Raw genomic sequence first — 72,089 nt, 5'->3', positions numbered from 1 at the left:
AAAAATAGAAAAGGTAGGCTCAGATGAACTTACACCACCATCATCATTCCGATTCGGCCTTGTTCTCTTAGACATGACATGTGGCTCAAAGTAATAAGAACAATAACTTGATGTCTCTCTAGTCAGGTATGCTTGACAAATTGAACCCTCTACTCTAGCCCGATTCTTCACTGATCTCTTATATGTGCCTATTTCACGCTCAAAGGGATACATCCACCTATACTGAGCTGGTCCACAAACACGTGCCTTATATGCCAAGTGAACTGGTAGATGCTTCATTACGTCGAAAAAAGCTGGTGGAAAAATTCTTTCTAACTTGCACAAAATAACAGGAATATTAACTTCCATTTGTACAAGATCGCTAACCCGAAGAGTAGATGAACAAAGGTCCCTAACATATTGACTTATTTCGGTCAACGGTTTCCACACGTGGTCTGGTAACTCTTTGAAGGCTAACGGAAGCAAACACTCCATAAATACATGACAATCATGAGTTTTCATCCCAAACAATTTTCCTCCTTTGACATCAACACACCTTTGTAAATTTGAAACATATCCATCTGGCATTTTCAACTCTTGTACCCATTTACAAACATTTTTTCGTTGTTGGAGTGTCAAGACATAGTTGCCCTTAGGCTTTGCCCAATGACCTTCGCGTACCTGCACCAAATTCAAATCTGGTCGCTTACAAAGCACAGCCATGTCTAACCTTGCCTTTTCATTGTCTTTTGTTCTTTTAGTATCCATAACGGTATTCATTATGTTATCAAAAACATTCTTCTCAATATGCATTAGATCCAAACAATGACAAACCAAATGATCTTTCCAATATGGGAGATCCCAAAATATACTCCTTTTGGTCCAATTGTGTTCCACCCCATATCTGCTCAATCTCACTTGTCCTCCTGTGTCAACTATTTTAGGATAGTGTCTAACTCTTTCCCAAACCTGTTCGCCACTAAGCCTAATAGGAGGTTCTTCATCCTCCTCAACATTCTTCTTAAAACCAACTTTATTACGCCTATAAGGATGACCTTCAGGTAAATATCTCCTGTGACAGTCAAACCACAAATTTTTTCCGCCGTAATCTAATCAAAAGGCCTTGGTATCCTCCATGCATACTGGACACGCTAATCTTCCCCCCGTACTCCAACCAGATAACATTCCATAAACAGGAAAATCGTTAATTGTCCACATTAATGCAGCCTTTAACTGAAAATTCCTCTTGCTATGAATGTCGTATGTTAGGATGCCTTCATCCCATAACTCTTTAAGTTCATCTATCAATGGTTGAATATAAACATCAATTTTTGCTTTGGAATTTTCTTTTCCGGGTATGATGCACGTTAGGAACAAAAAATGGTCTTTCATACACATATGAGGTGGAAGGTTATAAGGGGTAACTGTAACAGGCCAACAAGAGTACGGTGTGCTAAAATGAACATTAGGAGAAAACCCATCAGAACAAAGTCCAAGTCTAACATTACGCGGTTCGCTTGCAAAATGAGAATGCTTGGTATCAAAATGTTTCCATGCTTCACCATGGGAAGGATGTGTCATCACGTCGTCATTTCTACGATTTTGGTGATGCCACAACATATGAGGGGCAGTACTCATTGATGCATACAACCTTTGTAGCCTTGGAATCAATGGCAAATAATGCATTCTTTTATATGGCACCTCTTTATTTTTTCCCTTCCTAGGCTTAAATCTCTGTTCCCCACAAAATTTACATTGTCTAAGATCTTTGTCCTCTTTGTAATATATCATACAACCATTGACACAACAATCTATCTTAACCTCCTTAAACCCAAGTTGGGAAACAATTTTCTTAGCTTCATAGTAATTAGCAAGAATTTCATTTGGAGTTGTTTGCATTTCTCTAAACAAAGTTGCCCACTGGTCAAAAGATCCCTGGGATTGGTTTCCCTCTGATTTTATACTTAGCATCATACTAGCAAGTGACAATCGTGAATGGATACAATTTTCCCACAAGGGTTTACTAACTGAATCTAAGAGGTCATAAAATCTCTTGGCATCTCGATTTGGTTCCTCCACTGTTGGTTGCATGTACATGTGAAACTCAGGTTGCAAAGTATCAACAACCATCTCATGATAACGATCAAAATTTTCTTCCCATGTAACACCACCTAATTCAGAGCTACTTTCAATATCTTCTTCTATCCTAATCTGATTCTCTGTGGGTATCTCTTCTCCATGCTCTGTCCAAACCCAATAATTAGGTTTAAACTCATGAGTATATAGATCAATCTTAATGTCGATCAACTATTTAAACGTCCCACATTGACATCTGGCACATGGACACCTAACTAAACCTCCTCTGAGAAATTCATGAGTTCTAGTACACACATCCACAAATTCATTTACCCCTTTAATAAAACTGGGTTTAAGACCCCGCCTCTGATCATACGTTCTATCATACATCCAATTTCGGTTATGGTTTTCCATTATTAATGAATTTAATTTCCTACATATCAAAGGGATAATATTCACTTTTTAATTTTTTTATTCAACGAGAAACCACAACAAATAAATCTTATCATCAATATAATTTATACTTTCACTATGAATGGTTTACACAAACAAGCATACATAAGTAAGTATAGATAAGCATGCATAATAATTTAACAGAGAAAATAAAGATAAAGATAAAGATAAAATAAAACTCAATAGTTTAACAGTGATAATAAATAAATAAAAAAGTAGAAGGTTAAACCTTGAATAGCTTTTTTGGGAGTCTTAAACTCTACCAATACTTTATGATAGTGTATATGCTGAAGAACCAAATACTCCACTATTGTTTCTTTGATCAAAAGATTCTATTGACCCACACCACTACAATTCCCACTGTGAAATGCTGCATAAAAATATCAAATATTGCAAAAGAGTATATCAGAATCTTGAGTTCGGTAGCAGAAAACTGAATATTCTTTCAATATTGATGATTCTTCATACTTCACAAAGAAGCAGAAAACTAACTAAGCTCCAAGAAGCTAAACCAGAAAATAGAATCAGCTAGTAACAAAATGCTTAATCAGTAACCGAATTTCAAATTCCAACAAACTTAAAACTAGCTAACAAGAAATGAAGCAAGCAATCAACACATGAAGAATAAGCAGAAGTTGGCAATTGCTAATACCTGAGCTGAAATTACAGCAAGCAATAATTGAAGAAATGAAAAGGGTAGTGTACCTGGTCATAGGAAACCCTAACTTTGCAGCACCAGAGAGGGAGGGAATCTTTTAAGAAAGCTGCTTCAAATGTATATGTTGTTGTTAGAAAATCAAAATATATAGTTAGGAACAGTAGGAACAGGGAATTATTGCAATCTATAGATATAACTCTAAATGTTTGAGAAGAAATGGAAGTCACGTTAAAATACTATATAAACTATAAGGTATTGAAACAATAGAAAAATAATCATTTTAATATTTTTATATTTCTGTCTTGAGACTGTTATTAATAAAAATGAGGATGGAATCCAGAGAGCCAATAGATTTGTGCCAGATTTCAAAAGGAAAACAGAACAAAATGCATAGGTCATTAACACGGATACAATATGCTTTAGCCATTGCTAATACAAGTTTCACGACTGAGTCGCTCATAGTTCTGTTCTGTTGAAGGGAATTGATATCTTGGATAGACTTGGTTATTATTTAAGTTATAAGGCAATAAGGCATGATTGTGTTTGTGATGTAAGTTTTATAACACAGATTTTGATATGATAGCAGTTTTTCTTCTCAATAATGTACATGCTAATTGAATTTGTTTTCCCATAATATACAGGAGTACCATAAATCTAATAACAAATGATGCATCTAATATTTTTCTGCTCACTTCCCAAACTACCCTTGTCTTCCTTCATATTTCCAAAGCCATCCTCTTCACCATCAATGTCCAAGTACGCAAAAAAAGCTATAGAATATCACTACAAAAATTAGAAGTATTAGATCTAAGGGTACTCTCTTCTATATGCATCATTTTCTTCACGTGAAGTAAAATTTGCCTTCTTCCTTAGCAAACAACAAAAAGTAAAGAATGGATGATTGATAATGTTATTTTTTTATCATGCATTATATATATTATAAAGAATAAAAAATATGCAAATACTTTCCTTGTAGAACAACCCTTTCCTCATCTAAATTAGATTCAGATTTCTCTTTCTACAGCTTTATAAATTTTATCTCATATTTATCAAGTTTTCCAATACCACTACTAGATTGGGGTCGTGGTGACTAGCTAGCTGCGATAATTTCCATAAAGTTCAAACTTAAGTGGCAACAAAAAGATAATAATAATAATAATAAAATAGAATATTCAAGAATCAAGACAATTATTGGTAGCATGCCCTACACTTTCAATTCGTATACTAGATTCATTTTTCTTAATTTTTTATTATAAGCTATGGTCTATCTGAATCATGAGGGAAATTCATCTTTATGCTTCTTCAAAAAAGATGCTCTTTACTTTTATTGACATAATCAGATAATCTTTTCTAGGGTAACAAAGTTCAATTGAAGCCCTCAAAAGATGGAAAAGGAGACTTTCATTAAAGCTTTTTATTCATTTTCATAACTAATACATAGATGTAGAAAAGTGAATTGCATAAAGTGCATGAATGAGAAAGAACCAATAATTAAGTAATAACGTGAATCTTCATAGGAGTAGAAGCAAGTACAAAATTCAAAGCTTAATCAACAATCGTGCATTATTGACAGTACTCTTCACCAAAAGTGTGTGTGTCTCAAGTACAAACTAAAACTAGCGGACCACACAAAATGTGCCTTAGCTTTTACCAAAGTGTGGTACCAACCATTGAACCCCATCGAGCTCATTACCCAAACGATGTGTTATTAGATTCTTCCCTAGCTAGATACAATTCACTATTTACTATTTTACTCTATCAAAATGTTATAAAATTGAAAAAATAAACCTAATAATAATCATAATAATAAAGCCTTACATACAAAAATTCCATTCAGGCATTTCTCCGAACATGTGGTGTGCAGAGTTCAAAACACTAAATTTCAGTTTAATCTAAGCAACATTCAACCCAGTAATTTCAGAAAGATACAGCCAACAACAATTTCAGTCCAAAAACACAAGTTTTAACAACAATTTCAGAGAGAGGGTAGGCGATGGTGGTCGCCGGTGGTGGTGTCGGACGGAGGCGGTGTTGAAGAGAAAACGTTTTTAGTGATAAAAATACCTAGCTTGAATTTGGGGAAGACATGCGTTTCTGAACTTTGGAACCAGGAGTTGAGAAAATGTGTTTTTAGTGATAAAAATTGACGGCCTGTTTGTCGATTTTATTCAAATTTATCGACGGCAAAGGTGTCGATATTTTAAATAATAAAATAGACGACAAAATCGTCGATTTTAATATAAAAAAACAACACATATAGCGTCTATTATATAGATTAAATTTAGACTGTTCATTCCATTTTAGAAAGTAATCTAGATCATTCAAATTTATCGACGGCAGGGTTGTCGATATTTAAAATAATAAAATAGACGACACATTCGTCGATTTTAATATAAAAAAACAACACATGTGTCGTCTATTATATAGATTAAATTTAGACCATTCATCCCATTTTAGAAGGTAATCTAGACCGTTCAAATTTATCGACGGCAAAGTTGTCGATATTTAAAATAAAAAAATAGACGCCATATTCGTCGATTTTATTTTCGACTGCTGGTTCGCCTATACTATGACGATAATAGGGAAATAAATTAATGCATTATAAAAATATCGACGACTAGGCCGTCGATTTTAATATTTTTTTTTTAATTATTTTTTTAGTAATATCGACAGCAGGCCGTCAAAAATTATCGACGGCAGAAATAGCCGTCGATTTTTGCCGTCGATAAACACGTTTTTTCTTGTAGTGTGGTGTAATATTACGACCTCTAAAATGAAATAATAATAATAATAATAATAATAATAATAATAATAATAATAATAATAATAATAATAATAATAATAATAATAATAATAATAATAATGAAAAGGAGATATATACTAGGAGCCTTGAAAAACGGGTAAAGCAAATTCGCAAAATGCAAACCGCAACACTCAGAAAACCGGGTTACTTGCGTGCGATGAAAACTAAGGATCAAAGGTATAAATGAACAGAAAGTAGGAATAGGGGGGCCAAAAATACAAAATAACGAGCTCCTAACTCAGCCTGCGAAGCTAAGGCTGGCCAGAGAATATTTACATACATATATGCATACCCTAAAATCCAAAATACAAAGATAAACCCTAATTCTCCATAAACCTCTAAGAGGTACAAAATAAAGTAGCTGTTCGGGGAGTTAAGTACATATATAAACATAAACTATACATCAAAAGAAAACCCAGAAACCACTCCGCTACAGAAGTCCAGACGCCTACCGAGGAGCCTCTCGACCTGCATCTGAAAAACAACAATACAGTATGGGGTGAGAACTGGAGGTTCTCAGCATGGTAAAGGTGCCACGCATATAAGATATAAGGTCCTGGGAATGCCAGAGGCAATCCTAGAACGCCGACACTCAGATTACAAAGCTTAAAGTACTAAACAGAAACCATAAAATGGGTAGTTATCTAGGAAAATCTAAACTCAGCTTAAACTTAATCTTAACACTAAACCTGTCCCTCTTTCCTCCATTCCTCCATCTCCGGTGAGTTCGCAAAGACAGACAAACAGACAATTTGCAAGCATAAGTAGGAGACAAGTAGTGCAAGTAGTAAATATAGCAATTAATATAATATATTCAGTTAGGCATTCCCAAGTAATACATAGCAAACAAACAAACAAAATGCATGTGATGTATGCCTGTCCTATAGCTGATGAGGCTCATCTATCGGTTATCAAGCCAACTCAACAAGTCTGAAACCCTTGGACTGTCCCCTGTCGCACATCCCCAAGAGTCTATGCATAGCTTTTTCTTATTTCATTCATAATTCATACATTCATACATAACTTTACTCAATAGCCTTAGTATCATATATCCTCCAAACATACTCATTCTTCTCATATAACTCATCACTTTTAAACTTTACTTCACCCCAAGTTAACTCTATTTCTAGCTCCAACTTATTACTAGGCTTATCATTATGTTCTAGGACTTAAAGAGTAAAAATAGAGGTATAGAGATTCGAAATGTAGCTTTAAATCACAAAACTTAATTGCTGAAAACAGAGGGTTCGCGTACGCAAGCAACTTGCTCGCGTACGCATCCCACTTGCCCGCGTACGCGAAATGCCTAACCCGTAGGGATTGGTCGTGTTGCGTGTAAGTGGTCGCGTACGCAACCCTCTAAAGTTCTTTGCTCGCGTATGCATGCACCACCTCGCGTACGCGAGTTATGCAGAAATCAGAAAAAAATGCTTAAGTTGCAGAATTTCACCTTTTCAGTACCAAACTTCCGACGCGCATAACTTTTTCGTTTTAAAACATTTTCCATCCGTTCTTCGAACGGCATAAACTTCATGAACCCAATTTTCATATGAAATAAATTTAAAATAATTTGGGGGTCCAGAAGCCAAGTTATGCTCCACCGAAGTTCAGCCAAAAATTAGTTTTACACCAAAAACCTCAACCTCAATTTTTACCAAAACAAGATTTTCACAAACGATTCCAAGGTTTCCCACAACACCAAAACAATCCAAATAACCCCCTCCACATTCTCATTCTTTCCACAACATACAACACATCATTCCACTACTCAAAACCAATCAATCCATATCCAAAGCAATCATGAGATATCAATGAAACAACAATAACAATTTCATATTCATAATCCTCACTAAATCACCATCAACCACAAGCAATAGTCATCATTCCCTTTCTCACACTCATTTAACATCCTCCATAAGCTTTACTAAACATTAAGCACTATCATACATCCAGCCTATCCTATGGTCATCTAGCCTAAGTTTTCACAGAACGTTATATATTACGTACGTGAAACCTAAACCATACCTTGGCCGCTTTTCACGTATTGTCCAAAGCAATCACCAAAGCCAACACAGCCCCTCAAGCCCAAAATCTCCAAAGCACAAGCACCCAACCTCCACCAAGCCTCTAATGTACTCAAGCAAGCTCTAACATACACACATACAAGCCTAATTCACATATATCACACATACACACCCAAGTCCAATACCCAATACAGTAAATCCAAGAAATTGACTAGGGTTAGTGATTCTTACCATACCCACGGACCAACGAACTAAGTCCACCAATCCTCGCAAGCTAGATCAAACCCAATTTCACCAATGATACTTTCTTTCTGCGCAAACGCTTGATGCTGGTGTCATCATTCCTAACCAGAGTTACCGGTAGTATCAGATCTTCCTTCACTTGAACTGATTTCGGCTCCAGAACATGGCTCGCATCAGGAGTATATTTACGAAAGAGGCTATGGCGGCTGCCCTAGTCCAGGAAGAGAACAAGCAACAACAGCCTGTGTACTTCATAAGTAAGGTGCTCCAGGGAGCAGAAATGAGATATACTAGGCTACAGAAATTAGTTTAAGTCTTGTTAGTCTCCTCTCAGAGGTTAAGACAATACTTTCAAGGACACCCAATCACACTGTAAACTGACCAGGCAATTCGACAAATTTTGTAGAAGCCTGACCTAGCGGGATGAATAATGACTTGAGAAATAGAACTATCTCAGTACGACATCCAGTATGAATCTTGGCACGGGATCAAAGCACAAGCTATGGTTGATTTCTTAGTTGAAGTGACCGGAGACGTTCCCGAGGTCCTGAGCACGCGGTGGAAACTCCATGTTGACGGAGCTTCCAACCAAGTGTTCGGAGGAGCCGAGAACATTTTAGAAAGCTCAGAAGGAATAACTTACAAGCAATCTATCAAATTTGAATTTTTGGTCTTGAACAACCAAGCCGGATACGAAGCTATCATTGGTGGCTTAATTTTAGCCAAAGAGGTCAGAGTAGCAAATCTTGAGTTAACAGTGACTCTCAGATCGTGACCCCACAAGTGAACGGGACATACCAAGCTCGGAACCCGTTATTCCAAATATATTTGGAAAGAACTAAACAGTTATGCAAGAATTTTGAGTAGGTAGTGGTACAGCATGTACCCAAGGAGAGAAATGCTAGAGCAGGCCTTTTGTCAAAACTGGCAAGCACCAAGCCTGGAACCGAAAACCGATCTCTCATCTAGGGCTTGGTGAAGGAGCCATCGGTGGCCCTCTGTTTGACCCAGGCTCAAGAAGAACCTCTTTCTTAGATCAGCCGGATTCGACGTTTTCTTGAAGAACGATAGTTGCCGAAAAACGAGAAAGAAGCCAAAGTTGTGAGAAGGGAGGCCGCCAAGTACGTAGTGATACAGGGGTAGCTATACAAGAGAGGGCTCAACCAACTCTTACTGAAGTGCTTACGGCCCGATCAGACGGAGTATGTCCTAAGGGAAGTGCATGAAGGATGTTGTGGACACCACATTGGGGGGAAATTCTTAGCTCAAAAGCTCGTTAGAGCTAGTTACTACTGGCCCTCCATAATGGCGGATGCTTAGGAGTTTGTTAAGAAATGCAAGAAATGCCAAGAAAACACATACTTCCATAACACACCGCCAGAAGAGCTAAGCTCCGTTATGGCTTCACGACCCTTCTCCCAATGGGGAGTTAACCTTCTGGGTCCCTGATGAGCGAATAATTTATACGCTTTTTGGCATTGTTTTTAGTATGTTTTTAGTATATTTTAGTTAGTTTTTATTATGTTTTTATTCAAAAATCACATTTCTGGACTGTACTATGAGTTTGTGTGTTTTTTTCTATGATTTCAGGTATTTTCTAGCTGAAATTGAGGGACCTGAGTAAAAATCTGATTCAGAGGCTGGAAAAGGACTGCAAATGTTGTTGGATTCTGACCTTCTTGCACTCGAAGTGGATTTTTTGGAGCTACAGAAGCTCAATTGGCGTGCTCTCAATTGTGTTGAAAAATAGACATTCTGGGCTTTCCATCAATATATAATAGTCCATACTTTGCTCGAGATTTGATGGCCCAAACCGGCGTTCCAAGTCAGCATAGAAATTCTGGCATCAAAACGCCAGAACTGGCATAAAAGCTGGAGTTAAACACCCAAACTGGCACAAAAGCTGGAGTTTAACTCCAACAAAAAGTCTCTACATGTGAAAGCTTCAATGCTCAGCCCAAGCACACTCCAAGTGGGCCCGAAAGTGGATTCTGCATCATTTACTCATTTCTGTAAACCCTAGGCTACTAGTTTTCTATAAATAGGACCTTTTGCTATTGTATTTACAGACCTTTTTCATACTTTAAACCTTTGGAACTTGTATGTTCACGTTTGGGGCTGGCCTCACAGCCATGCCTAGACCTTTTGTTCTTATGTATTTTCAACGGTAGAGTTTCTACACACCATAGATTAAGGTGTGGAGCTCTGCTATTCCTCATGAATTAATGCAAAGTACTATTGTTTTTCTATTCAACTCAAGCCTATTTCTTCTCTAATATATACACTCGTTCTTCAACCTGATGAATGTGATGATCCGTGACACTCATCATCATTCTCACCTATGAACGCGTGCCCGACAACCACTTCCGTTCTACTTGCAATAGCTTGAGTGCGTATCTCTTAGCCTTCTGGTTCATGACGCATGGTTGCCTCGCCTGACAACCGAGCCTTCCATTCCATGAGATCAGAGTCTTCGTGGTATAGGCTAGAATTAATTGGCAGCATTCATGAGATCCAGAAAGTCTAAATCTTGTTTGTGGTATTCCGAGTAGGATCTGGGAAGGGATGACTATGACGAGCTTCAAACTCGCGAGTGTTGGGCGTAGTGACAGACGCAAAAGGATCAATGGATCCTATTCCAACATGATCAAGAACCGACAGATGATTAGTTGTGCGGTGACAGCGCATTTGGACTATTTTCACTGAGAGAACGGAAGGTAGCCATTGACAACGGTGAAACCCAACATAAGCTTGCCATGGAAAGGAGTATGAATGATTGGAAGAATGCAATAGGAAAGCAGAGGTTTAGAAGGAACAAAGCATCTTCATACGCTTATCTGAAATTCTCACCAATGAATTACATAAGTATCTCTATCTTATTTTATGTTTTATTCATCTTTTAATTATCAATTCTCCATAACCATTTGAATCTGCCTGACTGAGATTTACAAGATGACCATGGCTTGCTTCAAGCCGACAATCTTCGTGGGATCGACCCTTACTCACGTAAGGTTTATTACTTGGACGACCCAGTGCACTTGCTGGTTAGTTGTGCAGAGTTGTGATAAATTGTTGAGATTACAATTGTGCGTACCAAGCTGTTGGCACCATTGATGATCACAATTTCGTGCACCAAGTTTTTGGCGCCGTTGCCGGGGATTGTTCGAGTTTGGACAACTGACGGTTCATCTTGTTGCTCAGATTAGGTAATTTTATTTTATGTTTAAGCTTTTTACTTTTTAATTTTTGAAAAATTTCAAAAAAATAAAAAATAAAAATATATTTTACTTTGTTCTTCAGAATTTTTAAGAATGAATTCTAGAGTTTCATGATGATTTGTTGAAGTTTGGCTGGTTGTGAAACCATGTCTAAATTTTTGGACCGAGGTTTCAACTTATCATCACAAGGGCTTATTGATTCCTATCAAACTTGCTGTTGAACGTAATGATCTGCTAAAGCTTGGCTGGCCATTGGCCATGTCTAGTGTTTTGAACCGAAGCTTTCCCTGAAAGCTTGGCTGGCTAGTAAGCCATGTCTAATTCATGGACCGGAGTTTTAGACTAACATTGCATGATTCCTGGAATTCTTATTAAGAATTTTGAATCTCTTTATTTTCTTTTCCAAATAATTTTCGAAAAATCACAAAAAAAATTCATAAAATCTTTAAATAAAAAATATTTTATGTTTCTTGTTTGAGTTTAGTGTCAATTCTTAAGTTTGGTGTCAATTGCATGTCTTTCTTCTTCTTGCATTCTTCAAATACATGCATTATGTTCTTCATTAATCTTCAAGTTGTTCTTGATAATTTCATTGCTCTGATCTTTAAATTCTCTTGTTTTGTGTGTTTCATTATTTTTCGTATGCATTTTCAATTTGTTAGTATCTTTAAATTCTCTTGTTTTGTGTGTTTCATTATTCTCTTTGGTGTCTTGCATGCATTGTTTGTTTAATCTTAGTTTTCCATGATTAGTTGCATTTTGATTATTTCTCATCATTAAAAAAAATTCAAAAAATTTTCAAAACTATGTCTTTTCAAGTCAATAATACAGAGAATTGAAGATTCATAATATTCAGCAGAGGAATTACAGAGAAAAAGCTGGGCGTTCAAAACGCCCAGTGAAGAAGGAAAACTAGCGTTTAAACGCCAGCCAGGGTACCTGGCTGGGCGTTAAACGCCCAAAAAGGTAGTATTTTGGGCGTTAAACGCCAGAATGGATACCATTCTGAGCGTTTAACGCCAGGATGGCACAAGAGGAAAGATTTTGTTTTTAATTCAAATCTTTTTCGAATTTTCATAATTTTTCAAAATCAAATTTTTTTTCAAATCATATCTTTTCAATCATATCTTTTCAAAATCAATTTCTTTCCATTTTTTTTTCATTTTCGAAAATTCTTGCTACAATTAATGATTTAATTCAAAATTTTCAAGTTGTTACTTGCCTATTAAGAAAGGATCAAATTTTAAATTCTAGAATCATGTCTTTTAATTTCTTGTTAGTCAAGTAATCAACTTTAATTTGAAAACTTCCTTTTTTTTTAATTTGATTTTCAATCATATCTTCTCAATCATATCTTCTCAATCACATCTTTTTCAAAATAATTTTCAATCATATCTTTTTTTATTTCTAATTTCAAAATCTTTTTCAAAATCAATTAACTATTACCTCAATTTCAATTTTCGAAAATTATCAACCATTTTTTTTCAAAATTTCTTTTAATTATTTCAAAATCTTTTTAATTTGTTTTCGAAAATTCTTCCCCTCTTCTCACATCCTTCTATTTAATGACTAACACTCCTCCACTATCAGCAATTCGGACTCTCTCTCTATAAGTTCGAATTATCTCCTCTCTACCTCCTCCTTCTATTCTTCTTTTCCTCTGACACCTCAAGGAATCTCTATACTGTGATATAGAGGATTCCATACTTTCCTCTTCTCTCTTTCATATGAGCAGGAGCAAGGACAAGGGCATTCTTGTTGAAGCTGATCCTGAACCTGAAAGGACCTTGAAGAGAAAGCTAAGAGAAGCTAAAGTATAACTCTCTGTGGAGGACCTAACAGAAATTTTCAAACAAGAAGAAGCCATGGCAGCCGAAAACAACAACAATGCCAACAATGCAAGGAAGGTGCTTGGTGACTTTACTGCACCTACTCCCGACTTCTATGGGAGAAGCATCTCTATCCCTGCCATTGGAGCAAACAACTTTGAGCTTAAGCCTCAATTAGTTTCTCTAATGCAATAGAATTGCAAGTTTCATGGACTTTCATTAGAAGATCCTCATCAGTTCTTAGCTGAATTCTTGCAAATCTGTGATACTGTTAAGACCAATGGGGTTGACCCTGAGGTCTACAGACTTATGCTCTTCCCTTTTGCTATAAGAGACAGAGCTAGGACATGGTTGGACTCACAACCTAAAGAAAGCCTGAACTCTTGGGAAAAGCTAGTCAATGCCTTCTTGGCAAAGTTCTTTCCACCTTAAAAATTGAGTAAGCTTAGAGTGGAATTTCAAACCTTCAGACAGAAGGAAGCTGAATCCCTCTATGAAGCTTGGGAAAGATACAAGTAATTGATCAGAAGGTGTCCTTCTGACATGCTTTCAGAATGGAGCATCATAGGTAGGGGTGTTCAAATCCAAACCGATCCAAATTAAAACGCTCATCCAATCCAATCCAACCCGAAAACCGATTAAAACTGCACTAATTCGGATTTGATTGGATTCTATTTTTTGTAAACCGCTGGATCGGATCGGATTTTGGATCTACTTTTCATAACCGATCCAATCCAATCCAAACCGCACAATGTGTTATAATATTATTATTTTATTATTATATTTACAATTATACTTATAACATGTTCAATTGTTTATACATTTTTATATTATTCATGTATTATTATTATTTAATAAATATTTTACGTTCAAAATATTATTTATTTATTTATTTTAACTAACCTATAATTTTATTTATATTGTTATGTTATCGTTGGCTTTTTAATATATTGTTGAGACTTGTTATATGTATTTAATTTTTTTAATTTATAAAACCGCAAATCCAATCCAATCCAAATCGCTTGAAATTGGATTGGATCGGATCGGATTTTTTTTTAAAAGCATCCAATCCAAACCGCACCGCAAGTAAAATTAGTGTTCGGATCGGATGAGTTTTTTACTCAAAACCGATCCAAACCTTACCGCGAACACCCCTAATCATAGGTATCTTCTATGATGGTCTGTCTGAACTGTCCAAGATGTCATTGGACAGCTCTGCTGGAGAATCTCTTCATCTGAAGAAGACGCCTGCAGAAGCCCAGGAACTCATTGAAATAGTTGCAAATAACCAATTCATGTACACTTCTGAAAGGAATCCTGTGAATAATGGGACAAATCAGAAGAACGGAGTTTTTGAGATTGATACTTTTAATGTCATATTGGCTCAGAACAAAATATTGACTCAGCAAGTCAATATGATTTCTCAGAGTCTGCCTGGCATGCAAGCAGCAACAGGCAGTACCAAAGAAGTCTCATCTGAAGAAGAAGCTTATGATCCTAAGAACCCAGCAATGGAAGAGGTGAATTACATGGGAGAATCCTATGGAAACACCTATAATCCTTCATGGAGAAATCATCCAAATCTCTCATGGAAGGACCAGCAGATGCCTCAACAAGGTTTCAACAACAGTAATGGTGGAAGAAATAGGTTTAGCAATAGCAAGCCTTTTCCATCATCTTTTCAGCAACAGACAGAGAATTCTAAGCAGAGCCACTCTGACTTAGCAACCATAGTCTCTGATCTAATTAAAACCACTCAAAGTTTCATGACTGAAGCAAGGTCCTCTATTAGAAATTTGGAGGCACAAGTGGGTCAGCTGAGTAAGAAAGTTACTGAACTCCCTCTAGTACTCTTCCAAGCAATGCAGAAGAGAACCCAAAGAGAGAATGCAAGGCCATAAACACGTCCCACATGGCCGAATGCATAGATGAGGGAAAGGCAGTGATTTCCACTGAGGAAGACCTCAATGGACGTCCACTGGCCTCCAAGGAGTTCCTTAATGAGGAACCATGGGAATCTGAGGCTCATACAGAGACCATAGAGATTCTATTAAATTTACTTCTGCCATTATAAGCTCTGATGAGTATTCTTCCTCTGAAGAAGATGAAGATGTTACTGAAGAGCAAGTTGCTAAGTACCTTGGAGCAATCATGAGGTTAAATGCCAAGCTATTTCGTAATGAGATTTGGGAGGATGAACCCCCGTTGCTTACCAAAGAACTGGATGACTTGACTAGGCAGAGATTACCTCAGAAGAGACAGGATCCTGGAAAGTTCTCAATACCTTATACCATAGGCACCATGACCTTTGAGAAGGCTCTGTGTGACCTGGGGTCAAATATAAACCTCATGCCTCTCTCTGTAAGGGAGAAGCTAGGGATCCTTGAGGTACAAGCTGCAAGAATCTCACTAGAGATGGTAGATAATTCAAGAAAATAGGCTTATGGACTTGTAGAAGATGTCTTGGTAAAGGTTGAAGACCATTACATCCCTGCTGATTTCATAATCCTAGATACTGGGAAGTGTATGGATGAATCCATCATCCTAGTAAAAGCTGTGATTGATGTTGACAGAGGAGAATTGGTCCTCCAAGTGAATGAGGACTCCCTTGTGTTTAAAGCTCAAGGATCTCCCTCTGTAACCATGGAGAGGAAGCATGAAAAGCTTCTCTTAATGCAGAGTCAATTAGAGCCCCCACAGTCAAACTCTAAGTTGGTGTTGGGAGGCCATCATCATGCTCTGAGTATCTGTGAGGCTCCATGAGAGCCCACTACCAATCTATTGACATTAAAGAAGAACTTGTTGGGAGGCAACCCAATCTTTACTTATCTATGTTAAATTTCTATTTTCTATTGTTATTTTATATTTTCTGTAGGTTGATGATCATGTGAAGTCACAAAAACAACTGAAAAAGCAAAAACAGAATGAAAAATAATATTAAAAATAGCACACCCTGGAGGAGAAGCTTACTGGCGTTTAAACGCCAGTAAGGGTAGCAGAATGGGCATTAAACGCCCAGTCTGGCACCATTCTAGGCGTTTAACACCAGAAATGGGCACAGAGCTAGCGTTTAACGCCAGAAACGGGCACAAAGCTGGCGTTAAACGCCAGAAATGGGAGAAAAGCTGGCGTTAAACGCCAGAAATGGGCAGCAACCTGGTGTTTAACGCTAGGATTGGCACAGGAAGGGGCGTTTACACGTTAATATGGTGCAGGGATGAGAAATCCTTGATACCTCAAGATCTGTGGACCCCACAGGATCCCCACCTACCTCATCTCTCTCTCTCTCTTCTTCACACCTTCCCATAACACCCTTCCTCAAATACCCCTCACCTATCAAATCCTACCCTCTTCTCCATAATCTCTTCACCAATCCACATCCGTCCATCATAAAACCCCACCAACCTCACCATTCAAATTCAAACCGCTTTCTCTCCCAAACCCACCCATACATGGCCGAACCCTACCCCTCTCTCCACTCTTATATAAACCCATCTTCACTCCTTCATTTTCACACAACATAAACACTCCTTCTCCCCCTTGGCCGAAACACTAACCCCCCTCCATCTCCTCTATTTCTTCTTCCTCTACTCTCTTCTTTTATCTTTTGCTCGAGGACGAGCAAACCTTCTAAGTTTGGTGTGGTAAAAGCGTTGCTTTTTATTTTTTCATAACCATTTATAGCACCAAAGGCCGGAGAAACCTCTAGAAAGAGGAAAGGGAAGGCAAAAGCTTCCACCTCCGAGTCATGGAAGATGGATAGATTCATCTCAAGGGTGCATCAAGACCACTTCTATGAAGTTGTGGCCAAGAAGAAGGTGATCCCCGAGGTCCCTTTCAAGCTCAAAAGGGTGAATATCCGGAGATCCGACATGAGATTCGAAGAAGAGGTTGGGAAATTCTTACCAACCCCATTCAACAAGTCAGGATCTTAATGGTTCAAGAGTTCTATGCCAATACATGGATCACCAAGAACCATGATCAAAGTGTGAACCCGGACCCAAAGAATTGGCTTACAATGGTCCGGGAGAAATACTTAGATTTCAGTCTGAAAAATATAAGGTTGGCATTCAACTTGCCCATGATGCAAGGAGATGCACGCCCCTACACTAGGAGGGTCAACTTTGATCAAAGGTTGGACCAAGTCCTCATAGACATTTGTGAAGAGGGCGCTCAATGGAAGAGAGATTCAAGAGGGAAGCCGGTTCAACTAAGAAGGCATGACCTCAAGCCCGTGGCTAGGGGATGGTTGGAGTTCATCCAACGCTCAATCATTCCCACTAGCAACCGGTCTGAAGTTACTATAGACCGGGCAATCATGATCCACAGCATCATGATTGGAGATGAAGTAGAAGTTCATGAGGTTATATCCCTAGAACTCTACAAGGTGGCGGACAAGTTCTCTACTTTGGCAAGGTTAGCCTTCCATCATCTCATTTGTCACCTCTGCAATTCAGCTAGAATTGACATAGAGGAAGGTTAGCCTTCCTTGTTCTTATTTTTTTGTTTTTCGTTTACTATGCTTGATGTTTTATTTATGTTTGTGTCTTATTACATGATCATTAGTGTCTTAGAGTCTATGCCTTAAAGATATGAATGTCCTATGAATCCATCACCTTTCTTAAATGAAAAACGTTTTTAATTGCAAAAGAAAAAAAAGTACATGAATTTCGAATTTTAAAATAGTTTAATTATTTTGATGTGGTGGCAATACTTTTTGTTTTCCGAATGCATGCTTGACGTTAAGATTTTTTGCCAGTAAAGAATGTCATAAAAACAGTCGCGTTGTAGATATAGTCTCTAAACTGACAGAAATCCCTTCGTACAAACGTTTTGGTTGTCACAAGTAACAAACCCCTTTGAAATTGATAACCGAGTATTCAAACCTCGGGTCGTCTTCTCAAGGAATTGCAGGGAGGTATGTTCTTATTATTGGTTATGAAGATTATAAATTGGGGGGTTTTGAGAAATTTGGAGTTTGGGCAATGTGCACAGGTATATTTTCAAGCAATAAAAATTAATAAATAACTGTAAAATAAACTCTTGGCAAGGTATGAAGAACTGGAGGTCCTATCCTAGTTATCCTTATCAATTGTGATGAGAATTGGATTCTTTCCCCACCTTATTAACCTCTAACTATGAAGGTAAGTTAAGTGGACAGATTAATTCCAAATTTCAATCAACAATGAGTTTGATAACTCAAGAGTTACCAATGTCTCAACCAAAGCCAAAAGAGAGAAATTCTACTTGAATGGAAATAATTTGGATAAACACAGGGCATTAATAAATTAAAGAGAGCAATCATGAGTCTGAAATACTTCGAATTATATTAAATAAAATGTTCAAATCATAACATGGGAATTCATAAATTAAATTGGAAAAAGAAAAATAAATAAAAATAAAGAACCTGGGATTGAGTGTCACTCCTAAAACTAAGAGAAGTCCTAAATCCTAATCATAAGAGAGAGGGGAGAACCTCTCTCTCTAAAAACTACATCTACTCCTAAAATTGTAAATATGTGAGCCTCTCTATGAATGGATGTATTCTCCTACTTTATAGCCTCTAATCTGTGTTTTTTGGGCCGCAAACTGGGTCAAAAACAGTCCAGAATTCGCTGGTTTCGAATTTTGCCACGCTGGATTTCCGTCATTGCGACGCGGCCGCATGAATCACGCGGTCGCGTCGCCTAGCATCAGTGAAACTATAATATATTATATATCAAATCGAAGCCCCGGACGTTAGCTTTCCAACGCAACTGGAACCGCGTCGTTTGGACCTCTGTAGCTAAAGTTATAGCCGTTTGAGTGTAGAGAGGTCAGGCTGGACAGCTTAGCAGTTTCTCCAACTTCTTGTATTCCTTCCACTTTTGCATGCTTTCTTCCCATCCTCCAAGCCATCCTTGCCTTATAATATCTGAAAATACTTAACACACATATCAAGGCATCTAATGGTAATAAGAGAGAATTAATAATAAGCAAATATAAGATCAAAGAAGCATGTTTTCAATCATAGCACATAATTAGGAAGGCAAATGTAAAACCATGCAAATAGTGTGAATAAGTGGGTAAAGAGTTGATAAAATCCACTCAATTGAGCATAAGATAAACCATGAAATAGTGGTTTATCAACCTCCCCACACTTAAACACTAGCATGTCCTCATGCTAAACTCAAGAGAAGCTATAAGGATGAAAAGGAATGGTAGAATGTATGAAATGCAATCCTATGAATGCAACTACATGCAAAATGATTCTACCTACTTAGTTAAAAGTAAACACATCTCTCAAGAGGAAATATGAACTGGATTTCACTAATTCAAATCATAAGAATGAAGTACAAATAGACTTGCAAGAAGAAAATAGCTCATGAAAGCAGGGAACAAGGAATTGAGCATCGAACCCTTACTGGTGGTGTATACACTCTAATCACTCAAGTGTTTTAGGTTCGATTCTCTCAATTCTCTACTAACCTTGCTTTCTAAGGCTTGCTCTTCATCTAACAATCAACATAAGTTTAATGCACAAATACACAAATCAGGAGGTCTTTTAAGGGTTGTAATGGGGTTAGGGTCAAGGTAGGATTGTATTTGGCCAAGTGGACTAAAATCTGAATCCTTAATTAACTTAAACTTGCCACCTAACTTTAGACAATCCATGTAATCATAATATAATATCTAACTATCCATTAACCATGTTTTCCACATATTCATGCATTCTAATTCTAAGTACCGTACATATGCATTGCTTTCACCACTTACTTTGGGGCATTTTGTCCCCTTTCTCTTATTTGCACTTTTTCTTTTCTTTTTCTCTCTTTTTTTTCTTTTTCTTCTTTATATATATATATATATATATATATATTCTTTTTCTTTTGTTTTTCTCAATGCATATGATTAATTTATTGAATGCATGAACATGTCCCAAACATTTCTTTCACATTTTTAGAAAATTCTAACATACTCAATTCTCAAACCAAATATTTCCAAACCCAATTTCCCACACTTAAATCATAAGCACTCTCACTAGTCTAAGCTAACTAAGGATTCAAATTAAGGACATTATTGTTTTTCGCTTAGAATTAATGATGTGCTAAAGTAAAGAACAAAGGGGTAAAATAGGCTCAAATTGGTTTGCAAAGGATAATGAAAGGTAAGGCCATATGGGTATGTAAGCTCAGTGAAACAAAGGCCTCAATCATGTAAGTGTATGCATACATCAAATTATGGAAATATAGAATTAAGCAAGACAAAGATCACAATTTTAGAGAGAAAAAACACACATCAAAAATAAAATATTGGTTGAAAAATGCAACCAATTTAAATAGGCTCAAAATCTCACAGGTTTTGTGTGTTCGAGTTCTAAACATGTTCCAGTATAATATCTCTTCAAACAAGTGTAACATTAAATTTTATTCAAATTAGTGAAATTCTCTAAAAATTTTCTTGAAAAAGAAAATATTACTTTAACCAAGTGGTAAAATATGCACAAAAATCAAACAAATATGCAATCAAACATGCAAATACAATAATGAACCAACAAATAAAATAAAAATTTTGGTGTTGAGTCAGGAAATAACTAACCCATGGAGATCGGTATCGACCTCCCCACACTTAAAGATTGCACCGTCTTCGGTGCATGCTGAGATGTGCAGGTGGACGGGTTGTTTCAACTGACGCTTTTCTCATCAAGGAATGTGCGTAGGAACTTGTTTGTCTCTCCTATGTAAACGTCTTCCGGTTCTCTTCCTGGTGGCCATCCTGAAAGAAAAAGGGAAGGAAAGTAACCCAAAGCAAAGATAGAAAACAAATAAAACATGGGTTGGTTAATGCCAAAAGTGAGGGTCTCAATTACATGGTAGTTACAACATGCAAGTGAGAAAACAATAGAAGTACATGGCATACTAGTGGTGCAAAATATTGCAACAATGAGGGAGAGTGTGTGGGTAAGGAGAGATAATATAAATTCATATCAATGTAAAAGTAATACAGGTATAAAAGATTGGCATTGATATAAATAATATTACCTATTCAAAATAAAACAAGTCACTAAGCATCAAGAAAATACCAGAAAAGATGTAACAGTTGAATAAGAATATTTGAACACCAATTATAATTTTAGAAAAATAAAAATATGCAATGAATGAAAGTATGCAAATGAATTAAATAAAATAAAATGGAAGTGAGAGAAAATAAGAAAGGAAGAAGAAAGAAATAAGAAAAGATAAGAAGAATAAGGATTCGGAGAAGAAAAGATAAGAAAATTGGCACTAATCTGGATAGGTTGTGCGACGCTGGCCACGCGGTCGCGTGGGTGACGCGGTCGCGTGGTGCGCAATAAGGTTAGGCGACGCGGACGCGTGGGGCACGCGATCGCGTGACTCAATTTGTGCTAGTGGCGCGAGTGCAGCCTCGCGGTCGCACAACTCTCTGTTTAAAACTCTTTTGCCAAAAATTTGGGTGACGCGATCGCGTGGTCGACGCAATCGCATGAGTGGCCATCATGGGGATATGACGCGGACGCGTGGGGCATGCGTTCGCGTGGTGAGGCTTGGGCTTCCAGCACGATTCCAGCCCAACTCCAGCTCAACTTTCGGCCATGCACCCGGTTGACGTCGATTGTCAGGTCACGCGGCCGCGTGGGTGACGCGGTCGCGTGGGAGGCCATTATTCCATATGACGCGGTCGCGTCAGCGACGTGGTCGCGTGGGGTAATTTGTGCCATTGGCACGCCTCCAGCGCTGCTCCTGCGAAACTCTCTGTTCGTTTTTATTTTTCTCCCCTCTCCTTGCGACGCGGACGCGTCGCTGATGCAGTCGCGTCGCGTGCTCGCTTTTTTTTTTTTTTTTGTAATCTGAAAAATGCAGAATGCAGTGTTAATATGAATGTGATGCAAAACTCCAGGTTCAATATAACAAAATAAAATAAAATTTAAAAACAAATAAAACTAAATAAAAATGAAAAAGGACGATCATACCATGGTGGGTTGTCTCCCACCTAGCACTTTTAGTTAAAGTCCTTAAGTTGGACATTTGATGAGCTTCCTGTTATGGTGGCTTATGCTTGAACTCATCCAGGAATCTCCACCAGTGTTTGTGATTCCAGTAACCTCCGAGGTCCCAAACTAGGCATGTAAAACCCTTGAGCAGCTTCAAAAAGATTCTTAGGCTCCCGGGGTGTTGGATGTCAGAACAGATTCCAGGATCCCAAACCTTGCTTTTACACCCATTTTTGTCGGGATCTGTATTTTTCCAGCTAGGTGATAAGGAATTTGAATTCTCACTGCAGCTACCAAATAGCTTCCTAGACCCATTCAATTGAGCTCTACACCAACCTTTGCGTTTAAACTTAAAGCTTCCAACCATGATGAACCTTGTAGGACAATTCTTACCACTGGCCATCTTCCTCTTACTCTTAATGCCACAAAGAGCTCTAAGTTGACCATCCGTCTCCAGTAGCCCATATTCAAGTGGGATTAGAAAGCTATGGGATATGAATTTTACCCACTTGAATGTTGTGAAGGATGATGGTAACTTAGGGGGAGGTATTTTTAATGAAATTGCAAGCTCCACTCCCTTGTGCTCTTCTCTGATAATTACCACTTCTTTGCAAGCTTCTTCAATTTCAACCTCTTCCTCTTGGCAGCTCTCTTTCAATTCAATCTCCTCTTCATTGCTTTCCAAGGGCATGGGAGGTTGTGCTTCTTCTTCTTGAATCTCCATCTCTTGATCAACCTCTTCCAAGTCTTCAACTATGATATGCTTTGGAGGTTGTACACCCTCCTCAGCATCAATTTCAACCGTCTTGAAAGGAGGCTCTATGTCTTGACTTTCCCATGGAGGTTCTGCATCTCCTAAGTCTTCAATCACTTCTTCTTCTTCTTGAACAATGACAGTTTCTTCTACTTGTTCTAGTACAAATTCATTCTCTGTCTTGTTCACTGGGGTTTCTGGTATCTCCTTCATGCTATGCTCTTCACTAGACTGTCCACATGAGGCTGTGGCTGATCCTTGTGTATTTAAGCGTCTAGAAGCCCATTGAATTAATACTTGCCCTAGTTGTTGAGTGGTTGCCTGAAATCGATCCATTGTTTCCTTGAAACGATCCTTTATCTCTTGATGCACTCGGCTTTCATAAGTAGGATCATAGTGCTCTTGGATTGATGGATATGGAGATAATGAATATTGAAGTGGTGGTTTTTGGGAGTAATTGGGTTGGAATTGGGGTGGTTCTATATATGGTTCATATGGCTCATAAGGTGGTTGGTATGGTGGTTGAGGGTTAGGGTCATATGGAGGTGAATGGTGGTAGTTGGCTTGTGAGTATGGTGCTCCAAAGTCATGTTGAGGAAATGGTTCATAGGCATATGGTCGTGGTTGTTGATAGTTCACTGGAGGTGGTTGCTGCCATGAGGGTTGATCAAATTCTTGTGGCTCCTCCCATCTTTGATTGTTCCAACCTTGATGCCTGTTCTCATTGTAATTTCTTCTTCCTGCAACATTATTGTAACCAGACTCATAGCCAAAGGGGTGAGAGTTCATAGTAGCAAATAAAAATTAAAAATAAAAATAAATTTAAATTAAAAGGTTATTTAAATTTTGAATTTGAAAATTAAATTTTGAAATTTGAATTTTGAAATTTTGAAATTTGAATTTTTGAAAGTTGAATTTCAAATTTTTGAAATTTGAATTTTTGAAATTTGAAATTTGAAATTTGATTTTTGAAATAAGATAAGATAAGATAAAAATTTTAAAAATAAAAAACTGAAATTTTTTTTTTTTGAAAAAAAATTAATTAAAATTTTTTTTGAATTTAATGAGGAAAGAGAAAAACAATAAAATGACACCAAATTTCAAATTTTTAGATCAAAATGAAGAAAACAACTAAGAACAGCTTGAAGGTCAAGATGAACGCGAAGAACAACTTGAAGATCAAGATGAACACTAAGAATAAATTTTTGAAAAAAAAAATTTTTAATAACTAAATAAAAACAAATAACCTCTTAATTTATGGAAAAGCAAAAATAAAAACAAAAATAAAAACAAATAAACAAGCAAAAATCAAAAAAAATATTTACAATAACCAATAATAAGGCACACGTTTGCAATTCCCCAGCAACGGCGCCATTTTGACGTTAAGATTTTTTGCCAGTAAAGAATGTCATAAAAACAGTCGCATTGTAGATATAGTCTCTAAACCGACAGAAATTCCTTCGTACAAACGTTTTGGTTGTCACAAGTAACAAACCCCTTTGAAATTGATAACCAAGTATTCAAACCTCGGGTCGTCTTCTCAAGGAATTGCAGGGAGGTATGTTCTTATTATTGGTTATGAAGATTGTAAATTGGGGGGTTTTGAGAAATTTGGAGTTTGGACAATGTGCACAGGTATATTTTCAAGCAATAAAAATTAATAAATAACTGTAAAATAAACTCTTGGCAAGGTATGAAGAACTGGAGGTCCTATCCTAGTTATCCTTATCAATTGTGATGAGAATTGGATTCTTTCCCCACCTTATTAACCTCTAACTATGAAGGTAAGTTAAGTGGACAGATTAATTCCAATTTTCAATCAACAATGAGTTTGATAACTCAAGAGTTACCAATGTCTCAACCAAAGCCAAAAGAGAGAAATTCTACTTGAATGGAAATAATTTGGATAAACACAGGGCATTAATAAATTAAAGAGAGCAATCATGAGTCTGAAATACTTCGAATTATATTAAATAAAATGTTCAAATCATAACATGGGAATTCATAAATTAAATTGGAAAAAGAAAAATAAATAAAAATAAAGAACCTGGGATTGAGTGTCACTCCTAAAACTAAGAGAAGTCCTAAATCCTAATCCTAAGAGAGAGGGGAGAACCTCTCTCTCTAAAAACTACATCTACTCCTAAAATTGTAAATATGTGAGCCTCTCTATGAATGGATGTATTCCCCTACTTTATAGCCTCTAATCTGTGTTTTCTGGGCCGCAAACTGGGTTAAAAACAGTCCAGAATTCGCTGGTTTCAAATTTTGCCACGCTGGATTTCCGTCATTGCGACGCGGCCGCATGGATCACGCGGTCACGTCGCCTAGTGTCAAGGGAACTATAACATATTATATATCAAATCGAAGCCCCGGACGTTAGCTTTCCAACGCAACTGAAACCGCGCCGTTTGGATCTCTGTAGCTAAAGTTATAGCTGTTTGAGTGCAGAGAGGTCAGGCTAGACAGCTTAGCAGTTTCTCCAACTTCTTGTATTCCTTCCACTTTTGCATGCTTTCTTCCCATCCTCCAAGCCATCCTTGCCTTATAATATCTGAAAACACTTAACACACATATCAAGGCATCTAATGGTAATAAGAGAGGATTAATAATAAGCAAATATAAGATCAAAGAAGCATGTTTTCAATCATAGCACATAATTAGGAAGGCAAATATAAAACCATGCAAATAGTGTGAATAAGTGGGTAAAGAGTTGATAAAATCCACTCAATTGAGCACAAGATAAACCATGAAATAGTGGTTTATCAATGCTTGAACAGTGCATATTTTTGAATTTGTTGTTTATAAATGTTAAAATTGTTGGCTCTTGAAAGAATAATGAAAAAGGAGAAATGTTATTGATAATCTGAAAAATCATAAAAATGATTCTTGAAGCAAGAAAAAGCAGTGAAAAGCTTGCAGAAAAAAAAAGTGGCAAAAAAAAAAGAAAAAAAGAAAAAGCAAGCAGAAAAAGCCAATAGCCCTTTAAACCAAAAGGCAAGGGTAAAATAAAAAGGATCCAAGGCTTTGAGCATCAGTGGATAGGAGGGCCCACAAGAATAAAATCCTGGCCTAAGCGGCTAAACCAAGCTGTCCCTAACCATGTGCTTGTAGCGTGAAGGTGTCAAGTGAAAAACTTGAGACTGAGCGGTTAAAGTCGTGGTCCAAAGCAAAAGAGTGTGCTTAAGAGCTCTGGACACCTCTAATTAGGGACTCTAGCAAAGCTGAGTCACAATCTGAAAAGATTCACCCAGTTATGTGTCTGTGGCATTTATGTATCCGGTGGTAATACTGGAAAACAAAATGCTTAGGGTCACGGCCAAGACTCATAGAGTAGCTGTGTTCAAGAATCAACATACTGAACTAGGAGAATCAATAACACTATCTGAATTCTGAGTTCCTATAGATGCCAATCATTCTGAACTTCAAAGGATAAAGTGAGATGCCAAAACTGTTCAGAAGCAAAAAGCTAATAGCCCCCCTCATCTAATTAAGACTGATCTTCATAGATGTTTTTGGAATTCATTGTATATTCTCTTCTTTTTATCCTACTTTGTTTTTAGTTGCTTGGGGACAAGCAACAATTTAAGTTTGGTGTTGTGATGAGCGGATAATTTATACGCTTTTTGGCATTGTTTTTAGTATGTTTTTAGTATATTTTAGTTAGTTTTTATTATATTTTTATTAGTTTTTATTCAAAAATCACATTTCTGGACTTTACTATGAGTTTGTGTGTTTTTTTTGTGATTTCAGGTATTTTCTGATTGAAATTGAGGGACCTGAGCAAAAATCTGATTCAGATGCTGAAAAAGGACTGCAGATGCTGTTGGATTCTGACCTCCCTGCACTCGAAGTAGATTTTCTGGAGCTACAAAAGCTCAATTGGCGCACTCTTAATTGCGTTGGAAAGTAGACATCCTGGGCTTTCCATCAATATATAATAGTCTACACTTTGCCCGATATTTGATGGCCCAAATCGGCGTTCCAAGTCAGCATAGAAATTCTGGCGTCAAAACGCCAGAACTAGCATAAAAGCTGGAGTTAAACGCCCAAACTGGCACAAAAGCTGGCGTTTAACTCCAACAAAAAGTCTCTACATGTGAAAGCTTCAATGCTCAGCCCAAGCACACACCAAGTGGGCCCAGAAGTAGATTCTGCATCATTTACTCATTTCTGTAAACCCTAGGCTACTAGTTTTCTATAAATAGGACCTTTTGCTATTGTATTTACAGACCTTTTTCATACTTTAAACCTTTGGAACTTGTATGTTCACATTTGGGGCTGGCCTCACGGCCATGCCTAGACCTTTTTTTCTTATGTATTTTCAACGGTAGAGTTTCTACACACCATAGATTAAGATGTGGAGCTCTGCTGTTCCTCATGAATTAATGCAAAGTACTATTGTTTTTCTATTCAACTCAAGCCTATTTCTTCTCTAAGATATACACTCGTTCTTCAACCTGACAAATGTGATGATCCGTGACACTCATCATTATTCTCACCTATGAACGCCTGCCTGACAACCACTTCCGTTCTACTTGCAATAGCTTGAGTGCGTATCTCTTAGCCTCCTGGTTCATGACACATGGTTGCCTCGCCTGACAACCGAGCCTTCCATTCCATGAGATCAGAGTCTTCGTGGTATAGGCTAGAATCAATTGGCAGAATTCTTGAGATCCAGAAAGTCTAAACCTTGTCTGTGGTATTCCGAGTAGGATCTGGGAAGGGATGACTGTGACGAGCTTCAAACTCACGAGTGTTGGGCGTAGTGATAGACGCAAAAGGATTAATGGATCCTATTCCAACATGATCGAGAACCGACAGATGATTAGCCGTGCGGTGACAACGCATTTGGACCATTTTCACTGAGAGGACGGGAGGTAGCCATTGACAACGGTGAAACCCAACATAAGCTTGTCATGGAAAGGAGTATGAATGATTGGAAGAAGGTAATAGGAAAGCAGAGGTTCAGAAGGAACAAAGCATCTTCATACGCTTATCTGAAATTCTCACCAATGAATTACATAAGTATCTCTATCTTATTTTATGTTTTATTCATCTTTTAATTATCAATTCTCCATAACCATTTGAATCTGCCTGACTGAGATTTACAAGATGACCATAGCTTGCTTCAAGCCGACAATCTTCGTGGGATCGACCCTTACTCACGTAAGGTTTATTACTTGGATGACCCAGTGCACTTGCTGGTTAGTTGTGCGGAGTTGTGATAAAGAGTTGATATTACAATTGTGCGTACCAAGCTGTTGGCACCATTGATGATCACAATTTCGTGCACCAGTCCCTTCCCAGTGGCCCCAGGACAGGTCAAGTATCTCATTGTGGCCATTGATTATTACACCAAGTGGGTGGAGGCTGAACCGTTGGCAAGCATATCATCTGCGAACTATCAAAAATTCTTTTGGAGATAAGTGATCGCGAGGTTTGGAATTTTGGAGGTCGTGGTGTCGGATAACGGAACACAATTTTCCGACAAGAAATTTGGAGAATTCCTGGTAGGCCTCAGAATCAAACAAAAGTTCTCCTCTATGGAACACTCCCAGAGCAATGGACAAGCCGAGGCAACGAACAAGGTCATCCTCAATGGGTTGAATAAGCGCTTGGATCAGAGAAAGGGCTCCTGGACAAACGAGTTAGCTTCCGTCCTGTGGCCTTACAGAACAACCCCACAATCTTCTACAGGGAAGACGCCCTTCGAGCTTACTTATGGTGTCGATGCAGTGATTTTCGTAGGAATTGGATAACCGAGCCCAAGGTTACTCCTCGAAGGAAGCGATGAGGCGACTGAGAAATACCTGATAGATGAGCCAAGGAGTGGCTCACTTGTCAAAATCGGTGCTGAAGCAAAGTTGGCATTGCGTTATAATCGCAAGGTGCAAGCCAGGAGGTTCGAAGAGGGCGACATGGTACTACGATGCAACGACATCGGTCCACCGATCCTGGAGAAGGTAAGCTCTCCCCTAACTGGGAAGGGATCTATAGGGTAAAGGAAGTGCACGAAAGGGCACCCACAACTTAGAGCGGTTAGACGGGAAGGAGGTCCCGAGGACTTGGAATGCAACAAACCTTAGGAGATTTTACTCCTAAAGGCTTAACGACCTCCCGTCCAAACCGGTTGTCCCTTTTTTATCTCTTACTTTCATTTACCTTCATTTACTTTATCTCATCAAATCACTTGTCTCATTATATATTATTAAAGAAGGGATACTCTTTTCCCTTGCCATCAGAGTAGGACGTCGACATGGGGTTTTAACGAGGCCCACTGTCGAAAAGTGATTATGTGTTGATTTTGAAATTTATTTTTGCTTTGATTTATTCATTCGTTATTACCAAGTTATAATCATGGTTTCCCAAGACTGATCACCTCGGGAACCTAAAAGTAACGATATACGGATATCCATCAAGTTATGGCTTAACGTTCAAACGAGGAGGAAACATAGCAATAAAGTGACCAAAATAACACAAAGATTTTAATTATAAGAGTCGAAACTGTTAAAGCGGTAGCTCAAAAGGCATCACGTCAGCCCAACAACAACCAACAAAGAAAAATTGTTCAATTACATGCAAGAGGTATCGCATCGGCCCAATAACAAAAATAGTTCAAAAAGAGTACAAAAGATTACAATTGATAAAACACTGCACTTCTTCAGGATGTTGACAACCTTGCCATCTTGAATCATTTTGAAGGCACCGATAGCCAAAGTGTCGAAGTCGGGAGCAAGGAGAGAGACCTAAGCCTTGGTCGCCTCCTCGGTAGCGGTGATAGCTTCCTAAGCGTCCTTAAGGATCTCTTTATTCTTCTTTTTCATGGTAGCGGCCTCTTGCCAAGCGAAGTTTGCCGACTTCACGACCCCTGCCAGCTTTTCCTCCAGCTCTTTTACATTACTCTCTGCTATGATAGCCCGGCCTTGGGCTTCATTGAGCTATTTGGAAAGAGTGAGGTCTCGTTCCACAAGGTGGTTGATCTCCTCAGCAGCTTCCTTCGCCTTCTTCTCCTCTTCGGCAAGCTGAGTCTTCAGGGACTCCCCCTCGGCTTTCAGGTTGACAATGTCTCTCAGGGCAGCCCTATGTTTCCCTTCCAAAATCTGGCCCTGGGCTAACACGGGTTCCACCTTTCTGGAAATGGCAGCTGTCCGAATGAGGCTTTGGTACGTCCACCTCACTTGGGCGGCCAAGTCTTCTTCCTAGAAGAATTTCTTAGCGCCCGGGAGGAGTTGAGAGTCAATGAATAATCCCGCATCGAAGTTTTTCTCCATCACCGTGAGAACTTGTTTCGAGCCAAAGTCATTCTTCCTCTTCTTGGGATTGGGGATGACGATCACCTCCGCCTCGGGCTCAACATCGATCCCTTTACCCCGATCAGCTTCACCAGCAGCAATAATGTCACCGGGAGTTGTCTGGGTTGGAGGCTGCGATGGAGCTTCGCCCTCGTTGGCTGGTTGAACCTCGGGCTCAACGGTAGGGGTTGTCGAGCTGTCATAATCACTATCATCTCCCAGGAAGAGATAAGTCATCAAACTACTCAAAGTAGTGTGCCTAACAGCCATCCTAACTACAAGAGAAAAAAAATAGCAAAGTTAGGAAGTCGGAGGGAAAACAACATATGAAATCGGAAACAAAACAATATTGCACAAGTCGGAAAAACATAAAACCAATGGGGAGAGGATCTTACCTACACAATCGCGAGCGGATTCCCAGTCGCCCATTAAGAGATGGGGATTAAGATTTTTACAACCAAAAATCGCCAGTAAAACATCAGCGATCTGTTTATTCTGCCGACCTAATCCATCATAGGTCATCTTTATTAAGTAATTGAAGCCGGCACCTAAACTCCAGTAGGTCGGTATTCGTCTTTCTCCTTTGAGGGTGAGCCAAAAAGGGTAGTGGCCATGAGCTGGTCTCACCTTGAAGAAGGTTTCTTTGAAACCATGGAACGAATCCTCAAAGAGATCGAAGATCCGTCGGTTTTGTACAGCCCGAAAGGAAATGTACCATTTTTTATGCTTTCCTTCCCGAAAGGGTTTGTAAGAAGGAAGAAGAAAAGAAAAACTTCAACGGAGACCGGGAGCTCCAGATACTAGCATACTATCTCGAAGCATCGGATGACAGCCCAGCTGTTAGGGTGAAGTTGTAATGGAGCAACATCGCACCGATTTAGGAAAGCCATGATAAAAGGAGATAAGGGAATTCGAATGCCCAACGTGTTGAACATGGGCCTGTACACCCACAACCAGTCGGGAACCTGGGGAGACGATAGATTCAGTTGGTAGATGCGCTCTCGAGCACCTGGCACGAAGACATCGTAGTTTGCCTCCTCAGGACCACCCCCACACAACACTCCTGAATTCTGGAACTCTTGTAAATCTTGTTGGGTTATCCCAGAGGATGTGCTCATCACGTCAGAAGTAACCCAAGCGTAATGATTTATGGGAAGTTGCTGCACCATACCTACAGTTGGGGCACCACTTCACTCAAAACGGGAAGTCAGAAGCTCGGCGAAAGTTAAAAGTAAACTATGTTCTATGTTATCACTATCCTATGCTATACGATGTTATTACAGGCCTAAATCCAGGAAAAAACACCTATGGTACCCGCCTAAGAGCTTGCTAATAATCACGGGTTCAGTTCAAGCAAGCAGTCACAAAATGCAATAAATAACAACAAAGGAAGTGTTAAAAAGAGCAAAATAAGCATGAAAAGATCTAGTTACCAGTATTCAAGGAAGGAAAAGGGTGAAATGGAAGATTGTAGTGGTGCCAAGATCCACGAGTGACCTAGAAATAGAAGCAAAAAATCATGGATGAGGAAGAAAGAGAAATGGCAGTGGTGGGGGGTATCAGTTATGAGGAGAATGGGAAATGCAAGCGGGATATGATTAAAGGTATGGTAACCGTCGAGGGAAGAGCACGAAAAAACAAGGGTAAAATAGACTTTTTTCTCTGCTTTCAAATCAATCATAAAAGGCATTTAATGCCCCAAGCACGAAAACCGAAATGACGCCCTAAGTAACAGTTGGGGGCAACTCACGCGCACCAGAGGCGTGAATCCCGCAAACGGAGTTACGAGCAGGGGAAGACATGTGCATGAGAAAACACGAGTAAGACGAACGCGCCAACCACGATTCTCACAGCTTGCCGCGTTGGGGGCACTGTTCTGGTCCAACCCAATTAGGGCCAGAAATCCATTATGTGGACTACTGGCCCGACGGGTCTTTCGACAAAGTGATCCATGCGTCACATCACCTCCTGGTAAAGGCCTGGACAGTTGGTGGAAGCTTCCAGACAAATAGGTCCAAGCAAAAGGGTCCACCTGAGTACAAGGTATAAAAAAGAAGGGACCTACCCTTCCCAAAGTACGTTATCTTTTACCCTAATTAGTCGTCTCATCGTACGGACACTTACTTTGGCATCGAAGTATCCTTACAGGTAGCCCTACTCGCCGACCCACCGACGATCGTGGTCGCATTTCTCCTCGCAAAGCACGTACCCAAATCCAGATACCTCACACCTCCTAATTGTTCTCGACAAACCGCCCGACCGACATCTGATACCAGCGAGCAACCGAACACATTCTAATGTTAAATTCAACATGGGTGTTTCATGAGAAATGCCATTATTGCAATGCAATATATATAAAATATGGTGTATTCTAGAATGATAACGTTATATACGATAACTATAGTGATTATAGTATATTTTAAAAAATATTATTAAAAATTAAAATAAATAACTTTTTTATTATTTAATAATATTTTTTAATTTAAAAAATAAAAATATTATCAAAATATAAAAAAAATTAACTTTAGTTTTAATAACACTTATATAACTATCATATCATTGAAACATGTTCATACTAGAATCACATTATAATATATATATATATATATATATATATATATATATATATATATATATATATGGTATTGCAAAATGTTTGGTCTAGCTAATTAAAATGCGGAAACAAAAGTGTTATGCTCCTACCATTCCTTGTGATGTAACCGTGAAACCATGCACTTTTTCCTTTGTTTGTTGTATAATCACATAACATAATAAACTTCACAATACATATAACCTATGCTTTTGTTTTTTTAACCTTTTTCATAAGCAAAACTCATGTGACTGACAAATTAAAACAAAATCCTGACATGAGCCTTATCCCTTATTAGCTCTTAGCTTTTGTTATTCAAAATTCCCCATTCTTCTTCCTTTGAAAAGGTTCCCACCACCACTGTCACATGGACCAACCTCTGTGTAGATGGTAATAAAATAGACCCTTCATTATTATATTTAACAAAATTATATTCAATGATTCAATAATTTGAGGAACCCGAACCACTTTTTTTTTTTTTTTCATGGTGCCCAATAATGCAAAATGTCCCATTTGGGAGTGTGATATGTTTGAAGTGAATACAAAGAACTTAACAGCTTAATTCAATCCTCATCAATGTGTGTCTGAGTTACTTATATTCTATATATTTGTCCTTTTGCATTTACGCACGACAACTATCAAAATTTATTATTTTTTTGCTATCAGTTAATTATCAATATTTAAATATATGAAATAAAATATGTTAAATAATTATTTGTATCCATAGATTTTGTAAACATTGACAAAAATATCCATAAAAAAAACTAATATTATACTCATAAAAGATAAGTTTCATATGGTAAAAATATTCAAATCCTAAATTTGTGTTGACTTTTTAATAGAATACCTAAATTACCCCAATCCTTTATCTTCGACCTCAACTCCACGCCATCTCTTCCTCTGATGCACGGAAACTTGTCTCTCAACAATTTTCCTTCGGCAAGTATACCGAATTGTCGTCAAGTAAAAACTCACAGTAGAGTGAGGTCGAATCCCACAGGGATTGATTGGTCAAGCAACTTTAATTAGAGGAATGTTCTAGTTGAGCGAAGCAGAATTTGATTTGAGATTTGCAGAAAATTAAATGGCGGGAAAGTAAATAGCAGAAAATGTAAATTGCTGGAAATAAAGAGCTGAATGTAAATGGCGGAAAGTAAATTACAGAATCTTAAATGGGAATGGGGAAGATGCTCATAAAAGTAAATTACAGAAATTAAAGAGAATGGGTAAGATCAGAAATGGGGAATTCATTGGGCTTAGGAGATGTTGCATTCTCCGGATCAAGTTCATTTTCATCTCTTCCTCAATCAATGCGTTCATTGATCTCCTTGGCAATCTTAAGTGATCGAATTACAATTCCTTGTAATTCAATCTCTCAAATCTTGATCAATAGCCAATTCCTTGGTCAATTGCTCATGAGAAGAGATGAAGTATGGTCACTGATTATACCACATGCATTCCCAAATCAAGTGTTGGTAGAATTATAGTCACCATATCCATCCAACCCTAATTTGGTCCAACATGAGAAAGCATTTCTAGCATGATCTCTTCATTCCTCTTCCAAGGTTCAGAAGAGATCCAAGTATGAATAGCTTCTTTTCCAAGATAACTATCCAATTGGATGAAGATTGAAAGCTTTCTAGTAAAATCAAGAGAAAAGATAGAAGAAGAATAATGAAAACTAATATTGATCCATCAAATTACAACAGAGCTCCCTAACCCAATGAAAGGGGTTTAGTTGTTCATAGCTCTGGAAATCGAAAACAAAGATGAAAAATACATTATGAAAAGTAAAACTAGAAGTGCAGAGAAAGTAAAATTATACAGAGAGTAGTTCTCCAATTTCCAACTCCCCCAAAAAGCTCTTTTCTAATTCAAAACTACCCCTATATATATTACTCTTCTGATCTTCTAGTTGATTCTTCAAGTCTTGGATATGGGCCTTTGGATCTTGAGTTTGAAGCAGTTATCTTCCGCAGTGGGCTTAGCTTTACTTGCAGAGAGAAAGTGTGAAGTAGGCAGGATCTTTAGCTCAGGACGTTAGTGGTGTTAACGTTAAGTGAGAGTGTGGGTTCGAGAACGTTAGTGACAATCACCTTTTTCACTAACGTTCCTCACCCAGGGATGATCCATGTTAACTTCAACGTTAGTGGCATCAACGTGACCACTAACGTTGCCTCTTGATCCTTCGCACACGTTATTGGGACTCACCTTTTCCAATAACGTTGAGAGTCCTCCCTCCCCCTACGCTAGAGTTCACGTTAACTTAGTTAACGTGGCTCTTAACGTAGGCTTGCCAATTCTTCGAGAACGTTAATGACACTTATCTTTGTCACTAACATTCCAAGGTGCCCCTACTTCCCACGTTAGAGTCCACGTTAACTAAGTTAACGTGGCTTCTAACGTGATAATGATAGCCATCTCCAACGTTAGTGACAAATGTGAGTGTCACTAACGTTAGCTCATCATCCTATCCTCAACGTTAGCTTCCACGTTAACTAAGTTAACGTGGGAGTTAACGTAGCTCATAGTGGCTCATTGTGGCTCATTCCAACGTTAGTGACAAAGGTGAGTGTCACTAACGTTGGCGATTGTTTGCTTTCTCTACGTTAACTTCCATGTTAACTAAGTTAACGTGGGAGTTAACGTAGCTCAAGGTGGCTTAGTCCAATGTTAGTGACAATGGTGAGTGTCACTAACGTTGGCCATTCTTTTGCTTCCCAACGTTAGAGTCCACGTTAACTAAGTTAACGTGGAAGCTAACGTGGCCAATATGAGCTTGGTCCAACGTTAGTGACAAAGGTGAGTGTCACTAACGTTGGCTCCACTTTCTTTCTTCCACGTTAGAGTTCACGTTAACTTAGTTAACGTGACTCTTAACGTGGGCTATGATGGCTTCGAGGACGTTATTGGCGATTACTTTTCTCATTAGCGTTGCAAGGTAGCTCCCATTCCACGTTAGTGGTCACGTTAGTTAGACTAACGTGGCTGCTAACGTGGTTCTTTCTTGCTTCCTTTATCCTGAAATCAAGCAATAAAGTGCATCAAAGTTCTAATCTACATCATGAGACATGCATCATCCAATTTGTCATCTAATTCATACAAAATTCCCATGAAATCATGTAAAGTGCACAATGTATGCTTAAATCAAGATGTAAGTGAAATTCCACCTAAAACTTGCTTATTTCCTAAGAAAATGCATGAAACTACCCTAAAACAGTAAAGAAAAGGTCAGTGAAACTGGTCAAAATGCCCTGGCATCATCCTCCCAAAATTCCAATGTCTCTAGAGACTCCAAAAAAAAAATAATACAAGACTTAAATGTAAGGCACAATTAATTCAAATCTATTGTACGAATATTGGAATGAAAATGCAAATTACCTTCGAATGCGAGGATAGGGATTGGAGACAGAGATAGAATCGATGATTAGGGCATCGACTCAAAGTTTGCGTTCGTCAAGGCCTTTGTAGGAGGAGGAGAAGAAAAAGTTCCTGCTGGTGTGGCTCGTTGGAGATGGAATGTCGTTCAATGGAGCTATGACGATTTTTGTCATGGAAGGAGAGCTCCTCTAGCAAGGGCAAGGGCTGAGGAGAGCAACAGTAATCGTTGAGGAAGTGGAAGATGAGCTTTGGGATCATATATAGGTGCGGTTGTTGATGCTTATGGAACGAGCCATGGGAACAATAGCGTCAGAGTCATCGTCCAAATCATCATCTTGCAAGTCCTCCCTTTTGAGCCAAACCTTAACGCCAAGTCTTTCGGAAAGCTTAGGAGAGAGCTGAAGAGGTGAGACCCGAGATCCGAGAACATGGCGGAGACACTGACAACATAGGATCTTCGATGGCATTGGGGACAGAGGAAGAGGGAATTGTGGTGATTTCATTGGCGGCAGGCTGAGGGTGGGTTGGTGAGGGCGGCGGTGATGAAGTGGCGGGGGTGGTAACAGAGGGGTTGTTTCTGGAAGGCGGAGGAGCTGGAGACGTTGGAATTTGGGGAGAAAGAGATGGTGTGGAGTTGAGGTTGAAGATAAAGGGTAGGAGTAATTTGGATATTCTATTAAAAAGTTAACAAAAAATTAAGATTTGGATATTTTTGTGGTACGAAACCCATCTTTCATCGGTACAACCTTAATTTTTTTCTTTGACGGATACTTTTGTCGGTATTCACAAAATTCGTAGATACAAATAGTTATTTTTCCAGACTAAAAAAATTAAACTAAAAAAATTGAGTTGATAGATGAATAATGATTAAAAAAATAATAAATTCTAATGGTCATATAGTATTTTTTACGCATTATAATATTTTTAACCATATCAATAGATTTTTTTTTTCCTAATGAACTCTCAGTATTTACATTTGGTACTAAGAATTTTACTAATTAATTGAGTTCTTATAAAAGAAACAAAATTCTTTTAGCCGTACATTTTTTCCCTACTTTTAAGACTCAAATTTAAGACATTTAATTAAAGAATTAACGTACGTTTTAGTCTTTTAATATTGGTAAAAAAAAACTGACACATAAATAAAACTATGAAAGAAATTAATTAGTGTTTACACTTATGTAAAAAAAATCATGTTTATCTATATAACAATATTATATCTCAGGAAAGAGCCAATAATAATGCATATTTTTTTCTCTTCTCAATCAACTACATTTTCTAATGAATCTTAGGTCAAAAAGTATTTATACACTAAGTGTTTAGTTGAATAGTAATGGGTCACTTATTATTCAACTACTCAACTGTGCTATTGTTGGTATATGGCGATAATTTACATTGTATCACCAGCATTATCTTTAGGTAGCTAATATAGTATAATATATTAACACTTTAAGAAATTTGTGGCATGCTTAGCTTTGCCTATCAAAAGTCCTGAATATGCCATTGATTTTTCTCATGTATTTACTTTTCAATCTTTGCATTACAGTCGAAGTACCTTATTATGTCCTTGGCCTATTTCTTTGTCTTTGGCTTATTTGATGTAACTGATACCATACTTGTTATTTTTTCTCGGAAATTCTTTTATACAACCATTAAGTACATTAAATCCTCTCTTTTTTATTTTATCTTTTTATTTTATTTTCTTCTTCTTGGTTTTTGTTAAATTTTTGAAAATATATGTTTATTTGTCTTTATATATCATGCATATTTGCTGGGAAAAAAAAACATTAACTTACGGATAAATATAAAGAATTAACTTTTAGTTAGTTAATAGTAGTCAATGTTTTTATAAAATATTTTGTTAATTCTCATTTTTTGGAGGATTTAAGGTTTAGAGTTAGGGTTTAGAATTTAAAATTTAAGATTTAAAATTTAAAATTTAATGTTTAGAATTTAGAATAAAAAATAATTTCAAAAATCTGTTAATACTGTAGCTGAAATAAATTAACTTTCTAATTGAACTCTTATTTTAAAGTATTGTACATGTTGTAGCACTCCTTGTTTTCTATATGAAAAAAAAAGTTATGTTTCATATAGGGTATCTAGTTAGGCTTCATTTAAATTAGGTCTATATTTAATAATAATTAAACTGTGAAACTGTACAAATTATCGCGACTTGAACTAGATTAGTAAAAGTTCAACGGATTTTTAGAAAATTGTAATTTAGACCAACGAAAAAAAAAAGAAAGCAGGCTTGATATATATATATATGAGCAATGCTAGGGGATAAGCAATTTTTGTGATTGGTAGCCATTAAATAGTCATCAATGATGATTTAATGGTGTGAAATTGATGTGAGATTTTATCTAATGATTCACCTTTCTCTGCTGGTTACATGCTGGCCAAAATTCAATAAAATTGTTGTCCCTAGGCTTTTCCTATATATATATAGTTATTTTCCCATTATTATGTAATTAATTAGTTTGGGTATAATGTAACAAGAGATTTGGATTCTTTCAACATAGGTTTATGATTATATGTTCTCATTTTCACCACTAATTATTTATGTTTAAACCTCATCTCATTTTTTGTTTGTGGTAAAATGAATAGTAAAAATATGAAAATGTCATTATCATCGTATATTGATTTTACATAAGAGTATCCTTATATATATTCCTTTCCTCCAAGTTTGGCTAAGCTTCATCACATTTAAAGATAAAGTTTGTCATTACTAGTTCTTGATCTGTGGTGCATGTTTTGTTTCTTCTTCTGCTTATCCCTTCTTTTCATCATGTGAGTCCATGTTTCATGTTTCTCCTCTTTTCATACCCCATCATGTTTCTTCCATTTGCTAAAATATATTTATTTATATAGTCACCTAGACACAATTCTCAAACCATGTTTCACCCTTTTTATGAACCCTTGTAATTGTAACTTGTTCTGCCTTTTGTGGGATTATTGTTTTAGCAAAATTTGTTCATTTCAAGCCCATTCACCAGTTCATTGTCTGCTTGATTTGCGTTTTTATTTTTAATTTTCAAAATTTTGAAAAAATAAAAATAATAAAATATCTAAAAAATAAAAAATAAAAATACAAACAAAATACACCCGTAATTTTTAGTCACAAGAATCACATTTTAATTTTAATAAATCAATTATAGGCATGCCCACTTCCAAATTTTCACAATAATTAAATTTGCGAGTTGCATTGTGAGTGATACAATAATAATATAACGAATAAAGTATCGTTTTTGTTCCCAACGTTCGGGATAAGTCCTAAAGTTATCACTAACATTTCAATCGTCCTATTTAACAGAATTGACTCAAAGTTTTTGACTCAATGTTGTTTTGCCGTTAGGGATCCATTAACAGAATTGACGGCAGGACAAAATTGAGACGATTTTGAAACGTTCGGGACTTAAATAGGACGAAAACGTTGGGACAAAAACAATACATAGAAATAAATTTTAATTTTATCTTTTAATAATATCAATTTTTTACTGTACATAGTATTCAATTATTTTTTAATCACATCTAAGTAAATTACACTTAGTCATATTACTTTCATTCTAAATAAATAATGTAATGTGATTAGAATGAAAGTGTAAAATTATAAAAAAAATTATAAATAATATGATTAAGTAATGAAAGTAAAATTACATTATTTATAATGAAAGTATAAAATTTATTTATTTATAAAAAAATTACATTACTTTAAGCGTAAAATAATAAAAAATTTAATTTATTTAGAATGAAAGTGTAAAATTATAAAAAAAAAAATATAAGTAATGTGATTAAGTAATAAAAATAAAATTACATTATTTAGAATGAAAGTGTAAAATTTATTTATTTATAAAAAAATTACATTACTTTAAGAATAAAATTATAAAAAAATTAATTTATTTAGAATGAAAATAATGTGATTAACTGTAATTTACTTAGATGTGATTAAAAAATAATTGAATACTATGTATAGTAAAAAATTGATATTATTGAAGAATAAAATTAAAATTTATTTCTATGTATCGTTTTTGTCCCCAACGTTTTCGTCCTATTTAAATCTCTAACGTTTCAAAATCATATCAATTTTGTTTTGTCGCCAATTCTGTTAACGGATCCCTAACGGCAGGACAACATTGAGTCAATTTTGAAACGTTAGGGACTTAAATAGGACGATTGAAACGTTAGAGACAACTTTAGGACTTATCCCAAATGTTGAAGACAAAAACGATACTTTACTCTAATATAATACAATATTATGTAATTTTGTTGAGTGAACAGTGTTTGATATTTTGATGTCATCCTAATACACCTAAATCCTTGTTTTGGTTTGGTCAGTTGTTTGGTGGCTCGTCACATGACAATCTCTATGTGTGCATTGTTAATGTTCTTTATTCTCTGTATAACATTTATAAAAAGTATTATATGTACCTACAAAATAAGTTATTAAATTAATTATATATATATATATATTAAATTATTTTTAATATTATACTTTATATTTTAACATATATTTTATACGAGTAATTAATTTAGTGACTAATTTTTTATTTACATGATTGAAAATTTATATATTACTACATGGCTGGAAATTTATATATATTCATTTTGTCTCCTATTACAAGGTAGTAATTGATTTTAGAGATAAGATACAAAGGAATTGTCAAAGGAGGGCTTTTAGGAAGGAAAATAAAAAAGTAGAAAATCGGTTAGTTGATTTAAATTTAAGACAAAAATTTTAAAAAAGATGTGTTGATCATCTAATATTATTTCTTATATATATATATATATATATATATATATATATATATATATATATATATATATGGCATAGATTTTTTCTTATTTCTTGTTTTACTTTCTTTGCTATTACTAAAGAAAAATGGTAACAAAAAATAAGACAAAAATGGCATATATATATATATATATATATATATGTGTGTGTATATTTTTGCCTTATCTGTCTAATTAAATAAGGTCTAACACAATTTGAAATAAAAATGAAAAAAATGTATATATTTTAAAAAATATATCTAATTTATACTCTAAAAACATTTATAATGACTGATATAAAATGTTATAAACAGATAAAAAATAAAAAAAAATGATTAGATATCATATCTTACCAAAACTTAATAATAAAAAAAACTAACTAACATGTGTTCTTCTAAGATATTATCAATTAAAAAGATGTTTGTAAAATATAAATTTTATATTTATTAAAATTAAAGACTTAAATTTTCTATTAATTATAATATTAAAAATTGTATCTATTCTCATTATTCTATAAAAATTAAGGTAGTGTTTGTTTTTAGAAATTGAGAGACTAAAATTTAGTATTGTATTTAATGATTAAAAACTAAAACTAAAATTTCAGTTTTGGAGCAATCTCTTCAGTACTTTTAAAAAATAAGAACAAAGAGAATTAAAATTTTTAAGATTAAATATTAAAATTTTAATAATATTTTTTTAAAAAAATACTCTTATTTAACTTTTTAAATTTTAAATTTACTATTCAATTTTTATATTTATTTTTAAATTAAATATAATACTTAAATACAAATTACTATAAAGATATAATTTAGTCTCAATTTCTCTTTTAAATGCGAGGAAGAGTTCTCATATATCGGGAATGGATCCTCTCAATTGTTAAAAAAAATGGAGAGGATCCATTTCTCATTTTCAATTGTTATTTCTGGATTTGGATTCTCTAAAGTTTGAATTTCACTTTAGAGAATAAAATATAATCTCTCACCAATAATAAATATGAGAGAGAAACCATTCAAAAATAAAAGTTTACCTTTTAAAGTACAAATTTAAAATTTAGAGGATCCAAATCTATTTTTTGCAGTAGAAATTTATTGGGTAGTGTGCTAGCTTTTTATCTATTCCCCCAATAAAAGTTTGACCTTAGAGGTTCCATGTCTTCTCCACTCCCCTCTTGACGTATCTATAAACACACTCTCATCACTACCCTCCTCTGTATGAGAGGCTCTTCTTCTTGCAACTAAATTTGCCTCTCAAATAATAATGGGGAAACTAGGTAAAATGCTAGACACTTTTTGTTTTTCTTCTTCTTCTTCTTCTTCTGCTTCATCAACCACTTCTTGCTTCTGCATAAGCTCCATGGATTATGATGAAGATGATGAGTTTGAGGCAAAGCCATTGATTGCAACTGATGATAGTCATCATAATAAGCTAAGATTGAAGGATGTTGTCGCTGGAAAACAGACATTGGCTTTTCAATTGAAACCAAAGGTGGTAAATTAAATTAAAGTCCCTTCATTTTTATTATGCCCTTATTCTTAATATTATAATTATTAATTAATGTGATATATTTCTGTTTTCTTGACCAAATAATATATATTCAGATAGTGATGTTGAGGGTATCTATGCATTGCTATGGATGCGCTAAAAAAGTTGAGAAACATATCTCAAAGTTGGAAGGTGAGTAATTTTTTATTGGTTTTCATGGTATTTTCAGGCCAGCTGCACAATGACTAATTATTCGTGGCAAATTAAAATATTTTTTAAGAGTTTGTTATTAACTAATAAATGACCACATAAATATAAAAATTTTAAGAGTTTGTCATTATAACTACGTGAACAAGAAAATTTTAAGATTAAACTAAACAACATAGCACATTCAAAAGTTAAAAAAAAAAAATTTAATGAAACTGTTAGGCTTCTTTTTACACTTTTCTTTCTCTGTCTCTCTCTCTGGTGTGTGTTCTTTCAAAGTTTCATATGAAGTTCAACCAACTTGTGTTTCTGTAGGTCAAATGTTAAGCAGAGGAGATAGCTAGGTATAGCTTACTCTGTCTCTATGTTAGCCATTCCTTTTTCTCTAGTTAGACTAAACTACTAAAAGTATCCTTTAATTATTAAATCACCCAATTATTTTTAAAATTTATTAACGATAAAAATATTTTTAAAATTTTTTGAAATGTGAAAAATATTACAAAAAATATCATTTTTTGTAAATGACAATTGACTTTTCATATTTAACAAGCTATCTATGTGCTTGATTTAAAATTCTATAAAAATATTTAGATAATTAGTTACAAATATATATATAAAAAATTGAATTAAAGTTCTATCTTCAGATTCTTTTTTAAAATTATTTTTTACCATCGACGAAAAATTACAAAAAAATTCACTTGGTATAAAATTATTAAATTTTAGAAAAAAAATTTACTTACTTTTCTAATAATTTATTTACAAAAAATAATATCAAAATCTATTTTTTTAAGTGTTTTTGAGAATATATAATTAACAGCTATGTATTTTTATCGCATTTTAAACATTTTTGAGGGTGTTTTTATGGCTAACAAATTTACAAGGTACTTTTAGCAATATTTGATCATTATTTTGGAACATTTTTGTGGTTTATTATTATTATTATTTCGAATGAGAGTCTATGATGATTCAAATCTACACTATTGGATTATCTTATTTTAGGATTCACCAAGTTGAAATTGATTTTGAAACCATTGTCCATGCATATTTGAATGTTAATTTCTTAAAGTTCTCTATTTTGTTTACTTTAATTTGTAACTATTATTGATACAGGAGTGAGCTCATACAAGGTGGATCTAGAAACAAAAATGGTAGTTGTTATGGGAGACATTCTTCCCTTTGAAGTGTTGCAAAGTGTCTCTAAGGTGAAAAATGCTGAGCTTTGGAATGAAATGAATGAATAAGGAAGTGTTTTTTTGGACACTACATCCATCTTCAGCAGATTCAACAAACACAAAAGTAGTTCATGAAGTAATCTAGGAATCTCTTATTTTCTGTAGCTCATGTTCTTGTGACATATAAAGTGTATAATATTAATTAATATAATAATACTAATATTAACCCTTATTAAGTGGAATCTCCAGAAATTCTGCTGATTAATGTCTCTCATCAGTCATCATCTATCAACTGAGACTTAGATATTTAATTAATATTTTAATATATTTTGGTTAATGTTCAGATGTAAGGAATTAGCACTGATTATTATTAATATGTTCACTTCTGTTATGACTTATGACCAAGTTGAAATTTGAATATTCCTTTACATTTTCAGTTTTCTTAAAATGTAGCAGCAAGATCTTTTTTCTTTTGGACCATATTTTTTTCCCCTTTGTATAGGAGCTTCATATAAAGAGTGGCCACAATTATGCAACTGAAAATTAGAACTAGTAATAAGAGTAGCCATAAATTTTAAAGTCATTATGCGAAGTGAAATGTTTTGTATATTTAAACAATTAAACTGATTTACATAAAAATAAGTCTCATATCTCATAAAATAGTAGATAATATATCCAAATATCTTATATAATAACTGGTCCGTCACATCAAAATCAAATTCCTCCTTGCTGGCCCAGACACCCAGTGATCTTCAATTATTCTTTATACTATAAAAGGTAAGATAAGAACCAAGAATTCAATAATGTAGAAAATCAAGGAGTAATGCAGAAAAAAAAAAAATTCAATAAACACAATCCATGATGCATTAAAAAATGTGTCCAAGCTAGCTAACAAAATAATTATTGTATTTTGATAATAATATAACGTATACATAAAAAATCAACTATTAACTTAATAATTTTTTGAATACATATTAAAATATAATTAAATAACACATATTTATATACAAATATATGACGATTAATTTTCTGTTTTTGATATTTTAATCAAGTACATTATAATATTCCATGACAATGTAAGGCCTACATTGGTTGGAGAGGGGAACGAAGCATGCCTTATAAGGGTGTGGGTACCTCTCCCTAACATGACGCGTTTTGACGAGTGAGTGTGGGGGCTTTGGCCATCATCCTATCGTCAAAGACAACCGTGAGGCCTTGTGTGCCAAAACGGACAATATCGTGCTAGCGGGTGGTCTGGTCTGGTCTGTTACAGACAACATTCATATTTAGATTGATAAATTTTTTTGAAAAATTATTTATGTTTTCAAAAGTACAAAAATTTTATTGTGTTTAATAAATTAAAAAGGTAATGTATTTATGTTTGTAGTTTTTAAAAGTTAAAATACTTTTAAAAATATTTAAAATATATATTAAAATTAACTTTTATTTACTAAAATTAAAAATCTAATATAACTCTATATATTAGTAAATATTTAGATTTATCCTTAATTAATTGTTAATGTCAAATTTTATTCATGACAAAACTTTTTTTATTTATATCTATTATGATTATTTTAAATTTTAAAAATTATTTTACTAAATACAGATGTAATGGTTTGTGTTTATTAAATGTCACTTTTAATTTAATTTACTAAATATATATATTATAATTTTTAAAAATGATCTTTTAGAAAAACAACTTTAATAAATTACGTGTAAAAGATAAATATTTTATCAAACCAATTCTACTTATCAGAAATTATTTTTAATATGGAAAGAGAGATGGTGTTTTGGTTGAATATTGATATTTGAAGTGTATTACAGTAGTATGGAAATCATTCAACACGCCCCCCACGTGTTACAACACGCCCCTCACGTGTTGGCTAAGAAGCTGCCACGTGTCCAACACGCCCCCCACGTGTTGGCCAGAATGCTGCCACGTGTCCACCACGCCCCCCACGTGTTGCAACACGCCCCCCACGTGTTGACTTCCCACCCAAAAAATCCACCCATCTGTAATTACACCAAATACTCCCATTTTCAACAAAAACACCAATATTTTTTCCATACCAAAAAAAATTAGCCTCTACTTATTCTATGTTTTTATCTTTAAATGTTACGAAATATGTGAAGACTATTGTACATGTAGATGTTCAAATCATTTGGCTACCAAATATTCTCATATTCTTTTTGGGTAATTGATACTGAGTATAAGAAGCTGAACTGAATCACTAGCAAATCTGGCAAGCATAGATCATAGAGCAGCTTCTGTAATGGCTTTTGCTGACATGCCAATATGGCCTTCACCACTAAAATAAACGTAAATTTGGCACCTCACTTACTCTTCTCTGTTTTTTGCCTTCTACTTTTCTCACGTCATCGGTCATTCAGCTACCACATCTTACCAATAAATAATTATACATCCTATAGATATAAAAAGTATAGCTTTTTCTCAAGGACTAATCTACTTTATTAGATATCTGAGTTTTTTTTGTTGTCTGTTAATGACTAGTAAATTATTATATATAAAAAATAAGATTTAAATTTTTGACATTTACTTAAGCAGATGAACAAATTGACAATTTAATAAGCCTAAGTTAGTTACATAAAAAAAAATATATAGCTAATATATAGCTTTACATCATAATTGTCTAAGACATTAAATATTTAAGAAAAGAAAAAGGGAACAAAGGTATCACAAAGAATGGAGTAAAAAGAGATTTGGCTCCCTCCTCCCCCTGCCCTTAAACTAGGTACTAAGAAATAAGAACTAAACTAATTTATTTGTAGCATAATTGCCAATGTTGTTTCGCATGTCTAACAGTCTAAGTGTAACATACATAATACAGAGTAAATAAGCATTTTAATCTCAAAAAAATTTAATTTGACAAAATAGCTTATGAATAAAAGAAAAAAAATTATGATCTCAAAATATTACAAATTTGTGACAAAATATACCTGTAAGTATCAATTAAGTCAAATACACTAATTGGTATATTTTGTCACAAACTTGATTTGTGATATTTTAAAGACTACAAATTCCTTTCTTTAATTTGTGGAGTTATTTTGTGAAATCCACCTTATTTTGTCTCTCTTTATTTTCACTCAATTAGTTAAACCGTTATGGAGAAGATAAAATAGTATAATAAACTTAAAATTCAGAACAAAAATTTCAATTATTCGTATAACAAAATAAAAATTTATAAACCAAATAACTTTAGTGCCAACATGTCACCTGGATTTATTTGAGTTTAATTTTACATTAAAATGCATTAAAATTAAATTCTATTAAATGAAATAATAGTAGTATCAATTTTGGAATTTTACTCTTCAGACAATTTTATACATAATAATGCAAATTAGGAATGACAAAAAAATCTAAATCCGCGAGAATTTGCAGAAAAAAACTCTCGACGGGAGTAAAATAGAGACCGCAAAACAAATAAATGAGGGAATAGAGATTGAGGTACTTGTCTCATGGGGACCTGCTAAATTTTCGATAATGTAAAATTATTAAAATATTCTTTATATATATTTTTGGGTAATAATTATGATTAAGAAGATGACAAAATTTTAATTGTGTTTTGGTTTCAAAGCACGGTTAGATCGCTTTCTTTAGATAAATATTTGTTCATACACTTAGTTGTTATAAGGTTGATAACAATATTCTCGTAAAATATAATAAACCTTATGAATTTCTTAATTAACAATAATAAAAAATTCTCAACTCTCTTAAATAAGAAAATCTCTCAATAGTTAAAACACGTATTGATTAGTGTACTTTAAATAGTGGACAAAGGTATATTTATATATATTGCACAAAACAATTATAATTTGTCACATGCATAAATTGTTGTGACTCTTCTATTATTGTCAATAGGTACAATGTTTCAAACATACATTATTCTTAACGAAAATATTTGGTAACCAAAGAAAATCAGCCAAAAACAACCATAACTTGCCTTATTTAGCATTCATTAATTGCTACAATAATTAATTAATGTTAAATAAAGCAAGTTCTGACTTTTTTTTTCTATTCTTAAAGAGTTGTATCCTTTTAACCAAATGATACTATGCACCATTATTATAATTAACAATAATAATAATATTAATAATATTAATTAATCAAATTTGTAAATACCTTTCAATCTCCCACAATTTACAAAATTTAAATATCATACAAGTATATGTATAAAGAATATGTCACTAAGATTAAACATTCTTTTAGTGTAAATTTTAAAGTTTTAACGAAATAATAGGTGTCTAATTGATTAAACATATACTCCATATGTTAGTACCGAAAATTAGAGCGGTATCACTCCTATATTAATATAAGTGGAATTCTTTGATAAATAATATTATCATTCTATTAGGAGTTTTAACTCACCTTCTTATTTATTGTACATAGCACTAAATCCTATACCTTATTGCTCCAATTGCTAATAACTTATTATTACCCATTAAACCTTGAAACTAGTGGTCTACTAGAATAATGTTGAGTTTTCATCATTTAACAATAATATATTTTAATCCTATTTTAACAGAAATCTCTTTGATTTTATCTCTTGACAAACTTTTAGTCAAAAGGTCTGTTAAATTTTCTTGAGATCTTACATAAGTGATGGTAATAATTACACCATCATCTATTAATTGCCTCACAAACTCATGTCTCAAACTTATATGTCTAGACTTTCTATTATAAACCTTATTATATACTCGAGACATTGTTGATTCACTATTACAGAAGATTGAAATAGTTATCGTCTGTTGTGACCACAACTTTATATCATATAACAAATCTCTTAACCATTCCGCTTCTTTACATGTGGCTAATAAAGCTACAAACTCAGTCTCCATAGTAGAATATGTAATACATGTTTGTTTCTTTGAGGTCCAACTTATTATTCCACCACCTAGGGTGAAAATTCATCTTAAAGTGGATTTGTTATCACTAAGATTTGTAAATCAACTTACGTCGAAATAACCTTCTAAAACTGCGGGATAATCACTATAATGTAATCCCAAGTTTATGGTTTTTTTAAGATAACCAAGAACTTGTAATAGCTTTCCAACACAACTAGAAAATTGCTTAATACAGACAGATTTGGTCTTTATTACAAACAAATTTTTGGTTACCGATGGATTTCGTCCCTCTATAAAAGCCTCATCGGAAATTATTTACCGACAGATTTTTACCAGTTACCGACAGATTTTCCTTCGAAAAATTCTCCCCTCCATTTCCCTAGAACGTCGAACTTTCCGACGGATTTTCCGTCGGTAATTAGAAACAAATTTTTCGACAGATTTTTCGTCGGTAATTAGAGATAGATTTTTCGACGGATTTTTCGTCAGTAATTAGAGACAGATTTTTCGACGGATTTTCCGTTGGTAATTAGCAACATATTTTTCGACAAATTTTTCGTCGATAATTGGAGCCTTGAAATACCATTCCAAACGCTGTGGACAGAAAATCCGTCTGTAAATCCGTCAGTAAGGTAAAATAGAATTTCTTTTTTAGATTTTTATTGCAAAATAAACCTATTTTCATACAAAATAAATATAAATTTAATAAATACAATTTTTTATCTAATTTGAATTCGAATATTTATAATATTATAAAAAAATAAACAAATTCATCGTATTATCAAACTAAAAGAAAAGTACTATAAACAAGCAAGTCAATATAATTCAAAATATAAACAAAGTGTATTGATACATCAACTATAATATTAAGTAACAACCATACATCAAAGTGCGTTGATACATCAATTATAATTCAAAACATAAACTCAATGTATTGTTCAACTATACTAAGTTATGCAAATAACAAGACCATATAAAAAATTCCTCGTATGTTTGAAATTTCAGGACTAAAATCTACTAAAACATCAAGTCATTATCTTCGTCTCATTACATCTCTGTCTATAGCTTCTATTTTGGTTTTGACACCATGTGCAATCTTTCCAACTTCATCAATATCCTTTTCCATCCTCTTCTTGATAGCTGAGAATGATGTTGCATTTCCGTCAGTGATCATAGAGCATTAAGTTTCAGTCACGCATAATGTCCTAATGGAAAAGGCAATATATTTAAAAATTATTGATTTGATATAATATGAACCATGAATATTTACATAGCCAATATTGATGCCAAAAAAATCTCACACATTATGACCCAATTCGACTCTGATGCAATATACCTTTCATAGCAGATGCTTTTGTAACGGCTTTTGATTCTTCATTAGCTTCCTGCAATTTCCATTTAGTAACAGCTGTAGATGAAACCTAACTAACAACAAAGTGATAACTAATGGCGATAATAGGTACCTTTAGCTTTTGAAGTAGCCCAGAGAGTTTATTGATTTGTTTGTCGACCTCATGGATCTAATAACACAATAAATAATATTAGTACCTTCAAATTATTCAACTGAAATATTGAACAAACAGTTTGAACAAAATGAATATTATATAAATGGAGAAACTAACTAATTTCATTACACTCTTAAACTAACACTAGCTTCATACTATTATAAAAGAGAAGCAAACAAAATATTCATGATGGAAAGAGGGAAAAAAACTACAAGGACAAGTTAAAAACACCATCAAAACACTATCAATATCACCTTGTCTAGAAGGCTGACCATGATTATCTTCACCAGCAAATGAATCCTACAAGACACGAAATCAAAGGGAAAAAATATTTAAACTTTGATCTTAAAAGACCACAACATGATACATAATCTAAGTAAGCTCCAAAGTTACTAAACGATAATAAAACAAAATAGTAAAAAAATATCCCAAGATCACTATCATAATAAATTCAAAAATCCCAAAACATGTACCAATTGCTCTGTCTTCCACTCTTTAAGGTGGGAAACAAATCAAGCAACAATGTAGACTAGGAAGCATCAATAAGCATAGCATAACAGAGAGCACAGCCACTTTAAATCTAAATAGGGATCCAAAACATGATCCAAGTTAAAGCAACACACCACTTTCAAGGAATAAAATTTAAGAAGAAGAAGAAGATTTCACTACCAAACTGAAGTGAAAGAGGTAACATAACTTACCTAGACGATCAAGTGCTGATGGAGGTATTATAACTAAAGCAAAAAAGAAAAGAAAAGAATTTGATTTTTATATTAGAAAGGGAACAAACAACACATAATATTCCAATCAGATCAAGCGTGGACACAGAAACTTACTTTTATCACCACTTTCAATTTGGGGCTGCAAGTTTAACAGGAGAAAAAGAGAAAGAACCAAAAAAAGTAAAATTACGTCAAGAAATATTTGTTTTAAGATACCTACAAACTCTATGCATAAGCTGTTACAAGTTAAGCCAATTTCATTGGTGATCCTTAGAATTGAAATCCCATATTTAATTGCACGCAATCAGAACAGCAAAAAAGGAGCTGAGATAAATCATAAATGAGAACTAAACAATATAGATTATCCTTTGTGGCAATATTACACTAGAAAGCATATCATTTTTCGCTATTGTTGTGATTATTAGACAAGATGATCAACCCTTACTGCACCATGGTGCAGGAGAGTAAACAACGATTAGCTGGAATCAAAATTAGACGAAATGCTAGGAGAAAGGGAAGCGTGGGAAGCATTCCGATTCCCTAGGTGGCAAAAACACTATCATAGTACAGTCCAGTTGCATGGAAGGGGAAGATTAGATTTAGGGAATTGGACCAAACAAATTGGAATTAGCAAGGAAATAGAAAAATGAAAAGGGAAGGGAACATAAGGGAAGGAAATAATAGGTGTCTAATTGATTAAACATATACTCCATATGTTAGTACCGAAAATTAGAGCGGCATCACTCCTATATTAATATAAGTGAAATTCTTTGATAAATAATATTATCATTCTATTAGGAGTTTTAACTCACCTTCCTATTTATTGTACATAGCACTAAATCCTATACCTTATTGCTTCAATTGCTAATAACTTATTATTACCCATTAAACCTTGAAACTAGTGGTCTACTAGAATAAGGTTGAGTTTCCATCATTTAACAATAATATATTTTAATCCCATTTTAACAGAAATCTCTTTGATTTTATCTCTTGACAAACTTTTAGTCAAAAGGTCTGTTAAATTTTCTTGAGATCTTACATAAGTGATGGTAATAATTACACCATCATCTATTAATTGCCTCACAAACTCATGTCTCAAACTTATATGTCTAGACTTTCTATTATAAACCTTATTATATACTCGAGACATTGTTGATTCACTATTACAGAAGATTGAAATAGTTATCGTCTGTTGTGACCACAACTTTATATCATATAACAAATCTCTTAACCATTCCGCTTCTTTACCTGCGGCTGATAAAGCTACAAATTCAGTCTCCATAGTAGAATATGTAATACATGTTTGTTTCTTTGAGGCCCAACTTATTATTCCACCATCTAGGGTGAAAATCCATCTTAAAGTGGATTTGTTATCACTAAGATTTGTAAATCAACTTGTGTCAAAAATAACATTCTAAAACTGCAGGATAATCATTATTATGTAATCCCAACTTTATGGTTTTTTTTAGATAACCAAGAACTTGTAATAGCTTTCCAACACAACTAGAAAATTGCTTAATACAGACAGATTTGGTCTTTATTACAGACAAATTTTTGGTTACTAACAAATTTCGTCCCTCTGTAAAAGCCTCGTCGGAAATTATTTACCGATAGATTTTTTTCTGTCGGTAATTTACCGACAGATTTTCCTTCGGAAAATTCTCCCTTCCATTTTTCTGGAACGTCAAACTTTCTGATGGATTTTTCGTCGGTAATTAGAGACAGATTTTTCGATAGATTTTTTGTCGGTAATTAGGGATAGATTTTCTGACGAATTTTCCGTCAGTAATTAGAGACAGATTTTCCGACGGATTTTCCATCGGTAATTAGCAACAGATTTTTCGACAAATTTTTCGTCGGTAATTGGAGCCTTGAAAAACCATTCCAAACTCTGGACAGAAAATCCGTCTGTAAATCCGTCAGTAAGGTAAAATAGAATTTCTTTTTTAGATTTTTTATTGCAAAATAAACCTGTTTTCATACAAAATAAATATAAATTTAATAAATACAATTTTTTATCTAATTTGAATTCGAATATTTATAATATTATAAAAAATAAACAAATTCATCGTATTATCAAACTAAAAGAAAAGTACTATAAACAAGCAAGTCAATATAATTCAAAACATAAACAAAGTGTATTGATACATTAACTATAATAATAAGTAACAATCATACATCAAAGTGTGTTGATACATCAATTATAATTCAAAACATAAACTCAATGTATTGTTCAACTATACTAAGTTATGCAAATAACAAGACCATATAAAAAATTTCTCGTATGTTTGAAATTTCAGGACTAAAATCTACTAAAACATCAAGTCATTATCTTCGTCTCATTACATCTCTGTTTATAGCTTCTATTTTTGTTTTGACACCATGTGCAATATTTCCAACTTCATCAATATCCTTCTCCATCCTCTTCTTGATAGCTGAAAATGATGTTACATTTCCGTCAGTGATCATAGAGCATTAAGTTTCAGTCACGCATAATGTCCTAATGGAAAAGGCAATATATTTAAAAATTATTGATTTGATATAATATGAACCATGAATATTTACATAGCTAATATTGATGCAAAAAAAATCTCACATATTATGACCCAATTCGACTCTGATGCAATATACCTTTCATAGCAGATGCTTTTGTAACAACTTTTGATTCTTCATTAGCTTCCTGCAGCATTTCCATTTAGTAACGGCTGTAGATGAAACCTAAGTAACAACAAAAAGTGATAACTAATGGCGATAATAGGTACCTTTAGCTTTTGAAGTAGCCCAGAGAGCTTATCGATTTGTTTGTCGACCTCATGGATCTAATAACACAATAAATAATATTAGTACCTTCAAATTATTCAACTGAAATATTGAACAAAACGAATATTATATAAATGGAGAAACTAATTAATTTCATTACACTCTTAAACTAACACTAGCTTCATACTATTACAAAAGAGAATCAAACAAAATATTCATGATGGGAAGAGGGAAAAAAACTACAAGGACAAGTTAAAAACACCATCAAAATACCATCAATATCACCTTGTCTAGAAGGCTGACCATGATTATCTTCACCAGCAAATGAATCCTACAAGACACAAAATCAAAGGGGAAAAAACATTTAAACTTTGATCTTAAAAGACCACAGCATGATACATAATCTAAGTAAGCTCCAAAGTTACCAAACGATAATAAAACAAAATAGTAAAAAAATATCCCAAGATCACTATCAGAATAAATTCAAAAATCCTAAAACATGTACTAATTGCTCTGTCTTCCACTCTTTAAGGTGGGAAACAAATCAAGCAACGATGTAGACTAGGAAGCATCAATAAGCATAGCATAACAGAGAGCACAGCCACTTTAAATCTAAATAGGGATCCAAAACATGATCCAAGTTAAAGCAACACACCACTTTCAAGGAATAAAATTTAAGAAGAAGAAGAAAATTCCACTACCAAATTGAAGTGAAAAAGGTAACATAACTTACCTAGACGATCAAGTGCTGATGGAGGTATTATAACTGAAGCAAAAAAGAAAAGAAAAGAATTTGATTTTTATATTAGAAAGGGAACAAACAACACATAATATTCCAATCAGATCAAGCATGGACACAGAAACTTACTTTTATCACCACTTTTGATTTGGGGCTGCAAGTTTAACAGGAGAAAAAGAGAAAGAACAAAAAAAAGTAAGATTATGTTAAGAAATATTTGTTTTAAGATACCTACAAACTCTATGCATTAGTTGTTACAAGTTAAGCCAATTTGATTGGTGATCCTTAGAATTGAAATCCCATATTTAATTGCATGCAATCAGAACAACAAAAAAGGAGCTGAGATAAATCATAAATGAGAACTAAACAATATAGATTATCCTTTGTGGCAATATTACACTAGAAAGCATATCATTTTTCGCTATTGTTGTGATTATTAGACAAGATGATCAACCCTTACTGCACCATGTAAGAAGAGTAAACAACGATTAGCTAGAATCGAAATTAGACGAAACGCTAGGAGAAAGGGAAGCGTGGGAAGCATTCCAATTCCCTAGGTTGCAAAAACACTATCATAATACAGTCCAGTTGCATGGAAGGGGAAGATTAGATTTAGGGAATTGGACCAAACAAATTGGAATTAGCAAGGAAATAGAGAAATGAAAAGGGAAGGGAACATAAGGGAAGGAATGAATCACCTGAAGTTAGCTTGATCTGAAAACAGAAGAAGAAGTGAGAAAGAAGCAAAGAAGAAAGGGGATTTCAAGGTGCAATTTGTTCTAGCGTCGTCCCTAGCAATTTGTTCTTTACAGCTATTTGTCAATGTCATCCTTCCTACTAAAGAGGCCATCTCTATCTTAACGCCATCAGAACCTGCTCTAAAATTCATCCATATTCCAATTTGACATATTTAACTTTAAGCATCTACCAGTTAGTAAAAAAAGATAAATATCTAGGCACTTAAAAGACCAAGTTGTCGCTACAGTGATCATTTAGATACTGCATGAGAAATATAATATAAATTGTTAGTAGTTTAATCTTGTGAGGATCAAATTATTAGTTTATGTTGATTTATAACCAATCCATACACTTCAGTTCTTTAAGAATGAGATAAATAAACCTGACCCTGCTTTCTTTGTCCTTGGCTATGCTAAGTAAAGTCATTAGAACTTTGCTTCTCAAACGCGATCCAATAGTTTTAGAGTTCTTGCTAAGAATAGTCACTATCAATACCACAATGTCAGCATTCCTGATAACATATCTACTAGTGGGGTGTTCTTCAGAAACCTTATAAATATTATCCAGCGCTCGCTCGACATGATCAATAGACAACGGTTCCTCAAACAGATGCTGTGCTACAGATTTGACTTGATATTTAACAACCCTACCAATCAACAATTATATCATAAAGTTACACACCAGTATCACATGAATCACACAAAACGGCCTACTACCTAGATCCATTACCCTAATGCAAAATGCCAATAAAATTTCAATGATTTGCAGCTCGTTAGGCATGTGAGACCTAGAACCACTTCTATTAACTTTGGAGGATAAGATTACAATTGCAAGAGAATCAATATAATCAAGTTTCTGTAAGTTGCATAGCATTCGTGTTTCATGTAACACCTAAAACATCATACATCTCAATTGTTAGAAATCTCTTTTGAAGCTCAACGTGTTAAGCAACATATGAAGCTCCAAAAAAAGTAAGTACACCTCCACTGATAACAAGGCCATCAAGCTTCAAACTGTTACATGCAACAAGTGCAGCATTAACTTGTTCTGTTGTCCTAATCTGATCTTTTGTTCGTCCAAGCAAATCATAACCACTTAGAAAATTAACAAGTCATAGAATGATAATAAGTGAAAGAGCCTTTAGTCGAAAGCAATGGCCTACCACTAAGTGTTATACCTAAAAACCATGAATTTTAGGTCAAAAAAGCTTCCGATTGCAGAAAAAAATTCATCAAAATCAGAGTAAACCTACAGATTCACGAAGCACAAAAGCAGAGTATGATAAACCCAGCTAAAACTGGCGCAGAAAAATTGAACCCTAAGGTTTATCACGAAGAACAGAATCACAAAATCAGGATATATATACCTGAAATTCGAGATGGGTACGAGAAGAACTGAGAGAGCGAGTTGAGATTAGATGGAAGAGGCGCCAGAAGGAGCAGATGCGATGAGAGCAACGGCGGAGAGAGCTCTGTGATGATGGGAGTAGATGCGACAAGAGCAGCGACGGAGGAAGCTCGTGCGACGCAAGGGATGACAGAGAGAGATCGTGTGATGCAAGCGGCGGCGGCAACGGTAGCGGCGGAAGCAGCTCGTGCAACGGAGAGAAGAAGCAGCTGTGCAATGGAGAGAGGAAGAAGCACATAAAGGTAGGAGTTGGCAGCTATATTTATTTGTGAATGGAGCTCGAGAGAGAGGGGGTAGATTAGGTTTAAGTTAATATTTTCCGACAGAATATTTTAAATTACAGACAAATTTTCTGTCTATAATATTTTAATAAAACACAGTATTTTGTTTATTTAAATATAGACGGATTTTCCGTCGGTAATTATTTCCCACGAAAAAAATTTAATTTTTTTGACAAAATTTTCGACGGATTCTCTTTTTCGTCTGTAATTTATGCTAATTCATTTTTCTTTGTTTCCGACAAAAATTCTCTCGCAAAATCTGTCTGTATTTCTGTGGAATAAAATATGTGGGAAATATCCATCTATAATAAGTAGTTTTCTAGTAGTGCAATATTGATTGCTAGGTTTTTCTGTAAACATTGATAATTTACACACAATAAATACTATATCAGGTTTAGTACATTGCATTACATACATTGAACTTCCTATAACACTAGCATATTCTAATTGTTCTATAGATCTTCCCATGTTTCCTTCTAATTTAAACTTAAGATTATAGGGTGTATTAGATTCTTTAACTGTGAGATGATCAAAATTTTTCAATACCTTTTTGATATAATGAGATTGACTTAAAGTAAAGCCAACTTCATTCTTATGCACCTTTATGCCTAATATTGTATCAACTTCATTCAAATTCTTAATCTTGAATTTAGAGGTTAGATACTCCTTCGTTACACAAATTTTTTCTAAATTTGTTCAAATAATTAACATATCATCAACATATAAACAAATAATTACTCCATAATCTTTAGCAAATTTTGAGTAAATACATTTATTTATACTATTATGTGAGAAGTCATTTGATAACACCACTGAATCAAACTTTTCATGCCATTGTTTAGGTTCTTGTCTTAGGCCATACAAAAACTTCATTAATTTACAAACTTTCTTTTCATTTCTAGGTAACACGTAGCTTTTCAGTTGTTCCATATAAATTTCTTCATTAAGATCTCTATTTAGAAAAGTTGTTTTAACATCTATTTGATGTATATGAAGCTTGTGAATGAATGCTAATGCTATAAGAGTCCTAATAGAAGTCATTCTTACCACAGGTGTACAGGTATCAAAATAGTCTAGACCTTCTTGTTGTCTAAATCCTTTAGCCACTAACCTTGCTTTAAAGGTTTGTAATGAACCATCAGTATTATATTTTCTTTTAGATACCCACTTATATTCTATAGACTTTGATCCTAGAGACAAATCAACCAAGACATAAGTATTGTTTGATAATATTGAGTCAATTTCATCATTTGTTACTTCTTTCCAAAATGCAAAATCCCTTGAAGCCATAGTCTCTTTGAACGTTTGAGGATCACCATCTATGTTCATCACAATAATAATCTTATGTGTCGCATAATTCCTAGTTCCTTCTAATTTAAAAGGTGATAGCTTGAAAAGAAATAAAATATGGACCTAAGTCTTTTTCTTTTCTCACTCTCATGTTCTTCCTTGGTTCAATCAATTCTTTGTCGCTTTAACGTTTATTATTTTGATTCTTCATTTCTTGTAAAATATTAGTATTATTTTGGAGATATTCTGAACTAGAAGTTAAATCATTGATAAATTTACGTTAGACACTAAGTCTAATATTCTATATGCTTTTGAATTTTGAGCATATCCTATAAAAGTGCCTTTTATAGCTCTTGGCTCTAATTTGGTTTTCTTTTTTATTAGGGACTCGATAAAAGGCTAAACATCCCCACACTTTCAGATAATTCAAATTAGGTTTTCTTTTTTTCAAATTTCATAAGTAGAAACCTTTCTATGTCTTAATGGTATCCTATTATGGATATGACATGATGTCAATGATGATTCACCCTACAAATTGTAAGGCAATTTTGTATTTAGTAACATTGAATTAACCATATTCACTAAGGTATAGTTTTTTCTTTCGCCAAACCATTTTGTTACAGAGTATATGGAGCGGAAGATTCATGCACAATATCATGTAATTTGTTATCAAATTCATTAGAAAAATATTCCCCACTTTGATCATTATGAAGAACTTTTATTTTATTATCATGCATATTTTCTATTTCTATTTTATATTTTTTAAACATTTCAAAAGCTTTATCTTTATTTCTAAGTAAATACACATAAGTAAATCTAAAACAATCATCAATAAAAGTTATAAAATATCTTTTTTCTCCTCTAGTAATATTGCCATTTTATTCACAAATATCACTATGAATCAATTCTAATAAATGTGTCTTTCTTTCAACTTTAGAAAAAGGTTTCTTAGTAATTTTGGATTGTATACAAATATCATATTTCTTATTAAAATCCTTGTTATTAAGATTTATATAGTTATTTTTATGTATATATTCAATTGATTTGTAATTTAAGTGTGCTAATTTACTATGCCATAAATCACAAGAATCAACAATATACAAAGAAATGTTCATTTTATTATTAATACTAAGTTTGAACATGCCTTCAGTACAATATCCTTTTCCTATAAATATATCATTCTTAAGCAAGATCACTTTATCGGATTTCGTTACAATTTTAAATTCTTTCTTACACAAGAGATTAACAAGAAACTATTTTTTTTTCTCAAATCTGGAACATGAAGTACATTTATTAAACTTAACTTCTTTTTAGATGTAAGATTTATTCCGTAGTTACTTGACCACAAATTTTGGCTAAGTTGTCATTGTCCATCAAGACTTCTCTATTGTTTAGTTCTTCATATGTTTTGAATTGTTTGTGATCATTACAAATATGAACAGTAGCCCCAGAATTTAACCACCAATCAAGTAATTTTCTTTGGGTTGCCATGTTGAGTTTTGTAACCATGTCAATATGTATATTTTGTACTTTTTCTGCAACCATAGTAATTAGATCGTTCTCTTCCACTAAGTTGGTCTTTGGTGCTTTCTTTTTCAGAAGTCTACATTATTTGATGTAGTGTCCTTTCTTATGACAATGATAACACTTTCTTTGTCTCTTCTTGTCTTGCTTTGAATCTTTTGAGAACTTTATTTTATTCTTATTGGTTTTGTCTTCACCAATATGATTCACTTTAGAACTTTAAGAGATATACACAACAACATATTTTCGAGTTTTCTCCTCTATACGTATATGCCTTAGTAATTTCTCAATTGTGAAGTTCTCATCAAGATGTAAAGTTTCTTCTTATAACCATTACAAGATGATGGCAATTTTGAAATAATTGCTCCAACCTGTAATGATTTAGTGATCACCACTTGTAAATCACGAAGTCTATTTACAAGAATTTGTAATTCATGAATTTGATCCATAATAGGCATAGTATCATTCATAATAAATTTAAAATATTTCATTATAATAAACTTATCTATTCCTTGTCATTCATTATTGTACTTTTCTTCCAAAGACTTTCAAATCTCCAATGGTGATTGGATTGACATGTAGAGATCATAGAGTCGGTCGGATAAAGTGTTGAGATGATCTCGGCATACAAAAGTATCTTCTTCACGTTTCTTCTTTAATTGAGTAACATTTTCTTTTTCTTCCGGTGTGGCATTTTCAGCGGCATCGGCAATTGGTGTAGTCTTTGGGTTAATCACATATGCAAGATTGAGAACCGAAAAAAGAAACATCATCTTGTACTTCCAACGGTTGAAATTCGTTCCATCAAAGCGATCTAACTTGACAAACTCTTGATTCACGACCTTGAACGTGGTGCTTTGATCTTGAGCTATCTTCAAAGTATCTCTCAAAAATTGTTGGATAATTATAATTAAGAAGATGACAATAACTCTCTCAATATACAATGAAACCTATGGATTTCTTAATTAGCAATAATAAAAACTTCTCAACTCTCTCGAACAAGAAAATCTCTCAATAGTTAAAATACACACTCGATTAGTTTACTTTAAATAGTGGACAAGGGTATATTTATATATTGCACACAACAAATCAACAATTATAATTTTTCACATACGTAAATTGTTGTGACTCTTCTATTGTTAATAGATTCAATGTTTCAAACATAGACTATTTTTAAAGAATTGTGTCCCTTTAGTCAAAGGTGTAATTTTCCAACATACACAATTCTTAAAGGGTTGTATCTCTTTAGCCAAATAATACTATATACTGTTATTATAATTGACAATATATGAACGGTTGGTAATTATTTATTAATATTAATAATAATAATATTAATAATATTAATTAATCTAATTTGTAAATACTTTATATATATATACACACAAATTAAAGTAAAATCATAAATTCCTATATGTTTTTTTATTTAAAAATAAATTAATGATATACATAATATCTAAATTTGCACTAACTAATTATTCAAATTCGTATTATTATAGAAAATGAGTACTATTATTGAATTATAATCGTCGATCAAGATTTTTTTTTATGTTACTATATGTTGAAAACTTTTATATTTTGTTTTATTTTAATTTGTATGTGGGAGATTTTGAGTTTATGTTATTATGTTGAATGTGTTTGAATTATCTTCAATTTGATACATTTTAGTTGAATTGTATGAAATTTTGTCGTGGTTTTATTTTTTTATTTTTAAAATTTAATATCCACGGATACCCACGAGTATCTGTCTCCCCGGCGAGTGAAAATAAATAGGGATCCGTAACGGGGATGTGGCAGAAATGAGGGACAATTTTTTAAATGGAGATGGGAGCAAGAGAGGGTTTTCGCGTCCATAAATACCCATTGTCATTTCTAATGCAAACTGAAAAACATAGTGTAAAATTAATGGAATAAATTAATTTGAATTAAAAATCAAATAAAATCATTTTTTCATGACATATATTAATTTAGGTTGATTAATTTTGTCAATATAACTAAAATAACAAATAACAAGTAATTCTATAAATAAAAAAAAAAAGAAAAGAAAAAAAAAACCACAAGAGACCAAGCAAATGCATTTGGGAAACAATAGGCTGGGCTGGTTAAGAAGATAGGCTTCAAGTATAAGATAACAAAGCCAGGCCCAATAAGTTTAATCCAAAAAGAGTCAAAAGAGAAAGTAGTTTTTTCCGTTACACGTTGAGAGATTCTGAAAAATATATTCTTAGATTCCTTATCCGTTCTCGTCATCTTCCATTTCTCACGAGTATGTCTCATGACAGATACGCAGAAATTGACACCTAAAAAATAATTAAAAATTAAATTAAAATAATATATCAATTTCATTTTCATTTTCACATCAAAATTCCAATTGAATTGAACCGAAACGAAAATTCTAAGGAAAAAAAAAAGAGAAAGCCATGAATCCCAAAGTTCTCTTCCTCTTCGGACTTCTCCTAAATCTCGTTTCCAATTCGTTCCAAAACCCTAACCCTAAAACCCCAAATTCGAAGATATCAAAGGCTCATGTTGAGCTCACGAACTATGGCTTTCCAGTGGGGTTATTGCCGGCGACAACCGTGTTGGGCTACGCCGTGAACGACACTTCCGGCGATTTCTCCGTCAGGCTCGGCGGCGCGTGCAAGATCACGCTCCCGCCGGACAACTACATCGCCACGTACTCCAAAACCATCAAGGGGAAGATCGTGAAGGGGAAAATTGCGGAGCTTGATGGGATTAGGGTTCGCGCGTTCTTCAAGTGGTGGTCCATCACGGGAATAAGGTCCTCCGGTGACGACATTGTTTTCGAAGTCGGAATGGTCACCGCCAAGTACCCGTCAAAGAACTTCGACGAGAGCCCCCCTTGCGAGGGACAACACTCCTCTTCCTGAAGTAAGGTTAGGTTTTTCATTTTTTTTTTATTTGTATCTCTATCTTTTGCATGTGAATGCTTAATGTTTAGTGGAAAAATCTTTCTCGTGAAGATTTGATTGGAACGTTAATTATAAGCTTCTTCGGAACGTAAATAATTGAAGTAAGATAATGAAAAACTTAATTGGAAACTTTTGATTTTAGTTGCTCAGGAATCTAATCTATTTTATGTGGAATCGTATCTATAATTGGGTTTATGCGAATTTGAATTTGGAGAACCGTACTCTGTTTTTATTTTATTTTATTTTTTAATTTTTAACTGGTCATAACCTTTGTGTTGTTGTTTTTGTGTTGTGAATGAGAATAAAACTTTATTGGAAAGATAAAGGGTTCTTCTACAGTTTTAGACAGTGCTTTCATTTCCGTTGATGCCTTGAATTGTTCCACCATGCCTTGTTTGTTTTTTCGTTGCAAAATGATGACATGGGACCCTGAAAAAGAAATTAAAAAGAAAATATCTAATTTGTTGGTTAACATTATCTTCTTTGCTTTCAGAGATGTTATCATTAGAGTGAGCTTCTGATTGTGAGTGATATTGATTGCTTTCCAGTTGAAGTGTTACTATAAAGGCATGGTGTTCCTGTTATTCATTTCATCATTAAGCTTCAGAGAACATTGGCAACATAATCAGATTTGTGATGTGCTAATTATGCTTTTGCTTCTCCTTTCTCTTAGTTTATATGGGACTTTGAAAAGGTCGAGCTTTTGTTTGCTTTCATCATGCCACAGTCATCTTCAAGGTCTCACTTATGATTTTTTGTGGAAGATTTCTATTTTCTGGGGATACTGTATTGTTGAATGTACTAGAGCATGGTTTTTTGGGATAGTCCCATTGTTTACTCTTCATTTCTAGTTGTTTTGGAGAATGAGCTATATTTCCGTCCTTTTCAAAGAAACAAAGTGGTTTTTGAAGAGTCAATGAAGTTTGTTTCTAATGGAAGTTACTATTTGCTAACCACATGGTTATGTTTTGGTAAATAGGTCTCAACTAGGCAACAGTGATGTTGCTTCCTTAATTATTTTTAATTTTATCTTTTTGTCTTCTTATTTAGTCCACCCTATCGGTTTACTTTTAACGATTCATTTGGGTAGGCACTAAATGAGTATTTAATTATTTATTTCCTTTTGGACTTGGACCCACCCTTGGTTGGACAGTTCCTGTTCTGTTTTAAGTTCTAACTAGCAATTACGAAAATTGCGCAAGTAATTTTAGCTTTTGAGGTGGTTGTTTTTGTGCCTGGTTTCAGTTAGTATTCTCTTTACTATAACTATCTACAACATCTTTTGACATGCCAATATAACACCATTGAGATAGATATTCCTTTGAATTTTTTTAATTGGCTTGCCCACATTATGTTTACACCACCTGTACAAACATGTTAGCTTGTGTTCTCCACCATGCATTGTTACCATCATCACCTCTTGTGCCATCAGTTCTCCAAATTACTAGCTCGTTTTTTAACATATCTGAAGTGATTCGATGTTTTTCTACATTGGGTGATTCATTATTCTGTTTTTACATGTAACAATTTAGAAGCTGAGGTGTTTAGATTTGATGATGCTGCTGGTTTATTTAGCTATTCTCACTTTGGTAATCCGTTGCAATTAATACCAACTGCATTTGGCCCTTTGTAAATTTGGATCTTTGTTTGTTAAACTCTTATTATGGGTATTTGTGAGTTTTGATTTCGGAGAAAGAAGGTTGTGAAGTGAAGGACTGAACTGTAACAATCTTTTTAACTTTTCAAACCCTTTTTTCATCCTTTTTCTTCCAAAACTCTTACCTAGAGTTTTCATTCAGTTGTGTGTATGACCCATGCTCATTACCATAGACTTTGCACCGAAGCAAACGGTGATTGAATTCATATTCAATTTCTGTTTTAATCTCCAACTTGTCTTGTATTAAAATATGTCTACAGCCTATGGTATTTTTCTTTTCAAGGTGCATGCATCAACTTGGTTCCTTAACCGGGTTATGCCTTGAATTCATATGCCTTGGTTCCTTAACCGGAATATTGTCAATAGTTCTATGGAGACCTTTTTTTAAAAAAATAAAATAAAATAAAATTGTCTTCCTAGGATCTGCTAGTTTACCCATAATAATATTATATTTATTACACATGCAAGAGTAGTAGCAAGGTTCACAGCATTCTTTCCTTCCTTTCTCTTTTTCATTACCAGTAAGCACCTTTTTCTTGTTAAGTGTCAAATTGTGCAACATAGACTTCACATTATTCTTGACACTTTTTTGTTCCTTTTGCTGATGCAGGTTTCTAGGTACTTACTCGCAGTCTCTGTGTTTTTAGTAAATGGGGTAGTGACTGTGTCCACTGAAATTGCAAATACGTTTTAAAAGTCGCTTGTGTAATAATCGTATAATGTGTTTTTAGTGCTTGTGCTTTTATGTAATCTTAATATCGTATTTGTTAATTATTATGCCACGACGAATCCCTTCTTGGTCACGTTACTCGTTGGACTATTTAATAAGGCCATTTTGAACATAGTTTCTTTGATATTCTCACATGCTATCTATACCATGCACTACGTATATCTTGCCTTTCTCGAAGTCGATGCCATGCAAACCATTGTTCTATACAAGGGTTCATGGACCGCCGCTCATCCGCATATTCGCGATGTTTATTCGAATCCGATTCGAAAATTGTAGCGATTCGATCCGCAAAGCTATCAGATATGGGATTGGATTGCGGATTTTATGTAGGTACTTGTGGATCCGTAAAAATAAACAAATAAGTAAATATTCTTTTTATATTTTATTTTAATTAATAATTATCATAAATATTGTATTATTTTATGTTTATTATTTAAGAAAAGTATTTTTAATAACATTTTAAGAATAAATATGTTTAAAAGAGTGAAAAAAAAGAGAATTTATTGATATTTTTTAATAAAAATAAACTTTTTAAAATATTTATATGTTTTCCAGATATATCCGAAATCCGATTCGATTAAATCGTGGATATTGGATCCAATCTGATCCAATGATTTTAGTGCGGATCAGATCGAAATTTTTGGCTATATCTGATTCGATCTGATCCGATTCGCGTTTACCCTTGGTTCTATAAGATGCCCATATATGTCTATCAAAAAATTACGTGTACATATAAATTTAGTTATTAAAAAATCAATCATTATATATTTCTATATAAATATATATTGTTTAATTAAATTTATTTTGTATTTTAATATATATTTTATACAAGTGGTTGATTTTTGTATTTTGTCTTTTAATATATATTTATTTATTTGTTTATTTTAGTTTCCTACGGAAGCCCCCAAATTTAGTAGGCTAAAGACTAATTTATCGCAGATTTGAGTTCTATTTAAAGGTTTGCTATTGCTAATGGGTTGTTGCATGCACAATGTAAAATTTGAACTTTTGATACTTATTTAAACAGACTAGGACTAGTGAGCTTAACAACTAAGACGAACTCAAGTTAGTTAACATGGTTATATATATGTTTTTTTAGTGTTGTTACTTTGTTTATTTTTTTTGTAATTGGTACATTCTATTTCATATGTTTTTAGGTAGGATTGACATACAGACAAAGGTATAACTCGTTTAAGCCCATAGGTTATACGGATTGGTCCGTTTAAACCCATTTTGTTTATGAGCTATAATTTTTTTAATCAGGGATCGTTTATGGCCAACTTGATAAATTAAACAGGCTAACCCGTTTATATTTTATTTATTTTTTAAAAAAATTATTCTGGCAAAAAGTCACGTTTGAATTAAAAAATCTTAAACAAACAATGTTGTAGGGTAGTTATTTTTTAAAGAAAAAAATGACAGCTATATATATATATATATATTTAAATCATTTTATTGAGAGAACTGTTTAGTGGATATTATAAATAACTATGAGGAATGTAAATGTGGAGTGAGAGCGTATTTTTTATTTTACATTTTCAATAGAATTTATTGTTTTTCATATTTTTCAAGAAATCTTCTCTATTCAAGAATTATCTGCTGATTAATTTTTCTTCATTGGTTTTACTATAAAATTGTTCTCTAGGATTTTCAATTCCCCTTTTATGGTATTCAAAGCCTATAATCTTGTTCATCTTTGTCATTGAGATTATCCTCTCTGACTCTTCCAAGAAGACCTTCTCACCTATCTCAGACAAACTCACTCAAGACAATTATAGCACATGGAGACACACAACAATGTTAATAATTCAGAGCCTCTCAATGGAAGATCATCTATACAGGTCCAAGATTCCGCCGCAGTTCGTGACTGATGAAGCGACCAAAACAAAATTTGAATCGGCGAAGTACAAGACATGGAAATTACAAGATTTAACTCTCACTACTTGGCTTGTAGAATCAATGACTACCAGCATCAAGAACAGAGTAATTCATCTCTCACAATTTTATGAAGTTCGGAAAAGAATTGAAAAATACTTTGAAGATGCTTCTGCTTCACGATTCAGAGTTTGAAATCCCAACTCAAATCATGTAAGAAAAATGGAACTGTTTCTGACTTTCTGAACAAGATTCGGAATGTGGTTGATGCCCTTTTTGCTCTCAGATATGAGGTACGTGACTCAGATCACATACAAGCAATAATCGATGGTCTTAATGAAGATTACACTGTATGCATTGGTTCGGTAATGTCAAGGCTTGGAACCTTCAAGGTTGCAGAGGTTGAATCTTATCTGCTTGTGTTTAATGATATGCTGGACAAGTTCAAGAAACCTAATGTAGGTATGCCTATAGCTCATTATATTCGATCCTCCTCATCATTTGAATATCAAAGAGGTGGAGGCTTTCGAAGAGGCCGTGGTGGCCGCAGTAATCGTGGAGGATGTTTTGGATACACCCAAAATTGTCCTCAATGCCAATTATGTGGAAGGCAAGGACATGTTGTGTGGAACTGCTTCCATCGTTTTGATCTTGCTTTTCAGCCTAATTCCACAACCAACTCTACATCAATGCAAATTCCATATAGTAATACACAATCACCCCCCTCCATCCTCCAATTTTCAGCAACCTAGGGCATATCTTACCTATTCCTCTTCAGTAAGTGAAGCTTCTTGGCTACCGGACTCAGGAGTGAGTCATCATGTCACTTCAGATCCAGGAAATCTCCTCACAGCATCACCAAATCCTTCGGATAATGATAAGCTCTTTGTAGGTAATGGGTCAGGTATTCCAATAACTCATTCTGGTTCTTCAATTCTTTTTTATTCCTCCTCAAATATTGCTTTTCGTTTAAAGAACTTACTTCTTGTACCACAAATTACTCAAAATCTATTGAGTGTTTCTAAATTCGCAGCTGATAATCATGTCTACTTTGAATTTTGGCCTGATTATTATGCTATTCATGATCAGGATACCAGAGAACTTCTCCTACAAAATATGTCTAGAAATGGCACTTACTCTTTTGATAACTTTCGAGTACCAAAAAATTTGTCTAATACCTCAGTACCGATCCCTGATAACCTATCTAGTTCTAGATTTCAGTATTCTAGTGCTTATACTACTACTACACAGCTACCTAATTAGTCTTTAGATTCTAATGCATATCCTGTTTCCAAATGTAATCAGAATAACACCGTGGATTTATGACATAAACGATTGGGCCATAGTTCTGCTGCTAATCATGTATGTGAAATCTGTCCTTTAGCTAAGATGCATAGATTGCATTTTCCTTTAAATGACACTATGTATATGACACCTTTAGAACTTGTCTTTGTGGATATCTGGGGGCTTGTTCCTGTAATATCAAAAAGTGGATTTAGATATTACATTTCTTTTGTTGATGCACATTCTAAATACACATGCATTTTCTTACTCACTAATAAATCTCAGTCTTTAGTAGCTTTTCAGAATTATAAAACATTTATAGAAAATCAAACTGGACAGAAAATAAAGGCTTTACAAACGGATTTGGGAACGAAATTTATGTCACATGCTTTCACTGATTTTCTTGCAACTGAAGGTATACATCATAGAAAATCATGCCCCTATACTCATCATCAACAAGGAAGTATTGAGAGAAAGCATAGGCATATTACAGAAGTGGGTCTCTCCCTCTTAGCTACAACTTCTTTGCCTATGCACTTTTGGGAAGATGCCTTTTTTGAGTTCTGTTTATGTCATTAATAGACTTCGTACCCCAGTTCTTAATAACAAAAGTCCTTTTGAGGTTCTTTTTAAGCATCAACCAGATTATACCTTCTTTAAAATTTTTGGATGTATGTTTATTTTTAGGATATGATTCAAATTTCAAAGGCTATAAGTGTATGGCACAAAATGGTAAAATTTATATGGCTCGACATGTTTTGTTTCATGAGCATACTTTGTCATATCAAAAATTGTTTTCTGACACCTTGGGCAGTGATGATTCGTCCAAGAATAATTCAAATAGTGGCAGCCAGCTTAAGGCCCCTGCATTTACCATCATAGATTCAACTCCGCCATCAATGTCCTCATCTAATCAAGCTACAAAGTCTTTGAGTATAGGTTCAGACACTGGATTACAAATTACAAGTGGACCATTGCATGATACAGCATCCCCTTCTCACTCAGGCTTGGACACTGATGACAGTACTTCTATTCATAAGAATGAGGAGATCAGAATTTCAGAATGTCACCCACCTTCAGCATCTCATACCAATTCTCCTCCGAACATGATTCCTATTAGTGGTATTGAAACTAGCCTTCCTTCCATTTCTTCAACAAATGCTCATCTGATGACAACAAGATCAAAATCTGGAGTGTTCAAACTAAAAGCCTTGACTATTCAACAAACTGATCTACTACACAATATTCCAAGAACTGTGGCTGAAGCTTTACAATGTTCTTACTGGAGAGAGGCAATGGATAAAGAGTTTGCTGTTCTCCAGAAGTGCAAGACATGGGAATTAACAGAACCACCAGCTAATGCCATAATTATTGGAAGTAAGTGGGTGTTTGCTATAAAGAAAAATGCTAAAGGTGATATTCTAAGGTATAAGACAAGACTTGTTAGACAGGTTTTCATCAAGTGGAAGGTATAGACTATGATTAAATTTATAGTCCAGTGGTAAGGCCTTCCACCATTAGAGTTATCTTAACTATTGTTGTCTCATTAAGTTGGCCATTGAGACAGTTTGATTTTGATAATGCCTTTCTCAATGGCACCTTAAATGAGACAATATACATGATGCAACCTTAGGGATACTCTACAAAGGGTGAACAGCTAGTGTGCAAGCTAAACAAGGCCATTTATGGTCTAAAGCAAGCACCGAGGACCTGGTATAAAACATTATCTACTACTCTTTAACAGTTTGAATTTAAAGAAACCAGATCTGATGTGTCTTTATTTGTTAGATTTTTTTATTCTAATGTGATTTACTTGTTAGTTTATGCAGATGATATAATTGTTACTGGTAATAATGCTGCAGAATTAGATAAATTAACTTATCAATTGAACAATATTTTTCCGTTAAAGGATATGGGGAAATTTAGTTATTTTTTACGCTTGGAAGCTTCATACTTGTCTACAGGTAGTGTCCAGGTTTCACAAACCAAATATGCATTTGAATTACTCGAGAGCTAGAATGGAGACTGTGAATTCGATACCTACCCCAATAATGTCCAGCCCAAAGCTTTTAGCTCATTACTCGGAACCTTTCCATGATCCCAAACTGTATAGATCAATAGTTGGTATACTTCAATATCTCACAATGACAAGACCAGATATTGCCTTTACTGTCAACAGAGTATCTCAGTTTATGCATCAACCAACATTGCTGCATTGGAAGAGTGTAAAAAGAATTCTGAGATATGTGAAAGGTACAGTGGATCATGGCTTATTATTTTCTAAATCTACTAATTTTAGATAGTTGACTTTTTCAGATGTTGATTGGGGTGGAGATCTGGATGATAGAAAATCAATCACTGGATTTTGTGTTTATCTTGGGTGCAATCTGATCTCATAAAAGAGTAACAAGCAGACAAAGGTGAGCAGGAGCAGTAATAAAGCAGAGTATAGGGCAATGTGTGCTGCACAAACTAAGCTAATGTCCATACAGCAGCTTCTGGGAGAGCTTCGAATCCCACAAACTATGTCACCAACCATCTTCTATGATAATCAGAGTGCTTGTCTATTGGTTGCAAATCCGGTTTTGCATAGTAGATGTAAACACCTTGAGCTGGATTTGTATTTTTTAACGGATTTAGTAAATAAAAAATCTCTCTATGTTGTTAATATACCCTCTCAAGATCAGGTGGCCGATTCTTTAACTAAACCATTGTTTCTGAGTTTGTTTCAGAAATACAGGTTCGAACTGCGACTTTGAGACAAATCGTGCCTCAGTTTGAGGGGGAGTATTGAGAGAACTGTTTAGTGGATATTATAAATAGCTGTGGGGAATGCAAATGTGGAGTGAGAGCGTGTTTTTTTTTTTTTACATTTTCAATAGAATTCATTGTTTTTCATATTTCTCAAAAAATCTTCTTTATTCAAGAATTATCTGTTGATTAATTTTTTCTTCGTTGGTTTCACTACAAAATTGTTCTCTAGGATTTTCAATTCCCCTTTTACATTTTTATTGTATTCAAAATAGTTAAATACGATTTTGGTTCTTATGTTTAAGCCAAAAATTTTATTCATCTCCAACTTTTTTTTTCATTTAAATTCGTTCCTAATGTTTAACTTAGTTTTAAAATCGTTTTTTTATTTAAATCTTAAAATTTTGGATCAAATTATCCCTAGTAAAAGAATTATAAAATAAAAAAAAAAAAAGATAAGAAAAAGAGTGTTTGAAGTTGAGAGAAAGAAAGAACCATGGGAAAGAAGAAGAAGAAGGGGGAAAAGAAGAAGAAGAAGGAAGAAGAGGAAGGTGGAGATGACGCCGGCGAGGGAGGACGTCACGCGCTGCTGTCACCGTTTCTGCTCAACTGCTAGTGTTTCCATGAGCGAGGGGAGACGCTAGCAGATCGGCGAGGGAGGACGTTGCACGCCACGTCGCCGTTTTTGTTCCTGCGCTAGTGTCTGATGTCGACGCCAACAGATCGGTGCAGGAGGAGCGTCGCGTTGCCGTTTTTGCTCCTGCGCCAGTGTCCGACGTCGACGGTAGCAGATCGGCGAGGGAGGACGTCACGCACCCCGTCACTGTTTTTGCTCCTCCTCGGCTCCTCTAGTTTGTTATTTCCTTGTTTGCCACCGTCTGTCGTTGGTTTTATTCTGGTATTAGTTTTTGGGTTTCTATTTTTGTTTCTTGTTTATTTCTGGTTGTTTGTTGTTGCTGCTGGTGTTTTTTAGTGGTGCGGCTTTTGTTTTGAAATTTCTATTGTTGTTGCTGGTGCTGCAAAAATTTTTGTTGTTGATGATATTTTGTTTTCTCAATAAAAAAATTATTTAAATTTATTTTATCTGTAGAAGCAAAAACAAAA

The 72,089-nt window shown here is 34.4% G+C and overlaps 5 protein-coding genes, 1 long non-coding RNA gene and 1 other non-coding gene across 8 annotated transcripts in view; 3 read left to right on the top strand and 4 right to left on the bottom strand.

The window, feature by feature from the left end:
* LOC148566145 (uncharacterized) overlaps positions 1-2,441 on the bottom strand; it is a 6,107-nt gene extending 3,666 nt beyond the window's left edge. Inside the window, exon 1 of the mRNA XM_088486161.1 lies at positions 2,403-2,441. Coding sequence (XP_088342287.1) covers positions 2,403-2,441 — 39 coding nt within the window. The remainder of the gene's footprint in view (positions 1-2,402) is intronic.
* LOC148566144 (uncharacterized) overlaps positions 1-2,469 on the bottom strand; it is a 3,466-nt gene extending 997 nt beyond the window's left edge. Inside the window, exon 1 of the mRNA XM_088488981.1 lies at positions 1-2,469. This exon is cut by the window's left edge and continues 183 nt beyond it. Coding sequence (XP_088345107.1) covers positions 1-792 — 792 coding nt within the window. The 5' untranslated portion in view covers positions 793-2,469.
* Positions 2,470-13,724: 11,255 nt separating this feature from the next.
* Positions 13,725-13,832, bottom strand: LOC148566143 (small nucleolar RNA R71). The gene has a single exon (XR_015884696.1). It is a non-coding gene; the product is annotated as a small nucleolar RNA R71 (small nucleolar RNA).
* Positions 13,833-42,185: 28,353 nt separating this feature from the next.
* On the top strand, positions 42,186-44,165 carry LOC148566142 (protein SODIUM POTASSIUM ROOT DEFECTIVE 2-like). The gene is made up of 3 exons (XM_088488486.1): positions 42,186-42,553; positions 42,667-42,742; positions 43,868-44,165. The coding sequence occupies exons 1-3, from the start codon at positions 42,326-42,328 to the stop codon at positions 43,996-43,998; spliced, it is 435 nt and encodes a 144-aa protein (XP_088344612.1). The 5' UTR covers positions 42,186-42,325; the 3' UTR covers positions 43,999-44,165.
* Positions 44,166-49,815: 5,650 nt separating this feature from the next.
* Positions 49,816-53,711, bottom strand: LOC110262591 (uncharacterized). Its single transcript, XR_015883330.1, has 3 exons — positions 53,651-53,711; positions 50,129-50,177; positions 49,816-49,932 (listed from the first exon to the last, which is right to left on the bottom strand). It is a non-coding gene; the product is annotated as an uncharacterized LOC110262591 (long non-coding RNA).
* An 8,241-nt stretch (positions 53,712-61,952) lies between these two features.
* Positions 61,953-65,189, top strand: LOC148566141 (uncharacterized). Of its 2 annotated transcripts, none has more exons than XM_088487827.1 (2): positions 61,953-62,652; positions 64,956-65,189. In XM_088487827.1, exon 1 carries the CDS (start codon positions 62,176-62,178, stop codon positions 62,644-62,646), a length of 471 nt encoding a protein of 156 aa, XP_088343953.1. In that variant the 5' UTR covers positions 61,953-62,175; the 3' UTR covers positions 62,647-62,652; positions 64,956-65,189. The 2 variants fall into 2 exon arrangements, with proteins under 2 accessions (XP_088343953.1, XP_088343954.1); XM_088487828.1 differs by having other exon boundaries at positions 62,058-62,647.
* Positions 65,190-68,372: 3,183 nt separating this feature from the next.
* LOC148566140 (uncharacterized) lies at positions 68,373-71,837 on the top strand. The gene is made up of 4 exons (XM_088487400.1): positions 68,373-68,649; positions 68,922-69,703; positions 70,414-70,487; positions 71,618-71,837. The coding sequence occupies exons 1-4, from the start codon at positions 68,373-68,375 to the stop codon at positions 71,835-71,837; spliced, it is 1,353 nt and encodes a 450-aa protein (XP_088343526.1).
* The last annotated feature ends 252 nt before the right edge of the window (positions 71,838-72,089 follow it).

Source organism: Arachis ipaensis, chromosome B5 (assembly GCF_059453495.1).
Source record: "Arachis ipaensis isolate K30076 ecotype BB chromosome B5, ASM5945349v1, whole genome shotgun sequence".
Classification (NCBI taxonomy): Eukaryota; Viridiplantae; Streptophyta; class Magnoliopsida; order Fabales; family Fabaceae; genus Arachis; species Arachis ipaensis.
The sequence above is the reverse complement of the archived record's forward strand: the minus strand, read 5'-3'. Positions and strand labels throughout refer to the sequence as shown.

Excerpts from the sequence above, each read along its gene's own strand:
- LOC148566142 (XM_088488486.1), top strand. The coding sequence starts at position 42,326 with ATGGGGAAACTAGGTAAAATGCTAGACACTTTTTGTTTTTCTTCTTCT. Across the intron at positions 42,554-42,666 it reads CTTTTCAATTGAAACCAAAG|ATAGTGATGTTGAGGGTATC; the intron begins GTGGTAAATTAA and ends ATATATATTCAG. Across the intron at positions 42,743-43,867 it reads ACATATCTCAAAGTTGGAAG|GAGTGAGCTCATACAAGGTG; the intron begins GTGAGTAATTTT and ends TTATTGATACAG.
- LOC148566141 (XM_088487827.1), top strand. The coding sequence starts at position 62,176 with ATGAATCCCAAAGTTCTCTTCCTCTTCGGACTTCTCCTAAATCTCGTT.
- LOC148566140 (XM_088487400.1), top strand. The coding sequence starts at position 68,373 with ATGTATATGACACCTTTAGAACTTGTCTTTGTGGATATCTGGGGGCTT. Across the intron at positions 69,704-70,413 it reads AGGTTTTCATCAAGTGGAAG|AGTATCTCAGTTTATGCATC; the intron begins GTATAGACTATG and ends TACTGTCAACAG. Across the intron at positions 70,488-71,617 it reads AATTCTGAGATATGTGAAAG|GGGAGACGCTAGCAGATCGG; the intron begins GTACAGTGGATC and ends TCCATGAGCGAG.